The sequence below is a fragment of the Cucumis sativus genome, chromosome 4, assembly GCF_000004075.3.
Source record: "Cucumis sativus cultivar 9930 chromosome 4, Cucumber_9930_V3, whole genome shotgun sequence".
NCBI lineage: Eukaryota > Viridiplantae > Streptophyta > Magnoliopsida > Cucurbitales > Cucurbitaceae > Cucumis > Cucumis sativus.
Genome location: NC_026658.2, coordinates 3092884 through 3164972, shown reverse-complemented (window position 1 = coordinate 3164972; position 72089 = coordinate 3092884). Strand labels below are relative to the sequence as shown.

The following is a 72089-nucleotide window of genomic DNA, read 5'->3' as shown; positions in this document are numbered from 1 at the left end:
CTTTGGATTGGAAAAAAAAATAAAGAGAAAATTGGAGACGGGGAGATGGGTTGAGAAAATTAGGAAATTGGTGAAGAACATATGAAGGGAGAAATTGATTAAAGAAACAAAAAAAGAATGTTATTAGGTAAACATCCATTGAAATTTATTCTTAATTACATGAAGATTCATTTTTATTTTAATCATGATTGATACAAATTTCCATTCTATTCTAATCGTGATTGTTTCGTTCTCCTCTATTTTTATTTCAAAAGTAAAATAAAAAATTCATTTCTTGTATTTGACACTTTGATTAAAATTAATTAATCTTTGTTAGCTTCAATTTTAATACAACCAAAGTTTTTAGCTTTAAAAAATTCATTACAAATGAGGCTCCAGTGCATATACATCACTTTGTATTAGAAATCTTCTTCGTATATATAAAACAAAACAAACACTATTGAAAATTGTTGTGAATAATATTCATATGAATTATACTTCAAAACCTCATGCAAACTTCTGATTTTAGTTACCAAATTATAAACCTTACAATTCTCCTTTTCTTAGGCTTATACTTAATTCCCAAATCTCTCCTATAGATGAGACTAAAGTACATTGGCACATCAAAGATTGAGTTTCAATTTTAGGGTACAATCGGATAACTAACTGAGAATCCGACTTTGAGATATTCCATTTATTTAGAGGAAAATTTGTTGCAATTTCGTCCAAGAAAATAAATCTCAAATATATTCGTCATTCACACAAATACCTCTAGGATGATCACGTTTTGTTAGATCATAGGGGATAATTAATTTTGTTGGTTTATTTATTTATCTATTATAAAACATCCGCCTCCATCATAAATTTAGAATGGTGCCAAAAGTCACGAAAGTTCACATCTAACTACTGGGTGGCCTCATTTTGAGAGTTATTAAGATTTATTGCCCATAAATGCGGAAGAAAATATACCAGAGAGTCAGTTTTTATTTTCATCCCAAAACGTTGAAGAAAAGGTCAATGCTATAGTCTGCGAAGAAATGACCCAATCTAGAATGGTGCCAAAGGTCTCGAAAGTTCACATCAAACTACTGGGTGGCCTCATGTTGAGTGACATTATAGTTTCTTGCCAACAAAAGCCGAAAAAATATACCTGAGAGTCGGTTCTTATTTTGGTCCCAAAACGTTTAAAACTGAGTCAATGCTATAGTCTGCGAAGAAAGGACCCAATTTAGAACGATGCCAAAGGTCTCGAAAGTTCACATCTAACTACTGGGTGGTTTCATCTTGAGTGACATTAAAGTTTCTTGCCCATAAAAGTCAAAGAAAATATGCCCGTAAGTTGATTTTAATTTTCGTCCCAAAACGTTGAAAAAAGGGCCAATGCTACATCCTGAGAAGAAAGGACCCGATTTAGAACAGTGCCATAGGTATCAAAAGTTCACATCTAACTACTGGGTGGTCTCATCTTGAGTGACATTAAAGTTTCTTGTCCATAAAAGTCGAAGAAAATATGCCGTAAGTCGATTTTTAATTTCGTCCCAAAACGTTGAAAAAAGGGCCAATGCTACAGCCTGAGAAGAAAGGACCCGATTTAGAAGAGTGTCATAGGTATCAAAAGTTCGCATCTAACTACTAGGTGGTCTCATCTTGAGTGACATTAAAGTTTCTTGTCCATAAAAGTCGAAGAAAATATGCCTGCAAGTCGATTTTTGTTTTCGTTCCAAAACGTTGAAAAAATGGCCAATGCTACAGCCTGAGAAGAAAGGACCCGATTTAGAACAGTGCCATAGGTATCAAAAGTTCACATCTAACTACTGGGTGGTCTCATCTTGAGTGACATTAAAGTTTCTTGCCCATAAAAGCATAAGAAAATATGCCTGAGAGTCGGTTTTTAATTTCGTCCCAAAACGTTGAAAAAAGGGCCAATGCAAAAATCTAAGAATAAAGACCGACCGAACTTAGAACGGTGCCAAAGGTCTCGAGGGTTCACATCAAATTACTGGGTGGCCTCATGTTGAGTGACATTATAGTTTCTTGCCAACAAAAGTCAAAAAAAATATGCTTGAGATTCGTTTCTTATTTCGGTCCCAAAACGTTGAAAAATGGGCCAATGTTATTGCCTACGAAGAAAGGACCCAATTTAGATCGGTGTCGAACGTCTCGAAAATTCACATCTACCTACTGGATGATCTCGTTTTGAGTGACATTAAAGATTCTTGCCCATGAAAGCCGAAGAAAATATGCCCGAGAGTCGGTTTTTAATTTCGTCCCAAAATGTTGACGAAAGGGCCAACGCTATAACTTGCAAAGAAATGACCCAATTTACAACGTTGTCAAAGGTCTCGAAGGTTCACATCTAACTACTGGGTGACCTCATGTTGAGTGACATTAAAGTTTCTTGCCCACAAAAGCCGAAAAAAAATATGTCTGAGAGTCGATTCTTATTTTGGTCCTAAAACGTTGAAAAATGGGCGAATGTTATAGCCTACGAAGAAATGACCCAATTTAGGACGGTGCCGAAGGTCTCGAAAATTCACATCTAACTACTAGGTGATATCGTTTTAAGTGACATTAAAGTTTCTTCCCCACAAAAGCCGAAAAAAATATGTTCGAGAGTCGACTTTTATTTTAATCCTGAAATGTTGAAATAGGAGCCAATGCTATAGCCTACGAGAAAAGGATCCAATTTAGAATGATGCCGAAGTTCTGGAAAATTCATATTTAACTACCGGTGGTCTCGTTTTGAGTGACATTAAAGTTTCTTGCCCACAAAAGTAAAAAAAAAAAAAAAAAAGCCCGAGAGTCGGATTTTACTTTCGTCCGAAAACGTTGAAAAATGGGTCAGTGCTATAACTGACGAAAAAAAAGGACTCAATTTAGAACGGTGCCAAAGGTCTAAAAAATTCACATCTAACTACTGGGTGGTCTCGTTTTGAGTGACATTAAAGTTTCTTTCCCACAAAAGACAAAAAAAAAAAAAAAATGTCTAGGATTCGATTTTTACTTTAGTTCTAAAACGTTATAAAAGGGGCGAATACTATAGCCTACGACGAAAGGACCCAATTTAGAACGGTACCAAAGATCTCGAAAATTTACATCTAAACTACTGGGTGATCTTGTTTTAAGTGACATTAAAGTTTCTTGCCCACAAAAGTCGAAAAAAATATGCCCGAGAGTCGGTTTTTACTTTCGTCCCTAAACGTTGAAAAATGGGCAAATGCTATAGCCTACGAAGAAATGATCCAATTTAGAATGGTGCTACAGGTCTGACAAATTGACATCTAACAACTGGTTGGTCTCATTTTGAGTGACATTAAAGTTTTTTGCCCACAAAAGTCGAAAAAAAATATGTCCGAGAGTCGGTTTTCACTTTCAGCCCAAAACATTGAAAAATGGGCCAATGCTATAGTCTACCAGGAAAGGACTCAATTTAGAACGGTGTCAAAGGTCTCAAAAAATCACATCTAACTACTGGATGGTCTCGTTTTGAGTGAGATTAAAGTTTTTTGCCCACAAAAGCCGTAAAAAAATATGCCAGAGAGTCGATTATTACTTTCGTCCCAAAACATTGAAAAAAGGGCCAACGTTATAGCCTGCGAAGAGAGGACCCAATTTCGAACGGTGTCAAAAGTCTCCAAGGTTTACATCTAACAACTGGGTGGCCTCATGTTGAGTGACATTAAAGTTTCTTGTGTACAAAAGTCGAAAAAAAATATGTCTGAGAGTCGGTTCTCATTTTGGTTCCAAAACGTTGAAAAAAGTGTCAATGCTATAGCCTACGAAGAAAAGATCCAATTTAGAACGGTGCCGAAGGTCTCAAAAATTCACATCTAACTACTCGGTGGTCTCGTTTTAAGTGACATTAAAGTTCTTTGTCCACAAAAGCCGAAAAAAAAAAGTCTGAGAGTTGATTTTTAATTTCGTCCCAAAACGTCAAAATAAGGGACAATGCAGCCCACGAAATAAAGATCAAATTTAGAAGAATGTCGAAAGTCTCGAAAATTCATATCTAACAAGTGAGTGGTCTCGTTTTGAGTGACATTAAAGTTTGTTGCACACAAAAGCCAAAAAAAAAAAAAAAACCCAAAGTCGATTTTTATTTTTGCTCCAAAACGTTATAAAAGGGGCCAATGCTATAGCCTATGAAGAAAGGACCCAATTTTGAACGGTGCCAAAGTTTTCAAAAATTCACATATACCTACTGGGTTGTCTCGTTTGAGTGACATTAAAGTTTCTTGCCCACAAAAGCTGAAAAAAATATGCCCGAGAGTCGATTTTTATTTTCGTCCAAAAGCGTTGAAAAGTTGGTCAATGCTATAGCCTACGAAGAAAGGTTGCTTGTATGTAGAAAATGTTCCATGTATTCTTGCATTTCTTTTGTTGAACCACCTGCCCTCTACAAAACAAACCATTTGGACGGTAAAAGTATTACCTTTCTCTTTTAGTAACAATTTTAAGATCAGTTTACTTTCAATTGGTAATTCATACTGTAAAGAGAAAAATGAAAGTTTGTTAAGATGATAGAAGAATATTCGTCTTTGAATGCAAAATAATAAAGAGAAAATTCGAGATGGGGAGATGGGTTGGAAAAATTAGGAAATTGGTGAAAGATATAGGAAGGGAGAAAATGGTAAAAAGAAAAAAAAAGAACGTTCTTAGGTAAAAATTGATTGAATTAAATTCTTAATTAGAAAAATGAGAAGTTGTACGTATATTTCAACTGCATATAAGAGGAATGATATTTGGTTGTATTTTGGGTAAAATTGAAATCATATTAATGTGCCCTAAATACTTTGGGGCCGGGTTTGAGGTATATTGTTTATGATTAAGTTTGTGATGAGTGTTTTGAATTCTATAATTGACTCAATGCACTCTCTATTAAATTAACCACACCTTCTTTCTTTCTTTTATATTTTTTTACAACGTAAAACTATTTTGAAATAATTAGTATTGTTATTGCTTTTGGTAAAGTAAATTAACCACATCATGGAGATTAAAGACACAAGGGACTTCCGTAAAAGAGGAGTAGTTCAAAAAAGGAATGTTTTCAACAATTATTTGTTCGTGAAAGAATAAAATTAACATCGACCTTGACTTTGAGTTTTCACGTTTGTTACACACTTTAGGCTGTATATGCTTTCATTTTTTATTCTCCTTTAATTTGAGACATCATTTTTAGTCAACACAACCATTTTATTTGATGTCATGACCCTTTCTTCCTCTGCTTGTATTTAGAGAACAAACAAACATGCACGGGCCACTTGTTACAAATAGAGAGAGAGAGAGTGAGAGAAAACCCTACTTTTTGCTAAATAATCTAAATTTAACAACTAAAATTGCTATAAAATGGTCTTCTCCTTTCCTCACACCATAAAGCCCATAACAAAAAAAAAAAAAATAGACTTACAGAAAGCTAAAACTAAAAAATGGCAAAAAACATTATGGTTGTTTTCTTTATGTGCATTGTTGTGATGGGATCACTACAATTCTCCAAGGCACAGACGACCGCTAACATGAGCCCAGATCTTCAGGCGGCCGAAAAGATCAAAAGTATCGCCGAAGGAATGAAACTATGGCCTCAAATGGAATCATGTGTACTAACATGCAGGAAAGAATGTGATGCAAAAGGCAATGCCAATGCTTCATGTCATCAGAAATGCAACAATGATTGCACGGAAAAGACTATTGGTATTTTCTTCAATCTCAACAGAAATGTTTGTTTTCTTTAAGGCAATAATTAATTTTTTAAGTGAGATAAATTTTAGTTGCAAGGCAAAATTTAACCTTTATTCTTGAAATTAGTGTGTTTGATAAGATTCGCATTCCTTACTTTAATAGTTTTGATGCTAGAAATTGAAGGGATCGTAGAGTCGAAATTTTAGAATGAAAACTCATTCAAAAAAAATTGATTGTTTATTTCTTTCAACTTAATGTTTTTTTTTTTTTTGTTAATTTGATTTTTTATTCATTTGTTTTGCAGCATCAGTCAAGAACTAACTTCCCATTGATAATTGACCATGGAATTATTAAAGCAGAGATCGGGAAAATGATCGGATCAAGTATAAATTATTTGAATAATTAGCATTTCAACAAGGAAAATCTAAATTCCTTGACCCTCTTGTCGTCCAATTTTATTGCTTATTTATACAAAGGTTTTATCCTTACATATCGTTGTGTGCTTCTTTCATAATTGTTGTCAACAACGAGATCAATAAAATTCATTTAGTTTAAGTGTTTATTCACGTAACCTTTCTATCATTTTACATTTATTATATAATCCTAACGTATAGAAGAAATTTTATAAATATATTACAGTACTATTCAAGTTGCGAGTTCTTTTGTCACATGTGTTTGTTTAATATTCATTTGTAGTTTTTGATATATTATTAAAGTGATATGATATGTTCTACTGCTTTTATTTTAATTACAATTTCAACAGAAGTTTATAATTTTCAATTGGTATTTCATAGCCTTTGGATTGGAAAAAAAAATAAAGAGAAAATTGGAGACGGGGAGATGGGTTGAGAAAATTAGGAAATTGGTGAAGAACATATGAAGGGAGAAATTGATTAAAGAAACAAAAAAAGAATGTTATTAGGTAAACATCCATTGAAATTTATTCTTAATTACATGAAGATTCATTTTTATTTTAATCATGATTGATACAAATTTCCATTCTATTCTAATCGTGATTGTTTCGTTCTCCTCTATTTTTATTTCAAAAGTAAAATAAAAAATTCATTTCTTGTATTTGACACTTTGATTAAAATTAATTAATCTTTGTTAGCTTCAATTTTAATACAACCAAAGTTTTTAGCTTTAAAAAATTCATTACAAATGAGGCTCCAGTGCATATACATCACTTTGTATTAGAAATCTTCTTCGTATATATAAAACAAAACAAACACTATTGAAAATTGTTGTGAATAATATTCATATGAATTATACTTCAAAACCTCATGCAAACTTCTGATTTTAGTTACCAAATTATAAACCTTACAATTCTCCTTTTCTTAGGCTTATACTTAATTCCCAAATCTCTCCATTAGAAGAGACTAAAGTGCACTGGCACATGCACATCAAAGAAGAGGTCATCTATATATATAGAAAAAATAATATAGAATACGTATAATCCATCCCACAAATTTTTTTTCTTCATACAGAAAATAATAAATTTTGATAGATTACTTGTATTTAATATATTGAAATGTTTGAAATTAAAGTTTGATTATGGTTTAATTATGATGATTAAAAGGGTATAGAATAGATATAAAAATAAGGGTCTTTTTTGGTTTTGTAGGGGAAATAGAATGGTGAAGGGTGAAGGGTGAAGGGTGAAGGGGGGTTTTGTTTTGTGTAAATTTAAATGTGTATTTGTGTTTAAAAGAAAATTGGTTGCTTTTGTGGGCAAAGTATTCGGATTTGAGAGGAAATATTGAATTCCATTTAAGGAAAGTGATTGGGTTCCGTTTTGGTGCATTAGTCAATTTTCAAAATTCCAAAAATTAAAGTTGATTGAAGGAGAGAGATATTGTGAGAATTAAAACCCATTCCCCATTGGGACACAATTTGACATCACACTTCATTTCCACCATTATTAGTTTCTTTTTTTCTTTTAAGAAGTTCTTTTTTTCAATATTTCATTTCAATATTTTATTGGGCGAGAGAATAATCATTAAGGTTAATGACAACTGTCTCTGTTAATACGACATATTTTGGGATAAAACTAAAAGCAAAGTTATGTAGGTGTATATTCAAAGTAGACAATATCATATCATTATGGACATGTGAATGAGTTATCTAGAAAACGTGTCCTTTCCTTTATCATAAGAACTTAATTATCCATGTTGAACTCTTTTTCGTTGCTTATATATATTTATCCTTAAAAACACATGCTCTCATATATTCTTAATAGATAAGATTTCACTAAAGAACTAAAAATGAAACTAATTATAAAAACAATAAACATTCCACTTTGTTAAAGAGATGTCAAGAACAATGAGACTAATAATGATAATTAAAGAAAAATGTTCATATTAAACAAAGGGTATAGGGAAGTGATCATAACTTAATCTCAAAGCTTCCTCTTCCCCATTCATGCATAACACTTTTCATTCCACACTATTAATTGAGTAATCCTATTGATTAGGAAATAAACAATCACAATATGAAAGTTAAGCTCAATGGAGTCCAAACCAAGTTATAAACCTAATCATGTCATGAGGGCAATTATTATGCTGCAAGTTTCAATGACGGGTTACAAACAAAATAATTAAAAGACTACGTATCAATTATATTGTGGAATGCTCACTTTGAAGCTAAGTTATCTATCAAAGTTTAAGAGTCCAATTCATATTCAAGTTTGATACGGCAATTCAGAGTATTGTTCATATTAACGGAAGTCAATTATTCAAATTCTAATAATCTAACTTCATTCACTTTTTTAAATGTTTTACTTAATTTAATTTGTATATTTTTTTCATTCACGAAGGTTCACATATGAAATAGAAAATTTTGTTGGAATTTTTTGTCCTAAAACTCGTAGTTTGTAAATCATATTCTATTCAATAAAGTTGTTATTGAGAAATTAAATATTATAATCTTAAATCCAATAAATCAAAGTTCCAAGGCTATTTTTTGAATAAACTTGAACTTTATGTGTAAACATAAACGTGGATCAAGTTCGAGTATATAGCCTAAATAGTCTATAGTATATGAAATAAAGGTTGGGCGCCTTATTTTGAGAGACTATGGATGCGGCCCACTTTGTAGTACAAACGATGTGATCCTAATCGTTCATGTAGAGACATGAAAGTGGGGGCATCCTATGTAAAATGTTTACATAAGACTGAACCATGAATTAGTCATTTTTACGTTATAACACCGTTTACTGTTTAAAACTGACTATCTCAATTATTGATGACCTAGGTAACTTAGTCTTAATCCTGAGTTAACTATGAACTCCTGTTCATACGAGATTATCCTTAGATCTGCATAGGTGAGGGCAGCTCATCAGCGTTGGCCCAATAAGCCTCCCATTTCAGGGGTAAGATCGGGTGGATAGCTGGGAACATAGGGTACAAGATGGAATTCACTCCTACCCGCTTTAGGGTTAGTAGATAGGTTGCTCTCTTAAGCACTGAATCCAAGTCTTGAACAAGGGGCCCCACCCTCTCATTGGCCCGAGAGGGATTAAGTTTATAGGTTGAACCTTAAACCAATTGTTCAATAGTGGATTAGTGGGACTTAAGGAGCAAGATGTAATCTTGGGGGTAAAACGGTATTTTGACCCAGCCAAGGTTACGAGCAACCTGTGAAGGATTAACTTACTGATTATGGTTTTATCAAATGGACACAAATATATCTATAGTGAGGGGAGTGCAACTACGGGACTTTAGTGGAATGACCCGTTAGTTAACGAATGTTGATTAACTCGGTTTAAAAGAGTTTAGCTAGTTAATCTTGAATCGTTGGAGCCCATGATCTATAGGTCCATTAGGTTCCTCTGCTAGCTCATATGGATTAAACTTAGAACAGTGTGATGAAATAAGTCGAATTGTTCGAATAGGGAGAAGAAAGGAAAACCGACATATACAGTGATATAATCGTCGGTCTTCTAATTAGAAATAGAGCTTTATGTTTTACATACTATAAGTATGAATGCGGATTCATACTAAGAAGCTCGGAATTGGTCAAAAATAGTAAAAAGTCAAAATGTTGACTTTTGACTTTGAAAAGTCAAACTTTGACCGGCCTTATATTCAAATGTGATTTGAATTTTGGAAAAATGAATGCGGATTCATGCTCGGGAGGTTGGAATTAGTCAAGACGGACAAAATGGTAAAAAGTCAAAATATTGACTTTTGACTTAGAAAAGTCAAAGTTTGACTTTTGACTAGAAAAATCTAATGACCATTTTACCCTTGGACTAAGTTAGTGGGAAAATCCAACATTTTGTTGGATAATCCCACTAACTCTTAGTGGGATATGTGGCTATATGAGATATAGACACCTAGCCCACTAAGTTCCACTAATTGTTAGTGGAATATTAGGTGTTGAGATTTGGCAATTGAATTGCATGCATTTTTGCATGTAATTAGGCTATAAATAGAGATGTTTTCAAATGTTGAAGGACTTTTGCCTCTTTTATCATTTTCATAATCTCAACAAAAGAAAAAAAAAAAAGCTTCCAATCTCATTTTATCTCCACTACTTTCTACACCAAAATTGGGTCCCACAACCCGGTTCTTTGTCTAGAGGATAGCAGTTGAGTACTAGTGGTGGTCTCGGGTAGAATTGGTAAGAAGACATCAAACCTTTTGAAAGCTTCAAAGGTAATACTTCTTAAAACCCTAATTTGATTAGTTTATGGTTACATGTTAATTGTGGCAATTAGGGTAGAAATTCGATTCTTTTTCCGCTGTGCATGACTTAGTTCTATCAAATTTCATATTGAACTTTAATCTCTTTCGAACTTTATAGTCTTTTTCTTCCTTCACTTTCAATTTTAGTATGATCTATTAGATCGTTAAAATTTCAAAGTTTAACTTAATAAAATTGTTAAATGATATATAACATTCAATTTACGAATATGTTAACTTAAACTTTTAAGTCAATTTATGATTAACAAGTTCTCATTTCTCATTGATGATTGATCATATTTCTAAATAAAATGTACAATTGTGTCGTGATCTTATTATTTTAGATATTCTTCTCATTGGTGTGGAGATTCGCTTAGAATAAGAGATATATAGGGTGTGTTTGGTTGAGATTCTAAAGTGATTAATTTTGCCAAAAAAACTATTTTGAAAAAAATGGTAGTGTTTGGCAAATTAAAATAATGTATTTTTTAAAAATTCATTTATAAAATAATGTATTTTAAAGAAATCTTTAAAAACCAAAATCATATATAAACAATTATAAAAAAATCTAACCAAACATTAAATGTTTAAATTTTAAACTCATTTTCGAAAAAGTATTTAAAATGAAATGTATTATTGAAAAACATTATGTTTTTAATTCAATCAAAACGGACCCTTAATCCATAATCAACACAACACTTCATTGAATCTTCTTTCCAACAAAATAAATAACAAAAATTTGTAAGTTTTTGTCTTAAATAATTAACTTTTTATTATTATTATAATCCTTTCCAATTATTTCTTTACTGAATCTCTGAAAATGCAACAAAACAAGAAAAAAACATATATTTTTGGAATTAACAAATTGAACTACAAATGAAAAAAAATAAATAATACAATTTCTCTATGAATTGAATTTACTGTAATAATTTCAAAAACATATTTTACATGAAGAAAAAAAATAATATAATTTATTCTGTGTATTTGATTTAATGTAAAAAATTTCACTTTTGTAGTTGCTAACAAAAAATATTTATACAAAATGAACAAAAAGAATTAATGTAAAATTTGGGTGTATTTGAATTAGGGTATAACTAAAGAAAATGAACTTGTGATAGGAACAACAACAAAATTCTACACAAATGCAAAAAATGTTCACATTTTACATTTTATATTGAATTCATAAAAAAAGAAAAAACAAGAATTTCATTTTTATTTTCACAATTATTTTGGTACACTTTTTTTACACAAATGAAAAAAAAAATACAATCTTTTTATCGTAATCCTTCTTCCAAATAAATATTATAAATAATTCTCCATAATCTTCTCACAAACAATAATTATAATAATAATTTCCTTTTCATAAACCCCTCTCTTTATTCCTTTCCTCCCATCTTCCTTTCCTTTTCTTCCCCCAAAATATTCTTCTAAAAGAGGATTCTCAAAGAATATGTTTTCCGCCACGTCGGTTCCATTCTCAGCCACCCTTCTTCTTCGCCACGTGTGCTTGATTCGTTGGGCCTCCCTAAGGGCCCAAATGTGTAGTCCGCCTCGACAGTAAGCCCAGAATGATGAATCAAAATCACAGTTTATATAAAAATTGAATTGAGAAAATTAATTAATTGAAAATCATTAACAATACTTACAAAATAAATCATGGAATTTAGGAGAGATGAATCTATTCTGTTTTTCTATACGGAAATGAATCAATTTACTCTTGCCTAATACCAAATATTGTGTGCATTTTTATTGGTTCCCCATTCCAAATTATTCCAAATTCATTCCCTTTTTAAAATCACTCCTTTACATTTTTTAAATAAGGAGAAAATATCTTTTCTTTTGATTCACTTTAAAACCTCAAATTTTCACTCACTTTTGTCTTTAGCTGCTGTTTATTAATTTTGTTTCACTACTTAAATAATAAATGATAAATCTTACTTCGTAATTATTTTTAAATAATTAATAGACACTAATAGTAATGATTAAAAGTGAAAATAATAATAAATAAAATAAACAAGGTTAAAAAATAAAATAACCAAGGTTATAAAATGTAATGAAAAATTAAACAAATAAAATAACCAAAGTTAAAACGTAAATCATGGAGTCAAATCGATCAAATTGAAACGATACTGTAAATTTGAAAATTAATCTCAAAACTTAAAAAAAAAAGACTAAATGTGTAATATTTTTTAAATCAAAGGACCAAGCCTAACCCCAAACATTTGCCAAAATCAAGGAAGCACTTTCCTTTTTTTTCTTAAGAAAATGGTGTCATTTAGTTGATACAAATTTCATTAAAATTGTCTGGAAAAATAAACAAAAAGAATTTGAATATTCAGGAACCATAGAAATGTTTCAAAGTTTTGCAAGGAATGCAGTGAAAACATCAGGCATCAACTAAAGCTTAACTTGAATCAATGCAAGAAGTACACGTACTAACATAAATATATAACTATATATATACACACATGCCCATACCCTTACCTTGTGTTATATTAGAATGATGTCAATATAATGATATTCCAAGTTGTCTGCTCTCTGTCCATCATCAGCCTTCTGACCTTTAGAGTTACCAACTCAAGAACTTGGAGAATCAAACCTCCAAGCCAATTCAAAGAATCTAATGCTGTGGGTCAGGTTTATACTTTATTAAAGTCAACTCTCGTAAGAATCGATTCAAAAAAGGTTTCTAGAACTAGATGGTCAAGACCATGGCAATGGAGGCAACAAACAGGGAAGAAGATTTGGGGTCGATGCAAAAATGACCAAAATTGAAGAAGAGAAGGGGCTGATGAGGATGAAGGCGATGAACGGCTACCAAAAAGAAAGGAAGAGGAAACCTGCGTAACAAAAGTTCTTCCACTGCAAATTCTTGAACTTGGAGCACAGAAGAATATTATATATTCATAGCCTAGAAAATTAGCATTAATAATAGTACAAAATAATAGGCATCTTATCATCACTCTTCTGAATATTTTAAGCACTGGACTCAGCTGAGAAGTTTGGTTAGTCCTAAATATTCAACCAATGTCTTAAAAGGACTTCAATTAACTCTATCACTTCCAAGAGGACTTCACAAAAATAGTAATTATAAATAAGAGACTTCAATTAACTCTATCACTTCCAAGAGGACAGAAAGGGGGCCTCTAAATATTCAACCAATGTCTTAAAAGGATTAAATTACCCGACAAAAAAAAGACATCACAAAAATAGTAATTATAAATATATATATATATATATACAAATAAATATATATATATATATATATATATACACACACACGAAACTTTAAAAAGATTAAAAATGATAATATTGACAAAAGTGAAGTATAAAACACAAGGCTGGTGCCAATCAGCAGTCCTTACTACATAAAACTAAAACGAGGGGTGGAAAGAAGAAAAGTAAAGGGAAAAAAGGAAAAAAAAAGAAAAAGAAAGAAAAGGAAAAACGGTAAGAGGAAACGAAAAGGGTTTGTTGGAAAAGGTATCAAAGCCAAATTAGCCCAAATGAAGCTCTTAACATAAACTCTCCCAAAAGTACAGGATCATTCATCCACAAGTTCAGCAGCACCTCAAACGCAAATATGGATTCCCAAGCATCTAAAAGAAATAAGACAACGCAAACTAATAATCTGGCCTGTCAAATGAATACTCCCATCAAAACAATGAAGTTGAAGATTCAAATAAGAAAAATGAAACAAGAAATCAAAGATAGAAAAAAAGAAAAATAAAATAAAATAATAAAAGTAAAAGACCAAAAACCAAAAACACATCCGCATTATTATTGTTGACTGAAATACAACAAAATCAACAAGTTCCCCAAACCCATCTAATCAGAAAAAGCATAGCAAAAGAACGATCATCAAAAGAAAGTACAAAAACAAATTCAGTGAAATGTGCCAAAAAAATCCAAATTAATAATTGAGAAGGATGGGAAAGTGACTAAGTCGGCAATTAAAAGACTGAACCAAACTGGCTCAAAATTAAAAGACAAGCACCATCCGATGGATAGATTTCAGTATTTGTGACCATCAGGAAACATAATAATTCATAAATAAATAAAATAAAATTTTGATGAATTGTTTTCTGGTCGGTACAAGTCAAAGAAAAACACAATTTCAACCTGATAACACTTTTCAAATCATTGGAAGACGAGGCAAATTCTATTGGAAAATAAATGAAAACATGATAAAAAATCAAATTAGGTGAGAAGAAGATCTAAGAACACGAGTGAAACAAGGGATAAGTTTCTTTCGAGTTTGCATGGTGAAGCAATTAGGGTAAAGATGCTTTAAGCTTGAGGATAGCTATTAAGTCTTAGGATGTGTTAGGCCTATTTTGAAAAACATTTCGTTTTTGAGAATTAAATTTGTAAACACTACTTCCTTCTACTTTGAGTTTTTTTTAAAATCAAGCCATACTTTTTAAATTTTACGAAAAAAGATGTAGGCCCCATTCAGTTACCATTTCAGTTTATGGTTTTTGTTTTTTCTGTTTATTAAATTCCGTTTTTAAACTTTGGTTTATTAAAAACAAAAACCATAAATATTAGGTGACTGATTTAAAAACAAAATCCTTCTTTTTACATTTTCAGTTTTCCTTCCTAACTTAAAAAACAAATTTCTTGTTTTAAAAACAAACAAAGTGAATTAGTTACCAAACACACCTATTTTTTAAGAACTAAAAATCAAAAACCAAAAACAGGAAATGAAACAAGCCCGTAGTTTAAAAAAAAATGATTTTGTTTTTGAAATCTGCCATAGAATAAAAAAATATATAAAATATAAGTGATGAATCTCATCTTGGAGAATCTGATTTCAAAGAAATACTTCTGGGTATATTATTCAAAATTGAGATGGAGGAGAGGAGCTTTAAATTGGCCAACTTCCCAGTGCTCAAACGGCAACTTTTTACAAATCTAAAATTCTAATATTATTCAAATTACAAGATACTGACCCAGCTGTTAGCAAAGTAAAAAATAAGTTGTAGTAGAGTTAGTGTTTGTGTTTGTAATTACATCAATAAGAGATGAAAACCATAGAAAAGTAGTGAGAAAACAAACACAATTTTCAAAAACTAAATAGTCATCAGAGGGGGCTTTATTGATTTAGATGGCTACAAGTGTTCTTTTCCTAAAACTTGCAATATTTGGTGACCAATAAAATTGAAAATAAGTTGATTTTAATTTTAACAAACACTTTAAAGTTTATTATAAAAAATGTCATTTCAAAAGGATCAATAAAGAATCAGTTTGAGGTCGCTCGGCATTTGGATGTTTGCTTCTAGATGTGCGTATGTACAATAAGGGTAAAAAAAGAAGGAAAGGATAAAGAAGGTCAAACCAACCGAAAAAGAGCAATGAAAAGACTCAAAAAAACACTTCGAAAAAGAGCTCCAACTGTTACTTAAAAGGAAAGGGAGGAAAAAGACTGAAAAATTTATTGGAAGAAAATAAAGAAATACAAGGGAGAGGCATTAATAGAGTCCCCTTTGAACATCCTTCCAATACATCTTTCTATCTTGAATTTTCTTTTGTTCTTGTCCCAATAATCATCTCCTCCTAAGGATCACAGATATATCCCTAACAGACCCAGGTCAAAAACCCATTAGATCCCTGTATCAGAACACCTGACAGACCCCGCTCAAAGACCCATTAGATCAAAAGTGAGATAGTGGATGGAAACAAATAAAACACAGTCACCAATTTACAAGATCAAAGGACACAGTGCATACTCTACAAGTGTCCAGATTCACCATAGCTATAGAAGTCTCAAGTTCAACCATGCACATTGCTGCCATACCTACCCTCCACTTCCTTGAGGTCCACTTTGGTAGTTATCCCAGACCATGCCTTGAGCCAACTCAAGCAATCACACCTTCTTAGGCGTTCTAAATCCCTTACTACCCAACAATGGCAAAACCAAAAGACATATCTCTCTAGCCCCACTCTCTCAGCTTGACGTAGGTTGTTACAGAATTACATTGTTATTGTCTTGTATTTTATTTCAATTAGCTATTAAGTTTTGCCTGGGTAATCTTTTTTTTTTTTTTTTACTTTGGTGGAAAGGAAACTAATATAATTAGTTTCTATTTCCCTAAGACAGTGGACTCCCTTGTGTACACAATAGACAATACACATTGTTGGGCAATCAACAAAATAAAGGCAAGCCGGTGCTATTTCTCAAAAGTCCAGTAACTGTGATAGTTTTTCAATAATATGAGAGGTGATTGATGTACGTAAAAGAGAACAAAAGGTATTCATACTACATCAAACATCCTCCTCGTATATCTTATAGGAGGATGCATCTCTTAAACCACCGGACTGCCTTTGGTAATGGGAACTCCAATGAGCATTCAAGGTCCTATTAAGAGCGGGAGTTATTATTTAACATCCCAAATCCTGGCTCCCATGTTCGTTCAAAATAACTTTGAGCTACTAAGAATTGTTTTCCCTCAAGATAGAAAGGATGTATTGGCACAGATCTCAAGAACAAGGTAACCCATTACAAGACTTTATTGGCAGAGCCGCAGATGCAACTTCATAACCAAAATTTGTTAGGTATAAGTATAACAAATCAGGTTTATTTGGTCAATTTGATTCTGTTCTTGTAAGCTTAGCAATCCATTTGGATGGGTTTTTAGTCAATCAAGCAGAAATTTTGGTCTTCCAATAAATCAGTTTCAACGTCATTTTTCTAAATCGATACACTTGCTGGCTGTTAAGCCTAAACTTTTACTATAATAGGAGTCGCATCTACCAGCACCCTGTAAACATTATCTCTCCTAAAACCTCTTGCATACCACAGCAACAAGCCATCCTCCTCTAGTTTACTAAACAAAATTCATAAACCTCCTTCTTTACCCAACTCTTTTCAAAGAAGTCCCTACCAATTCCTTTCCAAGTACTTTGAAAACTCTACCCGATGTCATAAACATAAACAAAGATAATATGTGTGAAGTATTAAATAAAGCTGCCTTGGCCAGAGGTCATGACTACCTTTTAAGAAGAGCATTTTTATTCATTGCTAAAGTAGTTTGATTACCACATGAGTTATTTATTTATTTCGAAAGGATTTGATTGCCACTTCATGAATTACAAATTCTCAGAATTACCTCCTAATGGCCATTGGCCATCCTAGGTATTTCATATATCAATCATCTAAGTCACAATTATACACGCAGGCTTTTGTTGATGACAGTCTTAAGTTCTTAACAGTACCCATCAATAATCTATATACTACCTATCACTGTAATTAATGATATGCACTGAATGAAAAGTTGAAACATTTAAATGGTAGAAGTGCAGTAAATAAAAAGAATATGAAACATTTCATACCACAAGTGTGACGTGTATCCTCCGAGAGACCCACCAGCAGCCGCCTGACCCGATTCAGAAACCGTCTTACCGAGCATTGTGCTTGAGTAAATGTGCGGCAACCCCTTCAACGATGACGAACCAGGCCCATAAGAGCCTAGCAATGACGAACCACCAGCACTTAATTGGCTTAAGCCATACGACCCCCCACTGTAACCACTCAAGCCAATCCCAGCCCCAACTGAACTACCAACCAAACCCACTTGACTCATGGGAACTACTCCCTGGTTCAACATACCACCTCCCAAAGCTGGACTCCCATATCCACCATACACCGGATGATTAAGGCCCGGATGTTGAGCAAACAATTGCAAATTAGGAGCTGCGGCCATTGCCGCCATAACCGGCGTCTGATTCTGCCCTAAGCTTTCCGCTGCCTGTGTGGAATTTTGATTCTTGTTCTTCCCCTCAGACGCCCTCTGGCAGTGCAATTTGTTCCCTTCAAACACTTTGTGTGGTTCCTCAAGAGCCTTCCTCGCACCTTCATTCGTTCTATAAATAAAAATGGCATAACCCCTCGATTTCCCTGTCTCGGGATCGAACCCAATCGGACCCATCTCTAAGTCTCCAAATTTCGCAAAGAACGCCCTAAGCCTCTCAGCATCCACATTATGGTGCACATTAGCCACATAAATCTTCCGCGGCCCAACCTCCTGGCTTTGCGGGGGCGGCACTGAACCCACAGAAGCCAATTGACACGAAGTCATCCGGTTATTAATCTTCTTCCTAGGTTCCTTCAACGCCTTAATTGCACCTTGCCGGGATTTGAACAAAATATAAACCCATATCCCTTAGCCTTACCTGTGTTTCTGTCCATAACCACATTGCAATCTTCAATTTCACCAAAAGATTCAAAAACCGAAGTTAGGGTTTCTCGGGTGGTGTCCCAACCGAGGCCATGGACAAATATCTTGCGGTGAGTAACATCGCGGTCGGCAGCAGCTCGAATTTGGGCTTGAAGATTTGGGTCTTTGAGAGCGGTGGTGCAAATGAGCTCAATTAATTGGGTCTTGGAGAAGGGTTCGAGGAGTTTGGGAAGATCGTCGAAATCGGAGTCGGAGACGTCGTCGACTGGTTGAGACTGAACGTTATGTTCAAGCTCTTTCTTGAGTTTCTTATCGACCTTGTTTTCAGATTTCTTGACCAGCTTTCTTTTGGCGGTTTTGTTGGTTCCCTCCATTGGAGAGCTACTGAGCCGGCGGCTTCAAAAGAAGAAGAAGAGGAGGAAGACGAAACAAGGTTTCGGCGGACTGCCCCGAGTCTAAAGCAAATTTTAATATTAATATTATTATTTTGTTCTTTTTTTGAGAAAATCAATTAATATATAATAAAATAGAGAAATTGTTGTCATTAATTTAAGGGGTTTTTTCTTCTTCTTCTTCTTTTTTTTTTTTTTTTGTTAAAGAATAACTTTATGCTAAATTACAAATTTGGTTAAGCTTTGTATATTTATATGGTAGTAGTTTTCTTTTCCATAAATATTAATAGGTGTTGATATATAGTTGATATTTGGTATCAACTTATTCTTTCTAATATAATCATTTTTACAACCTACAAAATAGAAAAAATAGCCTCCATATTATGTTTGGTCATCGACACTTTGACAATCCATATGGTAGAAAGGACATACTAGAAATCTTGTTAAGGTAGAAAAGACGAGAAGACAACTTTACCATTGTGCTAACTAATGTTATTAGTATTATATGTATCTAAAGAGTATGAAGTTGTGTGTGTATATATATAAAGAGCATATATTATACGGCTAGATGGTTGATCTTGTGGATCAATCACCATATTTGGTCAAATAAGTCTATGGCTAAATGTGGGTCTGTCTCCATTCCTAGTCAAACAAGTATTCAGTTATTCTTTCACAATACTAAGTTTTTAATATTTTTTATTTAATCAATTTACTTAAAAATTTAGAGGGAGAGATTTTCCTCTTTTCCATTGTCATGGAAGGGGTAGAGAGGGAAGAGAAAAAATAAAAGGGATGAAAAAAAACGAAGGAAAGCATTATTCATCTTTCTTTCTCCTACTTGGATGGTTGTTTTGTTAGAATTTTGATATATATGTTGAGCTTTTGATTCTTACTTAACTCTAATATCTAATTTGTAGATATCAATCAAGTATAGCTCTTTGTAAGTATGTCTTGCTTTAGGATCGGGTCGAATAGTAATAGTTTAAACACACTTTCATATTAATTTTGATACTAAAACAAGGAAAATTTACCCAACGCGGGAGAAATAATACTTTGATAGTTATATGTTCAAGTTTATCTCTTATTTTATGGTACATGATTTTGCACTGACTAAACTAAAATATTCTTTAAGTAGGAAGGAAAGTTACCAACTAAAGATTCGTATGACTGTCACCACAGTATTAAATAACCTCGTGAATTCTCTTGAATCTCTTGAACACATTTTCTACTTGTATAACTTAGCGTGGAAGTTTAATGAAATTCATCTTTACATTATTATTGGAAGGGATGGTCTTAGAAGTTCAAAATTTAATAAAGTTTTTTCAATATAATTCATGTAAAGGTAAAGGTTAGAATTTGAGATCTCAACAAAGATGGTGCATAATGTTATGCTATTTTTTTTTGACAATTAAACTAAGATTAGTAAAACATAAGTTATAATAGTTATTACTGTCGAACACAACTCTAGCTAACCTAATTGTTTAGGATGAAAATTTCTGCCCAACATTCTGTATTATATATCAACTAATTAACTATAGCCATATATTTTTAATAGTTTTCATTCTATATATAAACAATATCATGTCACCTACTACATAGTTTTTAGTGCTACTGCTTAATAAGGTGTGTCATTAGTTTTTGTTTTTGCAAAATCTTTCTTTTAACCATTGTCATCATTTGATTTATGTAATATTCTAACTTTATTCTAAACATGGATAAGAGTTGGATATGATTTAAGCGAAATAGATAAATTTTATAAAAATAATTTGTAAGCAACTAAATTTATGTTGATATCAAACTCTCATAAGAGATTTCCATATATTAAGAATTGATTTTCGATGTTTGATTTCAAAAATTAATTAATTTAAAATTATTTAATAAGTGGTTTTCTATTTGAGAAATAATTATAAAAAAATTTCTCAAATGAGTGTGTAAAAAAATTAAATAACCATTTTAGAATGATTTCCAATCAAATTACTAAATAAAAATTACATATCATCTCATTTCTCTAACATCCATTTGAAATTATTTTATATTTTTCTAAAATCAATAAACAAACCCTAAATACCTCTAAATTTTACGGTTCAATTTTTAATTGACTATGTTGAAGAAAATGTTTGAAATTTGAAATTATTTCAAAACATACCATTAAATTTTTTTCCTTTACTAAAATGAATTATAATATTTATAAATTAATTTCAAACTATCTAGAGAATTAAATTGTTGTTAAAAGATATCATATCATGACATAAAAAAAAGTCTACATCCCAAAATCTTTAGTTCTTTCATTTGTTCAATCTCTTTTTCAATGAAAATGTCGACTCAAAATATCAAAATTTTAAAAGTATTTGATCGATTTAGTGATAATTAATTCAACTATGTTGGCTTTTGCTATATGTATAGTAATATGTATATATATAAACACTGTGTACGGATGAAAATATATTCCCGTGAATTTACTTTGGATAAGTTCCATTTGTTTTCTTCTGCACTTTGAATATATTCGGTATCTACCAATTACCATCCAAATTCTCCTTTCCTTTCTCTATAATTAAAATAGAAAAATAAAAACAAACCTTTCACTTTTTGTAAATAAAATTTTCCAAACCAATCATTCATAAACTCAAACTTTCTTACTCTTTCTCTTATCTTCTATCCTTTTGCAACAAAAAAAAAAAAAAAAAAACTATGAAAATCTGCTTCTTCTTCCTTCAACTCACTCTCATCATTGCTACAATTTTCGCATCCAAACCAACTTATGACTTCTCCAGTACCATCTTCGACACCGGAGGGCTCAGTCGAGCTGCATTTCCAGAAGGTTTCGTCTTTGGAACTGCAACTTCTGCATACCAAGTAGAAGGAATGGCTGACAAGGATGGCCGAGGCCAAAGCATTTGGGATCCTTTCGTTAAACTCCCCGGTACTCATATCTTTCCATTACTTTTGAGTTCTGATTTAGTTAAAAATGAACTAAATATCATCAGATCTTCTTATTTTTTTCCGATGTGAGAGATTCTCATGGCATAATAAATATAATTGCTTGAGTTATTTTTCCTTGTTTTTTTTGAAATGGTTGTGAGTAGGAAAAATTGTTGACAATGCTACTGGAGATGTAGCTGTGGATCAATATCATCGATACAAGGTATACGTGAATCATGTCATCATATTTAATTGATATTAAGAAGTTTGAATATCCATATATATCTGGTTAATGATTTTTCTTTTTAATCTTAACAAAATTGTTTTTAAATTTCTAATTTTATGTTTTTAATTTAATTTCTTTGTCCGTTTGGAATAGGAAGACATTGATAACATGAAAAAGCTGAACTTCGATGCTTATCGATTCTCGATTTCTTGGCCGAGGATATTTCCAAGTATTTAAAATTTTCTCTTTATACAATATTTTTATCTTTTGAATGGCAAAAATCATTACCTGCAGCTACATAATTATAATTAATAAATAATCTGTTTTATTTCATTTTTGCTTCTTTTTTTTCAATAGATGGAACAGGAGAAGTAAATTGGAAAGGGGTTGCTTACTATAATAGATTGATTGACTACATGATTCAACAAGGTAAAATATTATATGTTACACCCATTCATTTTATTTGATTTCAATTTTAGTATAAAAAAAATTCAAATTATAGCCTATTTAATTAATATCTATTTTATTTTTCGGTATAAAAAATGAAGCCGAATTTATTTAAAATTTTACGACGTATAATTTTCAAATCAGAAAACAAAATGATAAATTAGTTATTATTTACTTACTTAAATAATTAGACTATTTCTTTGTTAGGATATAATGTTGTTATTTTGGACATAGACTCTAGTCATTTTATTTTTAATTTTATTTGAAAGACTTGTCTAGCGAAAATGATAATATATTTAAGTAATCGAGTTTTTTAAAGTATTTTATGGTTTAATAAGACGATCATTACGTCGTAATTGTAATTGACTCTTTATTATTTACGACTTCTTTTAGTAATTATTTCATCGATTTAATTAGTTTGTTTTTTAATTGAACTTATTTTCTCTTTATTTATTAAATTTTTAGTTAAATTTTAAATGTCAAACAACTATTTGTTTAAATTTCAAAAACTCAATATAATAAAATTTTAATGATTATAATTCTATGTGTGTGTTTCCTTTTCATTGCAACGTGAAGGAATCACACCCTATGCAAATCTTTACCACTACGATCTTCCCTTGGCATTACAAGAAAGATATAGAGGTTTACTAGACAAGCAAATTGTGTAAGTTTGATCAAACTTATGTGTATAACTTATATTTTCATACCTACATTGGGTTATGATTGCAATTATTTTCAACATATATATGTGCATGCAGGATCGATTTTACAAATTATGCAGAATTTTGTTTTGAAGAATTTGGAGATAGAGTGAAGAATTGGATGACATTTAACGAACCGAGAGTTATAGCTGATGTTGGGTTCAATAGCGGAATAATGCCTCCTTCAAGATGTTCAAAAGAATATGGAAATTGTACAGATGGGAATTCAGGAACTGAACCTTACATTGTGGCTCATAATATAATTCTTTCCCATGCTAATGTGGTTGATACATATAGGAAGAAATTTCAAGTAAGTAAAGATGCTTTTTTTTTCTAATTATTTATTAAGTTTTGTTTTTATTTTTGTGAATAATATTTTTATTAATATATAGACTTGTAATTTCTATAGGAAAAACAAGGAGGAAGAGTTGGGATTTTGTTGGATTTTACATATTATGAACCTCTCACTAATGAGAAAGAAGACAGAGATGCAGCTCAAAGAGCAAGAGATTTTCATATTGGCTGGTAAAAATTAATATATTAATCCAATTTGTGATTTGTTTTGTGTTCAAGTTTAATTTTTATGTTAAATTGGATCATTAAATATATAATATCAATTTTCACCAACCTATACATATATGTATATGTTTGAAATTAGGTTCTTGCATCCATTTACATATGGTGAATATCCAAGAAGAATGCAAGAAATAGTAAAAGAAAGGTTACCAAAATTCAGTGAAGAAGAGGTAAAAAAGGTGAAAGGGTCAGTAGATTTTGTGGGTATCAATCAATATACAACTTTCTATATGTTCAACCCTACTTGGCCAAAACCAACCACTCCTGGCTATCAATCTGATTGGCATGTTGGCTATGCTTGTAAGACTCTACTACACCATTGTTATTATTATAATTATTTAATCATCTTCTTCACTTCAATTATTTCTATATTCTAATGCTACTTTTTTCTTATAATTTTGTTCCCACAGATGAAAAGAATGGAAAACCAATTGGTCAACGAGTACGTAATTAATCTTTAACATCGATTGAGCGATGTTCGCTTTTAACTACTAAATATAACTTTTGATTGGTCTCAGGCTCATACCGGATGGTTGTATGAAGTACCATGGGGAATGTACAAAGCTTTGATGTATGTGAAGCAACACTATCGAAATCCAAACGTTATAGTTTCAGAAAATGGTAATTCACTCTCAATTTCTGTTTATTTGTTTTTGATCAGTTTTAGTCATGAGGTTATATTTATTACTAATTCCTTTTTTCATAAGAAAAAAACTGTACAGAATATTCCCTTTTATAATTATTTTTCTAAAAATGTATATGATTTGTATAGATTTTCAAATCATTATCCCTACAAGAATATGGTATCTTTGAAATAATCGTAATCAAAATTTGAAAACAAAATATAGGAATTTTGAAAACTCATTCAGCATTTTTTTCTCACATGATATTTGATAATTGGGTTTGCACTAGAAGTCGTCGTTATACGTACATATGTTGGCAAGTAGCTGGTAGCAGGTATTTTGTAACAGTTAAACGTTTAATTCTATTTTAAATGCAATGATAGGAATGGACACTTCTGATATCCCACTTCCTGAAGGGTTAAATGATAGAGAAAGAATAAATTACTACAAGACATATTTGCAAAACATGAAGAAAGCCATTGATGATGGAGCTAATGTGAGTGGATATTTTGCATGGTCTTTGCTTGATAACTTTGAATGGCTATCAGGTTATACTTCAAGGTTTGGTATCATATATGTTGATTACAAACACAATCTCAACAGAATTCCTAAGATGTCAGCCTATTGGTTCAAACAAATGATTAGTAAGAACTAGGAGTATAATTAAACCTAGCTCAAGTAATATTTTAAATGCTATTGGTAACTATATATATATATATTATTCTCTTCCTTTCTTATATTTATAAGAAAATAAATGATTGACGAACAAAACATATTAGTGGATCATCTTTTACCAAATTTTGAAATTGAATGATAATTGATATTTTATGAATCGAATTATGCTTATATTCTCGAGACTCTTTAAATCTCTTTTTTTAATTTCACTAAGATAAATACTTTTATCTTATATATATATGCAAATTTTTTTCATGATAGTCTCTACTTAATTTTGTTTTTTATACATGTGTGTATATGTACATAGAGGAAAAATTGAAGTTGATGTTAGGACATCTTTTACATGTCAATTTTGAACAACTGTGTTCAATATTTTGTCAGGCATTAAATTATTTGTGGTCATTTGTATCTTTTTACTTATGTAATATTTTATTTTAAAGTAATATTAATTAAAGCGAACTCAACTAAGAAGTTTATAGTTAAATTCTTCTACCGTACCAAATTTAAAAAAGAAAATAGTATTCACCTTTTAAATGATTTTAGAAATATTATCATGGTCTGATTCTTTTCCCTTTAAAAGTTGTAACTTAATTTGGATATAGTTTCAATTAGTTCCTCTTTACAAGTTTCAAATTTACTAGTTGTGGTTTGAATATTTAGTTTAAATTAGGCGTGATAGTTGGCTTAGTTTTCTTTATCTTGTATATATCTAGTCAAGAATCAATAAATAAATTTTTCAAAATGACTGTAATCTGTTTGATTTAAAAGTTTTATATAGGTTAATTAGCTCAATAAGTATGCAATTATGATGGCACATATCTATAACCTCGTACAAAATATGGAGGAAAGTTCACGAACCCTAGGTCAATTGACATATACTCAAGTCATTATGACTTTAAGAAAAAAAAAAAGAATTAGTCATTTATGATTCTAAAAAAAAACTCATACTAAACTTACATCTTAAAGCCTTTAACGAACTTAGGCACAAATACTCGTCTAGTACTAGCCCATTCTCTTTTGTGCGTCATATTTAAATTGAAACTAAACTTAAATATTTAGATCGAACTCAAAAGATTCTAATTTGTAATTTAGTCGCGACAACATTCTTGTTAAAAAATGATGACTAGCTAACCAAATTAAACTGCACCTCTATTATCTATTATATCTTAGTCACAATGAAATTAATTAAGTACAATAATATTATCAATTGGTCAATAAAGGGGACTAATCCAACTTGGATCCCAACAACAACAACGTGGCTGATAGTTAAGGAGATAAGACCCTTCTATTGGTATGATATCATGGGGTGTGTTCTTAATCAAATTAATTAAACCCTTAATTAGAAAAAATTGAAACAGTTACAATGTCCAACTAGGCAGCTTCCATTTCAATAAACCACATCTGACGTGCCATCATTTGTGGTTACTAATTAATAGTTATGCCACTTAGAAAAAGCCTAAGCCACTTAGATTATTAATTATGATTATAATTATTAATTTCATTTTCATTGAGTCTATGTGTGGTTCTTCCACTTTAATGACCTGAAAAATGCCTTTTTCTCCTAAGCACTATTATTCATTCTCATTCGTGGTTTCATTAATAAAAATCATCTCTAATATAATCTAATCATTCACATTAAGTAGTAATAATAATAATATACCAAAAACATGGGCTTTCATTCTTCACCAACTCTCTTAAGAGTGTGGCATGCTTAGTGTTGTTGTACTTTGGGTTTTATATATTTTAATTCAATTTGTTGGTAAATAGTTGGAATTAGTCGGTTTCCTATGAAATCATCACCAAAAGGATGTTTGGCTATTAGTTTTGATGCATATACATCTATCTTTTTTGTCAACTTTTGGAGTTTTTTTTTCCTCTTTGACAATGTGGGTAAAGAAAATCGAACATATGATATCGAGATTGATAGTAAATATTTTATGTTGGGTTGAGTTATACTCGTTTTGGTATAAATAATAAAATAAGCACACAAAGATGTCTAAATTTAAAGTTGAGAAGTTGGAGCTTGTTATTATCAATCTCATGGTTTAAAGGGTTAGTAGAGATAGTATAACGGAACGGTTTTATGAGAAAAAATTCATATAGTGACTTAATCAAGCTTAAATAAACAAAACCACATCCAAAAATGTTAAGAACTTGACAATCAAAGATAAATAAAAAATAAAAAGCGAACATAAACAATAGAGAATAATCAACACAAAGATTTAACATATAGTTCACCAACAGTGTGTTAGCTACATTCACGTGTAAAGGAAGAGTACAAACTTTATTAGCAAGAAAATATCATACTATAGATTCAATTGTTGTTAGAGAGTTTAATATTGTGCACTGTTCAAAGCCTTATAGAGCCAAAATAAAATAACATGAATACAAATACAACTTAATATATTTGTTTCATCGCCCATGTACTCTAGTTGATATTGATGTACTAGGTGACAAGACCGTTATATTTTGGTCATACATTCAGAACGTCAAATAATAAATTCAAAGCATTCCAACACAAAACATTAATACAAGCTCGGATTTCTAATTTTGGGTTTTCAGAAACCCTACTTCATGGTTAAAATAACATATTATTAAAACTCAAACTAAAATAATCTACGCTCCACGCACAAAATCATTATAACTCAACTATAATAACCAATTATTGCCTCAAACGCTTCTTTATTTAGAGGGTGAAAAAGATTTTTGTTTAATTTCCTCACCAATTTGGCTTAGCATTATTTTATTCTTAACATATATGAATATGTGTCTAATAACTATATGGGAGTTGTAACCGTACACCATTTTAGACATACCGTATCATGACTCTTTGGATGACACCTCAAATCTTGATCTAAAAGCATAGAATGATTCATAAAAAAGGATACACATTCATATATCATAACGCACCAAATCTCATCAAAACTTTACAGTTAAGCATACTCGAACGATATAGTACTAAATTTGGTGATCACTTGGAAAGTCTTCGTTTTCACCTATTTAGAGAAATAATGTTCAAGAAAGTCACCTCAAGGCAATAAAAGAAGCTTAATATCTTTGATTTCAAATATATCATCCCATCATTTTAAGCACTTTGAGTTTAGCATATGTTAGCTACAACCGATATAACGAGTTCTTATACTTAGAGTTGGAGAGAGAATTTTTTATGTGGTTGTAATAATTTTTGACAAAGTATATTTTTTTTATTTCTCACTTTAATTTTTGCATAATCGTGTGATAGTAGTAAGTGGTTTTATTCCAATAGAAAGTGAGTAAAAAATGAGCATTGGTTTGATTGGGAAGGAACCCTTAGGTTCAACTTAATTTCTAATGTAATTTAGTTATATTATTGGTTGATAAAAAAATTTATATTAGTTATAAAAAGTAGCTCCTTCTTTTATGACAATGACAGTTGAATTTGATTAATTATTAATTAAGAGAAAACATATTGGGTTTGGAGCATATGAGATTTAATTAATTTATTAAAAGCTTTGCAGCCCTAACCAAAGCCATGCATGGCTTATAAATACTACCAATTTCAAAGCTTCTAAATACACCAAAACAAAAACTAACTTCCAACAACAAGAAAAACCCAAAATAATAATTCCAATATCTTCTTCCTTCTTCCTTCTTCCTTCTTCCTTCTTCCTTCTTCCTCGATCTTCTTTATAGGCCTCCTTCTTTCTCTATATTCTCAAAATCATGTCATCCCTTGGAGCTTCCTATGCCAAAATCCACCTCCTACAGAAGCAACAAAAGGAGAAACTTGAGAGAATGGAACCAAATCGATTCTCCCGAGGAGAGACCGCCACCGCCACGGGTTCCTCTAGTGGTGGTTCTTTGCTTGCAAGGAATAAAAAAGTTCACCCGGGAAGCATTGCTCCGACGACCACAGTCGACAGCTACAAAAATAGAACATGATCAAGTTATATATTTGACTTTATGCTTCCGGCCCTTCTTGATCATGACCTGTTTTCCTTCTTTTAGTGTCTATAAAATCGAAAAGCTTTTGTTTGTGTAAATGTGTTTAAAAATGTCTGTCCAAAGGCCAAAAGAAAAAGAAGAGGAAGAAGAAAGAAGAATAGTATAAGTGTGTCTTTTGGTCTGATCTACTCTTTTCATGTTCTCTAGTCTGTACTTTTCCAATGTTTTGCTGTTAATTAATTAAGGATGTAATTGTGTCTTAATGCTTTATAAGGTAAAGTATAACACTTTAGTTTTTATTATACATATATATATAGTAATTTTCTCCTTTGACGTCATGATAGCTATAGAAAAGTATTTGGACAATATACATCTCACAACTATATCTATTCATCTCAAAATGAACAAAGTGAAGAAAAAATTCAAAACAATTAATTATTTTATGTAGAGATGTGAAGAAATAAAATAACTATATACATTTGTAATTTGTAACCTGTTACATTAACATTTGAAAATGAAGATGAAGTAAGTTGTAACTAAAACATGTGAATAGAGGATATGTGAGGGTTTGGACCTATCATTTTCAATATTGATTTCATAAGAAAGGAGATTCATATCATCCTCATTAGAGGGAGGTATGATAGAGACATGAGCTCACAAATTATTTTGGATTATCTTTTTATATTGATAGCAAGTCTATGAGAGAGGCCAAACATGTGAAATGTTCTCAAGTTTTAATGATGGCTTCCAATAATAATAATAATGGAATTGCAAGTTTATTTGGATTGGAAAAACTTTCTTCATAGTTGACTTTTAAAAGTGGACTACTATCCATAGTGCCACCCACTAAAACCAATTAATTTATAACTCTTTAGAACAAAGTCAAATTAATTATATCCAATTTGGATCTACTTTATTTCTTCTTTTTTTTTTTATTGACTGAAATTAATTAAATTTTGATTTAAAAGCCAACATTTACAGCAATTGGTTTCAGTGTAATACTAGAGATAATATAGTTAGAGAGGTTCACTTTTCTATGTATAGATTCTAGGTCAAAAGGATAAATGTAATCAACAAGGCTCAGAAGTGGAAAGTTAGACCTTTGACCTTAACTATCCCACGAACATCAACCTAAGCTCCAAGGGTTAAGTAGCCTAGCTTAGTTGGTCCAATGATCCTTTGAGTTGGGTCGAAAAGTTCAACTTCCACCTCCTAATAAGTCGTCAACAACACCATCCGATAACTTTAATATACGATGATATGTCCAACATACCCCCGAACTTAAGTATTTTACCTAGGATTCGATCATGTTATCAGATAACTGCTTTAAGGCTACTTCGATAATCTGATGGGTAATAAGGACTTTTTGGTTTTGTCACAGCCTGAGTTGGCTTCTACTAATTGGTTGTTGTGTAATATGGACTTTTTTTTGCCTATCCTAGTAGTGCTCTCAAGCATCATCGATGATGATCTAACGGGTAATAAGGACGTTTTGGTTGTCATAGCTACCGCTAGGATTGACCAAAAAAGTCCATATTATCCAACAACCAATTAGTAAAGGCTAGCCCAAATTTGTGACAACCAAAAAGTATTTATCACCATCAGTTCATCGGCGATTCCTTTGATATATATTTTGAAAATTAAATGAATAATAGAAGAAAACCTAGGTCAACCTCTTTTATAAATATATCATTATAACTTTATATTGGATAACTTGATTCCTGCCCTTAAACTATTTATAAATTTAAGCATTGGAGTGTGTATCACAAAGTATCATATTAGTCTATAGAATTTTTCTCTTTGCAAAATATGTTCTACTCCCCTTCAAACAAATTCACTTCACTATTGTTATTAGGGAAAACATATTTTGTTGTTCAAGTTTTCACATCAACATCTTTCATTTAATTTGTGTAGTGATATAATTTGTTTTTCTTGCAATCCATTTTTAAGAATCTGCACTAAATTTAAGTTTGAGTTATCTGCATAATTCCCATAAATCGAAACTAAATTTAGAAAACAAATTAGAGAAGTTGGATTTTAAGAACACATGTTTTTTACTTCTAGAATTTGATAAATTTAAATGTTTTTTTATGAAACAGGAAGAAAGTTATTTTTTTATTTAAGAAAAGTACAATTTTCTCAAATTAAAAAAAGAAAAATAAACTCAAATAACAACTAAAATGGAGTCTTGGGTTTTAATTATTCTTTAAAACTAATGTGGTTTGCCTTTTGCTTACACACCTTTCTTTTCTACATTTTTAAAGTACTTTTAAAACCTTAACGAAACTGAGATAACAAGGAAATTTGAAATTAATTTTCAAAAAGTGGATTATTATCAATAAATCTACTCTTGCATTAGTGATATATTTGATTAATTTATTGGGTTTGTGGTGAGGATCATTACTATTGGTGCCCTAGGTTTTATAACGTGGATTATTATTATTTTAATCAATCTTCTTAATCTCTATTGATAAGTTAAGCAATTTATCACAGTATTTATAACAAAACATAATTAAAATTTTCCTACTTCATTACTCATTTTATATATAATTTATTCTAAATTTATATACTAATTTAGTTCGTATTTGAATCAATTTAGTCTTTTATTTTTAAAATGACTAAGGCTCACTATCTTTTAACCACCATTAATACTAATTATTGTTGGTAATTTAACGTTGTTAATGTACCCCTTTTTGTCACACATGACATTCATAAAAAGGAGAACACATGTGTGCTAATGCTTACCTTGGAATCTGCTTTAGGATGATTTTTCTATTTGAATAGATATTTTTCATATAATATTCTCCTCGAATGAATCTAGATTCAAAATTATTCCTTCCATGTATATTTCAACCAATCAAATCTAGCTAGTAGATGAACATTTTCACTCATCAATTAGAGTAATGAATAGTATTTCTAAGACTAACAATTAAGTATATTAAAACATTTTTTTAAAATGATAAATATAGCAAGATTTGTCTCTAAAAGACTATACCAAATAGAGACTATTTATATAAGTGATAAATTTTACTATGGCTGTTGAGCATAAATTTGGTTATATTTTCAACAAAAGAAAAAACAAAAAATTCTTATACATGTTATTGTTATATTTGTGACAATTGTTTTTATATATTGATAAATGATTGATTAATGTAGTGTGGGAATTGAAAAATGGTGTTATGTTATGTCTTGTTATAAGGAGAAGAAAACATAGCAGGAAGACCCCACCAATGTGTCTTAATATATGAATGAAAAATAAAGCTAACTTTCGGCAGCAACAGAGTGTGACACATAATTCCCCAATTGCTCAATTGTTAAATGATATTCATATTTCAAAATTAATAATAGTCCTTTGTATTTGACACATTGCTCCATAATAACCCTACAACTTGTCTCAAATTAAAGATTTGTGGTTGACAGATGAGTTTCATAACCCATTATTCTCTTTATCATTATTGTTGTTATTTAATTTTATATTAATATTCAACACCCACCAAGACCAATATTGAGAAGCTATATATGTCTATAATAATATGTACACTATTGTTCTTATATATTATCATTATCATTCATATAATTTTATTTTAGAACAATTTGAGGGCATGCACTCACCAAATCAGAAAAAGCTACCAGCGTGGCTCTCCTTTTTGTTTTTGAATTGTGTTGTGTGAGGTCCCTCCACCCCCACAATTCATCTTAAATAATAACACATCTCAATCACTAGGGTTCTAATTTTTTTCTTTAAAAATGATTGAGTTCATTCAATCGTTTTCTTATTAATGTGTGTTCGATAAAGCTGATGTTAAACTTTGAACAAGAAATTAAATGTACCTAACTTTCATTCAACCCTCACAATGAATTTATTTGATGGAGAGAAATTAAAAGTGATCTACGAAGGAAAAAATTTACAAATCGACCATTATATAATATTCGTCACACACACTTACACTCTAATGCTTTGAGTTGGGAAAGATTATGGAAGTGAAGAAGGTTGAGAGTATGATTCAAATTATTTGATTCATATGAATAATGTATAATTATAGAAAAGTATTTTCTTTAATTTTATGTGGAAATTAGCCAGGTATTTGATATAACAACAAGAAAAAAAATGCAAAAAACTAGAAACAGTATTTAGTTATAATCTCCTTGATGTATCGGAAATTAATTATTGTTCATCAATAATGTTAGCTTTCTAAGTCTATATAAAATATGAAAGGTGTGCACATTAATAGTAGTGGGGGTCTATTTTACTATAATGTGACAGAGATATACTTAAATAATTAATCCTTACTTATAATGGTTATTAAAGTTATTAAGGATTAGTATTTAAACAACTATTGGCTTTTGAAATCACTTGTCACTTTGTGTTTGCACAGAGTTTTAGAGGATGGAGAGTTTTCAATTCTTCGTACTTTTAACTGATTTACTTTATTTGCTCAAATACACGTACCAAAGAGTGAAATATAAAGAATTGTAAAATTTTTTGTTCCCAATAATTACGGAGGTGAATGGATGAAAAAAGAAATAGTAAACATTCAAAGTAGTAATTGATGTCTTCTCTACTCAATCAATACAAAGGTATTGTCTGTTGGGTAGTGGTTTAAATTAAGTAAATAGTCGGGTTTTGATTGGATGTTTAGTTGTATCAAAACGTAATGTAAGTTTATAAAATTGAGAATAACTAATTCGTTACTCAAACTCTCTAGGTTAAATAAATTAAAAGTTTTGTCAAAGTTTTATTAATGTTTTTGTTCAATATAACGTAGTGGTTCATTCATGGTTCCTATTTGTAAAATGCAACACTTATCATATTAACCTTAGGAGTATTCATTATCCCCTTGGTTTATCTTTGGTTGGTTTGGTTGTGATTTATGAAACTAAAATAAATTTAAAATTATGTCATTCTTTTCATAATTTTAATCACTTTAGTCCCTTCTTTGAAAAAAAAGTTAATCACTTTAATCCCTCTATTATTGGTTGTGACTAAATCGTGAAATTAATCTCACAAGGTATTTTAGTGCGATTTTTAGAGATAAAAAAGTAATTTTGAATTGACTAAAATAGAATAGAATATAAATAAACCAAAAATCATTACAAAAAAAGTAAGTTGATTGTAGTTATGTTTTATAATTCATTAGTAAATACAGCAATATTTCAAATTCTATCTACACCAATAGACAATAATAGAAAGTATGTATATCTATCCATCCCTATCAAAATCTTTCATAGATAAAAAATAATTCCATCCAAACATATTCTCTTCATTTTTAAAACAAAGATTCTATTAAATTTACCATAACAAAAAATTAGAGCAAAAGTTAAGGACAGTATTTTAATTATTAAAAAAAATAGAAAAAAATAGGCGAACATTTTCTTTCATCAAGAAAAGAACAAAATATCAAAAATGGAAACTTAATGAGTACTTATCCATTTTTTCCCTTTAAAAATTAATATAATCATTGAAATTTTTTTTTTTAGCAAAACTTTAAGCTATTACTTGTGATTAGTTAAACTACTTTGATAACTGTAGGTTAAAATCAACCATGTTCTATGTTAATTCATTGTCCTTTTATCGTTTTCGAGCTGCTTGGCACCGTTTTCACCATAGCTTCACGAAGCTAAGCTCGCAAAGTCTGTTTTGTGCCTTTGAATTTTCATTCCCAAGCTGTCCCAATAAGCATATTCGTATCTTATTGATTTCTAAAGAAACTTCCTTATAAAATTTCCATGAAGCCAGCCACTATCTTATGTAATTTCCCCCACTATAGCCATTTGCTAGCACTTTCACAGCTTCAACAATGAAGAACATAGACATTTGTGCGGGATACCTTCTCGTCGTCCATCTGTCTGTCATCTGCTCTTTCTTTTATGGGTACAATGGTCGTCGTCACTTTGAACTCATAAAATTGAATTGAACCATATGGAACCTATATTTAAGAAATCATAGGGCTGAGTGATCTCTCCCAAAAGTGTAGAGCCCTATATATACCAGTTACATTTCCATATTTTATGTATCCTCCCCACAAAGTAGGGCAGAGGGAGAAAGACAATGATATAAATTTAATTATCTCAAAATATGCACTAAAAATCACAAGTCCTTACCACCACAGCTCGATATGATTTAGCTCTTGCTTCGTTCACAGGCTCATTCGTTTAGAGATCAACGTTACACGACGAGCGTGGCACTGTCTAAAACTTGACCTGACATCCAAAGGATGAAGTAATGTACAATAAGTCAATGCTTGGAATAATAAATCTACACAAAACTTCCTCAAATCAAACTGAAACATAAAAGACTTTTAATATGTCTAATGTCACAAATGTTCTAATGGTCTGCCCCTTGAAGTAAATAATGATTATGAAGGTCCCTAATGTTTCAGAACCAAAAAGCTTGGTTCGATACTTTATAAATTAAGCCCAATTGTAGAAGCCCATTACCACTATCTGTCTTCAAATCAAATTCCATTATCCCAAGGTACATGAACAAAATTTAATGACAATCACTAATCAATAGGTTCGGTCCAAAAGAGAAGATACCTTTAGCACAAAACATTCACTGAGAAGGGGGAGGATGACCATAATACACCATCCCTGGCGGCTGAAGCGGTCTAAAACTAGGTGCCAGAGGTTGCTGCGTGAAAGGGACCGGTTGTGTTTGTAATCATAGGTGATGGTTGTTGAGCCAAGGGTATTGTCTGTTGCAGCATCTGCTGGGTCAAGGGCACCACTGGACTAACCATGTGGGGCATTGGTGGTGGTGGTACCGGAGTTGAGCTTGGAAGACTACCATAACCATATGGGGTTAAGACTCCATTTGAGAGCTGCAAATATTGCTGAGAAGGTGCACTTGGAAGCATCTGATACTGAGTCTGTGAATTCGAGGCTTGGCTCTGCATTGTTGGTTGGGGCACCATAACTGATTGGTATGAATGGTTAGCGGGAGCAGCAAGGGGCTGCATAGACATGAAAACATTAGGATCTGAACCAACGGCTGACGCTTCAGGTTTTGTGATAGAATTAGCAGAGGAACGCATGGGCTTTGATGCAAATGCATTCAATCCATTATTAGTCTTTGTTAGATTAGTATGCTTTGCCTCCTCAGCCGCAAATGTGGAGAGAACCGATGTCATGATCATTTGTGAGGAACTAGAAGCTGCAAGCTTGTCCGCAACCTCTGCTGCAATGGCTGCAGCCGACTTCTTAGGAGTCTGTCCTGCTTTTGCATTTGAATCAATGATGGAAGTTTTCGATACATAACCTTCATCATTTAGCCGGTTTTGCATATTTTTAGCCTCTTCTGCTTGAGCCTGAGCCACCTGTAGTTTTTGAAGTTCAAAACAAAATGAGTAATGGCAACAAAAAAACTCAATCATCAGCACCCATCAAATTCACATGAATTAAATTATAGGTGTCCACGGTAAAGCTTCATTTTTCCTCCATATAACAAGCCAGTCCCTCACTTTCATATTATAAAACTAAAAATACTCATGTTGAAGTTCAAATAAATGTCAAATACAAGCACAAGCAAAACAAGTCTATTTCACTCAAGAAAATACCTGCATCTGGGTTCGAATATTCTCCAGCTCCGATTCCTACAGTTAATAGTCAGTTTCCCAAATTTGTCAATTGTAAGTACTTCATAATAACATAATGTAATACAGAAATCAAAATTGTTCAAACTTCTAAGGAAATTGAGAAAGGATTGATCAAGATACCTGAACATGCAAAGCTTCTTTTAACTGAGTGATAAGTGCCAGGCGACTGGCTTCAACCGATTGCAATTTCTCAATACACTGTTTTCAAAACACTTTCTTCCTCTTCCAGTTCTTTGGCTAACTTTTTACGCTGAGGATTTTTTGCTGGTGGATAATCATAGAAACTCAGAGACTGTATAATTTGACAATTGAAAGATGGCATAATAAAAAATTTCAACTAAGAGTACAAATCTTTCAAAACAAATTAGATGCATAATGAGAGAACATTGAGACAATGTAGACAACATTAAATAATTGTTGTCATACCCATGGAACAAGCAAAATCAACGTCATTTTCCATCTTCCTTACACGTTGAACCGCAGAATTACAGTTGGTCATCTCAGTTTCTTCATTAGAATATTCACTAAGGACCAAGTGGAATGCTGATACTATTTTTTCAGCTGCACTTCCAATAGACAATTTCTGCGTACCAAATTAAGGAATAATGTCAACTCAACAACGAAATCATTGGAAGTAAAACAAATATATATAATATTGATAATAAGAAAACTAAATGGAAACAGTCATGGAAAATCAAGACAGGGTCTTGCATAACTTCTGGTGCCACCAAAAGAAAATTGGAAAAAAAGCTTAAGATAAAATAGTCGCTCACCGTTCTAATTGACCGTGAATCTCTTTTGACAATTCTGACTGATCGAGTACGTTTTTTGCTAAACTCTAGAGGTGGAGGTGCCTCTTCCCCAAGTATTACATCTTTGAGGCTTCGAGTCCGGGATCCAAATACCTTCCTTTGTTCCCATATATCCACCTAAGAAGGTGCAAGAAAAATTTGATTAACAAGTTCAAAGGAAGGAAAAAAAGGCAAAATAAAGGCCTTAAAATAAGATCCTAGAAGTACTTTCTGAAAAATTTTCATGCTCAACGAATCCGCAATTTGTTCATTTAAAGTAGACACAAGTACATGACAACAATCTCCAATACTCAATAAAAGGGAGTAGCTGCCCTGATAAATTCCATTAATTGCATCTTCAATTTTTATCAGTATTCACCAACACATTTAGTTGGAAAATCTTAAAACGTGCAAGAGAGTTAGACCACTCGTCCGAGAAGAGGAAAAGCAAATAACTCAAACTTACCAATCTAGAAATTACATTCTTTCCATGGCTGTCACCATTCTCAAGGACATCCTTAAGTGCTGATGGAAGAACCTTCCAGAACTCAGTAACAAATTCATTTCCCTTACGCTTACTATTTTGTAAGATATCATTAGCAAGATACAAAAGAGGAACTTTCTGAACCATTTCAGAATTGTGGAACTGCTTATCCCATGTTGCAACAACCAATTCAGCCTTGCCTCTATGAAATATACACCAATGTGACAAAGCTATAGGAAAAGAGTTAAGAATGACAGAAACATCTCTTGTAACAAATTCAACATGATGACACAAGCAACTAAAGGTAACAGAATTAACAAACACTCTCTAATAAGCAACAATACCAAAGAGATTAATTACAAAAACCATTAAGAAAAAAGCAACAATTGAAGTGTAATACCCAAATTCTATAAAATCCCAATCCAAGCTTTGAAGGGTATAAAGTAATCAATCAACCTCTAGGCTCTAGAGAGTTGAAACAACAGAAGATAAAATGGGCAGGCTCAAACAAAAACGAACTAAGAAAAAAAATCATCAATTGGAAGCTTTCGAACACTACCTAACTAAAAACAAGAAGAAAAAAGGCAAGAACCCCAAATGGGGTAACAAAAACGAAATAAAAAAGGATACTTTCAATACACTGCTGCGTGCTATTGAGCTTCGACAGCTTATCAGCAAGTATTTGCTCACTGAACACACTATTCATTCCAGTACAGCAGCAAACTAGAGCGAGAACCCGATAACAAAACGAACAGTAGAAATCCCTAGAAGCGCAACAAGCAAAAGGAGAAAGATCTGAAAGGTGGAATCAAGCATAGGCAGCTTAAGATGGAAAAGAAAACCAAGAATCGAAGGAAGAAAAAAGGGATTGAACCAAGAAAAGAGGAAGCGGGAAGAAATCAAAAGGTGATGAAAGTAGAGGGTTGGGGAAAAATGCAAGAAAAAAGGAAAAGGAAAACAAGAGTTGGAATGAAATGGAAAATTGGGTATTTGGGTATCTGTTGAAAGGGAAGAAGAAACGGAATCGGAGAAGGAATCAGGTGAAATTGAAGGAAACAGAGTTGCAGAGGAGGAAGAAGAAGAAGAGAAAAGAGAAAAGAAAAAGGGGATGGTTTTAGAAAATTGGAAGAAATTTTGGGGAACGTTTTGGCGCAAACAAATGAAAAAAAGGAAATAAACGCTTCTCCGATTCTTGTAAACTCCCTTCATACCGCTTCCCTAAAGTTTTTCCATTCCCTTTTCCTTTTTTTTCTTTTCTTTTTTCTGTTTTTTAACTTACATTGACAAATTTTGTATGTAATTAAATAGATACAATTTTCGATGTGAAACCACTCAACATAGTTAAATGGTGTAGTTTCTATTTTTTATTAAATTCTTGGAAATTTCCTCACTAATTTTTTTTAAAAAAATAAAACAATACAAAAATATATATGAGCTCTCACTAATTACAGCATCATCAATTTTTCCATAGATTTAATTTTTGACTAATACTTAACTTCTTGACCAGAAAATTTTAGATTTTACTTTTTAAGTCATAGATTGCATGTATACAAAAAGAATTTACAACCTTTCAAATGAAAACTGTCCCATCTAAAACTTGCAACATTTTTTAAGTTTAAATTTAAGATTGCAAACATTTATTCGATTAAATCAAAAGTTTGAAGTACCCATTGGTTACTTATTCGTAACCATGGGTAAATTCTTTTTGAGTACACCCCACATTGCTTGAAAGTTGAAATAGCTTATAAATGTTGGATACCAAAACTAAACAAATTCAAAAGTTCAAAAATCAAAATTAAAATATACTATAAAGTTAAAGTACACTCTTTTATTTTACAAAGAACATATAAGGCGCACCATTTTGCTTCACTTTTTAAGTACTACCATTTCAATTAGATGCATCATAATTTCAACGGTAGACAAAACGGACATACTCCAACTCCTATAAACTCTCAATTTCTCCACCTCACATACAGTTCAAAATAGGGGGAAAAATCAGTTCAGTACAAGTTGAACCCATTATTTCATATCCTGAATTCGAAAATGAACTGTACCATATTAAGAGACTTATATTATATTATATAATACATATATACATACATAGCTTTTAGAGGTAAAGAAAATAATAAGCAAGAAGAAATGTGTCCATCTATAACAAAGTCAAAAGCACGGTGGTTAATCAGATCCGAAGTAGTTAGTGTCATGAAATTTGAAGAAGGCATCATATGAATCATACTACAAAGCTAACTCATTATAGGTTTTTTTGTACCCACAGGAAAACATGATTACATAACCAAAATACAAAGTAATCCTCTTCTTTTAGAAGTCAATCTCAATATCCTAATTAATATGCAAGAAAAAACCTACCCATTGGATTCTATTCCAAAACCCGTCCATCATTTTCAGCTCAGCAGAGATAAATTCCTCCCTGCAAGCACTCAAGACATTCGAACATGCCACTCCATGCCTTTTTAATTTTCCAAAATCTAAACTCGCTAAGGAATCCACAAGGGGCACATCAAGCAGCAGGCACGACACAACACTTAATCATCACGGGCATTGTCTCAACTTACTGCTTAATGTCTTTTCCCCTTGCTGATGCTGTATGTTTTATCTGCACCTGTTCGTCTGATAAAGGTAAATAGTAAATGCGAGGAGTAGCCTTGGTTTTCCTGAAAAGGTCGTCTAAGGTGACAATAGGAGTGTCGACTTTATCGGGAAGTGCAGGTGGAGGTGGGAGTGGTAGCTGCTCCCTTGCTTGAGCAACGTTGTTTGTGGGTGTGGGTGTGGGTGTGGGTGTGGGTGTGGGCGGGGTGGTGGAAGAGAAGGCGGCGGAGCATGTTGCTGCCTTGGTTGACGAGGCGAAGGCTCGGGTTGCACGGGTGGGGGCACGTTAGAGACTGGTGGAGCAACCACCGCAGGTGTAGGAGTCTGTGGAGCTTCTACTCGAGTTTTTACTTCTTGAGGATCAACAAACTCAGCTATAAGAAGACGCCCACCATTTGGTGGCCATTGAAGGTTGTAAACAGCATCTCTAGTCTTCAGGGCTTCTTCCACCGACGAGTACTGCATTGGTGACATTAGTTTCCAAGCAATAATTAGAAAACTCAATGTTATGTCCAAGAATCAAATTCCACATTGTGCACCACTTGAAGCAGAAAATAATTAGAAAACTCAATGTTATGTCCAAGAGTCTTACAGTTACATAGCAATGCGTCTTGATGTGATCCATCCAGAAACTGGTAACATTGCCAGTCTTACCCAGAAGTTCTTGCACAGCTTTGAGGGTAAATGGACGCAGAAAACGATCAATTCTTAGTGAGTTTGTGGGAGGTTTTGGTGATGGTGGAACTGCAAAAGGCAAAAGAGAGACGAGTGAATCAGATGTGGCCAAGAGCTTAAAATATAGTCAGCTCATCAAATTTAATCAGATATGGCCAAGAGCTTATAGTATAGTCAGCTCCTCAAATTTAACTCACCAACACGTTCCTTTGATGGATCTTCACTAGCTGTGGAGTCAGATCTGGAGAAGTTGCGTTTTGGAGCAGTGGATTGATGAATGTCCTTTGAATTACTAGTCGATGTATGATGAGCAGCATTTTGGGGCTCTGGAATTTTGAGGTTCTCAGAATTCCACCTACGCTGTCTCTTCACGGACTCATTTCCAACCACTGCTTGATCTGCAAAAATAACCTCATCAGACAAAACAAAACAAAGACAATTGATTTTAAATTTGAAGGAAATCCAATGCAGTAAACTGTTCTTCAATTGAATCAATAATCAATAAGACCTGTCACATACCCCCATCACAGCACGCCATCCAAATTATAAAACCACATTCCCTTTTAAACTCCACTTAAAGAAAAGACGAAATTACTATAGAGAGAGAGGTAACTATTTGCAATAAGACGGCCAGATTAAGGTGAATTCTCTTACATTCATAGCAGAAGGAAGCAGGACAGGACCCAATTTTACTGTTAACATGGAAAATATGGGAGGTACTCAACGTAATACAGCCAGACTTAAATACCAGAAAACGTACGTCTAAAGGTTTAACTCATCTCAACCAGTCGCCTCACATGAAATACAAATTCAAAAAAGAAGTAACTTGATGAATCTGATATATGAATCCGTGAACTTCAATCATTTCCTTGCTCCCTCTCTATACTTGCCTAGGGATTACCTTTTATCCTTCTATTAACACTTACTTCCTAAAGGTGCAAATGAATGTCAACCCTTTACTTTAGCTCCTTCGTAAATTACATTTCTTTTCAAGAAAAGAAGACTTCTATCAAGCGAAATATACAAAAATGAAAGCCCAAGACAAGAAAACATGGGGGAAAACAAAAGAGAAAACACCTACAAATTGGCTATATGATCTCAACGTTCCACTTTCCTATGATTTTACTTATGACAAGAACAATCTCCCAATAAAGTCCATCAAAACAAAAGAATGCACTCGATACTAATTAGAAGTGCTAGTGACTGAATCGTCCACAATAATTCAGCACAGAACTTGGAGTTTGAAGAAGAGAGAGTATAATAAAATGTTAAGGTAGCATTTAACAAGGAGAGAATAGAGCATGGGGTTTTGCAGAAATGGGGACAATCCATCCCAGAAACTGTCTGGACTGATACTTCATGGTATGGCCAGAAAAAGGCACTAAGAAAGAGATACATGTAGATGGACAGATATGGAGATAGAACCTGTCCATTTAGCTGGAAATGAAAGTAAACCCCAGATGGCCAGAGAGAATATTAGTTCAACTGAAAACAAGATTTCACAGAACCATGAACCATCCATTATATTTGAAGGTCATCTTACATCTAAAGAAACCTTACCAGAAGACACCCATCATGAATGTAAGAGGTACAACTAATTCAAAAAAGAACAAGAAAAAAGAAAATGAAAAACATCGAGCAAAAATATGAAAAAGCATAGCAACACAATTTATCCAAACAGCAACTTTTGTTTAAAACTAGAACAATGTTTTGTACACTTGACTCATCACTACTCACAGAAAGCGCAACAACACAACACAGTACTGACACTGCACCAAAGCACTTAGCCAATTACTAAGCACTGGGAGGCAACAACAAAATCCAGTCGTCAAGCATCATTTAGCTACCTATTTCTTCCAGAAAAGCCAATGCAGATACTGCAGAAACTAAATATCAACTTTACTACCAAATACTAAAAAACAAAATCATCCATTGAAAGAAAGCTAGCAATATTCTGAGCTGCAATTCAAGAGACTCAAGCAACAGATACTCTTCTTACAACTCTTTTTATGGTAGTGGGGTGTACTCTAAAACTCCACATATATATTCCGGTGAATCAAAATAATGACAACCCTTATCCAACATACAACTAACAAAAGGAAGAAGAAAACCAATTCCAACAATTGATATAATATTATTCGTAGGAAAACAAGAAAAGGTATGTATGACAAAAATTCATTATCCCTAACTAAAGTGACATCCATTACATTGCATATACATAAGTTGAAAATATTACATAACAAGAAAAACTTTAAATCAAAATTCCCAACCATAAAATTATCAGGTCAAAATTTCAGTACTGACAGAAAAACCATATTGAAAATTTCAAAACAGAAAATCATTTATGTTATAGAAGGCTTTTAAAATATAGAAAAATGGGCCAAACTAATTAGAAGTTATGGCAAAAAAATTTCCATTCCTTACAGCCCAGATAGAAGTTGGATGGTGGCCCATCAATGTCTATCAATTATACAAACTGATACATGTCTATCGCTAATAGACACTAATAGAAGTCTAACATCAATATTATTATTGATAGAAATTGATAAAAGTTTATTATTGATATATATGTAATAGAAACCTATCCGTGTCTATCAATGATTTTTTTTCTTTTGATATTTTTGTAAACAGTTTGGCATTTATTTTCTTTCAGTTAAAATTTTTTATGTTATATGCAGAAATATTTAATTAGGCTGAGAAATATAACACAGTTTTCATTTATTTCCTTTCATTTTGGTAGCTCGGATCAGGCTTGGGGAAGAAGAGAGGGTCTAGAAGTAAGCATTACCATGAAGCCTTCTTTTTTCAGCAGGCAAAGATGTAACGTCATTCTCTATACCAATACTCTTTCTGTCTCCAGTTGAGCCTCGCATTGCTATGTCAACAACCTTTTCCTCTTGGGACATAAGGCCCTCATTTTTTACATTCTTCTCTCCCATTTCTTCAAGATTATTCACTGAATCAGTCTTATTCTCTGTTGTATCTTCTATTGAATCATCCCCAGAACTTCTATCTAAATTAAGCTTTTCAGAGAACCCCACATCTACACCATCATGCTTCTCATGAAGCTCAGAAATTATGTCCTTAACATCTTCTTTCTTCTCAACATCTTCTTTCACAATAGAGTCCATAACATCTTTGTTCTCAGGTGACTCCAGAACATCTCTGTTTGCAAGTGACTCTTGAACATTCTTGTTCACATGTGGCTCTTCAACATCCATAGGATGTGATTCGCCAGCATCTGGGACAATAATGCTGGATGATGGTTCCACCATCTCCTGCTTAACATCTAGTTCTAATTTTACATGATCAGCAGACATATTTTCCTTTAGTTCAATCATTTCATTAATTGTCACAGAAGCAGTAGAAATAGAATCAGTTCTTACTTGAGACCCTAAAACAGGGCTGACCTCAGATACCTGGTCGTCTGGAGCAGAAGAGTCGTGCACGAGATCTGCCTGTTGAGACTTCAAATACTCATTCTCCACCTGGAGCTCCATATTCACATCATCAAGCAGGGGCTTTGAATCCTCACTATCAAGCTGTGGCTTTGAACCCTCACTAACCAGTTGAGGCTTTGACTCCTCACTAACCATGTGGGGCTTTGATTCCTCACTATCCAGCTGGGGCTTTGAATCCTCACTATCCAGCTCGAGCCTATCCTCGTTATCCTTGCTTTCAGTGTTCTGCAAACCTTCCACACCCACACCTATTGCTACTTCAGATACTACGGTTTCAGTTACAGTAGTTTTAGTTTCCACAGTAGAAACACGGACGGACGATCCCTCTTCTACCCTGGGGGAACCATTAAGACCAGCCCCATCTTGAATTCCACCTTCCTTCACAGCTGCATTACTATCATCCTTTTCAACCTGAACTCCAACATCATCTACATTATCTGTGATGTTAGTATCTTCATTAGTTTCTTTCGCCGTTCCAGAAACAATAGATGCATGCTCTTGGTTATTGTCACTATTTGTAACTGGAGGGTCACCATCAACACCATTGGTTTCCTCAGCATTTTCTTCCCTTTCCATTCGAACTGCTTCATCTAACCGTTTAACCAAATCTTCCTTCAACCCCTTGATGGTCAATTTCCTTCTCTTAAGTTCCTCTTTCAACTCCGTAACCTTCCACTGATCAATCGGTCGATTGTCGAGAATTGAATATTTCGATTTGGAAGACATCCCGCTAAATTCAAAACTCAAATTTCAAACCTGCAAGGAAAAAAAAGAGAGGGATGATTAAGAGCCATCGGAAAACATCATAAAAATTAAAGAAAGAAAGAAAGAAAAAAAAAAAAAAGATAATGTGAAAATGACTCACGAAAGTATTTGGCTTGACTTTGCGAAGAGGAAAAGAAAAACAGAGGCGAAGAAACCCTTAGATGAGGAAATGAAAGGAAAATTGTAACCCTAATTCCATAAAACAAAACCCACCATTAGAGATTAAAAGGGAAAAATTACAGCAACCATTCAAGAAAACCCACAACAGAAAAACTCTTAAATATTACAACTTCCAAAGAAAAAAGTTAATTAAAAAAGAACAAAAATGGGCCCCCGAAATCAGTGGCTCAACTCGTTCGCTGTAACCTGAAAACAAAGGAAGAAGAGAGAAGAAACAGAAGAAGAAAATGGAATTTGGAAGAGATAAAAGAAAATGTGTTGTGTTTTTTTTCTTCTTTTTCTTTCTTTGTTTTTTTCGTTTAACACAAATTTTATGAATGGAAATCAATGGCGTAGAAGGAAGAAGAAACAGAGCGAAGAGATTGTGGGGGGCTTTCTAGGGTTTTTTGCTTCGCCGATGTGAGTTTGGTAGTGAAACGATGGGAAGAGTCTGTCCGATTAAAATCCAATATTTCGTTTCTAAAATCTCCAAAATACCCTTTCATTATTTTCTTCTCTTTTTCTTTTTCTTTTAATATTTCAACGTAAAATTAATTTTCATAAATATAATAAAAATATTCAACTTCCATTAACATTGATAAACTACATGATCATTTATCATAATATTACAATTTATTGTGAACAGAGATGAACTACATGATCATTTATCATAAGACTTTTCAAAGTCAACATTTATCATGAACTACATGATCGTGTATCATGAACTACACAATCATTACTAGGGCTTTTCAAAATCATAATGTATCATGAACTTCATGTCGTGTATCGTAAACTACACACGACCATGTATCATCATCTACACTATAATTTACTGGGTTTTTTTTCTTTCCAAAACCATTGTTTATCACGAACTAATAATCGTGCATCATAAACTACGCAATTGTTAACGATTGTGTATCAGGATCGTTTAAAAGAAGAATTACACGCTCGTGTGTAGCTGGTGTAATTCGTGTATCATGATCGTTTGGAAGAAAAATCTCTACATGCACGTACGTGACCGATTAATCGCATATTGATATAGGCATTTTTTATATTTTCCGTTTTCAAAATTGTTTTGTACGTGTAAATATTCTTTCCTTTTGTTATATTTTTAAAAGACCCCTAAATTTTACAACAAATATTATCCGAATTCTCTTTTCTCTAAAAAATATCCTTATAATTTTAAATTTACAGTATTTTCAAAAGTACTACTCGCATAAGAATATTGTGAGAAGTAGAGATTTGTAAATTTACTCGTTATTTAGGTTCTTTATGGAAAATATTCTCTGTTAGCTTTTTCCTTCTTCAATTATCCATTTTTTAACAAAATTCTCGACCTTGTAAAAATTTTATAATTTTTTTAATGTTAAATAGGCGGTTCTAATACATTTGTATTTAAATAAAATGCTGTAAAATTTTCTTATAAAATGTAATATTCAATGTTCCAAAGTATCATCTCATAATTTCTCAACAAAGTCAGTCAACCATTCGATTCAATTTAAATATTACACCATACATTCGTACAATTCAAAACACTTTCGGTGTTAAAATATATGAATCATAGAAACACATGAAAAAGGATCATAATAAGAATTTAGAGACAGGTAATTGGTAAAAGTTGTAATTAAATATGTGTATGTATGTATACGTGTATCTATACACATGTATATACATGCAAATATATGTATATATATGGTTGTGGTTGTAAGGATAATGGGTATGAATATCTTTTAGCTAATTAGAGATAGTGTAATTTTATTTTACAAGGTTGGTTTGAATGAAAATAAGATAAACATGTTGAAAGTGATCAAGTATGAAAATTTTCAACAAATATACATGTTTATAGGATAAACATCATCAATGGAAATACTAAACTCAACTTGTTTTACCCCCTCTCCAAGGTCAATCTTTCTTTTGCTTGATTACTAATTTGCTAATCTATCAAAACTGAATAATTAAACAAAGCATTAAGAACTTTTATCAGCAACCTCTTTTGCTATCGTCATTCAATGGTCATGGTATGTTCAAACAATACATGCTCAATTACTTTTCGCTATACAACAATTGTAGGATGATGGTGAATTAAACCTCTTTATCTTTATAACATAAGACTGTGTCAATTACCGCTAAGTTAAGTTCATTCTAGCACCTTATTTATTTTGATAGTTTGTTATAATACTTTGCATGACATAGGTTAACTTTTAAGATGCTAAATGTCCACCTTAGGAGTATAGCAATTAAATCAAGTAGGGTAGATTGAGATTTTAATCAAACTACTTTTTGATAAAACTGGGTATTGATAATTATTATTGTTGGCAAAATTAAGTACATAAAAATTGTAGTTACAACCTTGCTTCCAATGCAAGAGAAATTTGGAAACCAACCAAATCTCGAAAGGACAATAATTTCCATAAAACATAATATCAAATAAATTTAGCTTGAAAGTATCACATAAACATGTAAGGAGATCTACCGTCTTCACTTTCACGTTGATTCTTATACAAAATGATAAAGAAGAAACAAAAAACACTTCATTTCTTTAGCATACTTATTATGAAAGTATTACCAATCATATGTAAATGTCTTAATTAGCTGCTCATGATCATATGTTTTGGATATCAAAATGCTAAATTTAAGTATGACTTGAATATAGTGAGGCTTGAATTTTGAATAATAGTTATGTACTGAATATGAATTAGAAAATGGAGAGAAAAAAACAATAAATTATAATGGGTGGACATTGGAGGTTTTTTTTTTTTTTTTTTTTTTTTTTTAAATTGCAAATGTAAAAATTTATTACAAATATATTTAAATTTCAAAAGTTATTAAGACAACATTTTAATTTTAAAGAAGTTCAAAATTAATAAAAAGAAAACGAATTAGATTTTTTAAAAAGCAACTTCACCTCTTCAAGAAACGAATAATTAGACCAAATTAATGTATAAGTTTCGGATTCTGCAATATTAAGAAAAAAAAAAGGAGTTTAAAAAAAAAATACAAAATATTTACAGAAGACAAAAATCTTTTATCACTAAATTTGACATAATATTTCTATATTTTAAAAAAATATTTTTCTATACTTTGGTTTTTATTTTTTGTAAAACTGATAATGTGGGTGTTGGCAAAAAGATGATAAACTTAAACCTACAAACACATACCCACAAGGAGCCCATGAAAAAGAAAAATCAAATGTTAATATCAAAATTACAAAACACCATCGACTTATTTCTCTATTAAGTTAAAAAGCAAAGCAAAATAGAAGAATCCTTTACTACAGGGAACTGTTATGGTCTCTACATTAAACTTTTGCCTCTATGGTATATGGTATGAATTTTACTCGCTTTCTTCGTCGCTTTCTTGCTGCAAGGTCAAGTGATTTAGATTCTTCTCCAATGGCGGAAGTCCATCTTCCGAATCATCGGAACCTTCATCATGTTCGCTCACGGATGACTTATCTGCACCTACAACATATGTTCAGTCTCGTTTCAGTGAAACCCTCACAAGTCCTTCCATACGAAAACAACTCTAGTCCCAAATCAAAAGGGCCTCTACTTCATTGATTTAGCCCAAATTGGTTTGGTTTTCATAAATGTATACTCCCAAAAACAGTCTATCTGTTTATTTTGGTTCGATAATGTTGATTAGAGTCAATTTGGTTTGATTTTGATCGGCTTGGTTGCTTGCTCTTGTCAGTATGGTTAATGTTTATAACTATGGACACCAAAAATTTCTTCAACATGACAATCACATTGTGTGATTCTTAAAAAACAGTTGGATGTGAATTCGAAAATCTACCTGTTCCTAATAACTACTAGATATAAACTAAAAATACTTCAGCAACGTTTTCTCCACGCATATAGAGAGTATGATGCAACTCCATTTTCTTCAAATTAAGGTGCAAAACAAAAAACAGATCGATGTAATTGATTCAAAAGATTACCTTCGACATTATGCGGTTCTTTGGGGACTTGTCGTTGTTGTGATAACCAAGCATTCTGGACCGAAATAATATCCGCACTATTCTCACATGCTGAGTATTGTTTTAGAAGTTCTCTGTGTAATACAAAAGAAAAATAAGCAAGCATGATCATGGAAAAGGCTCAAATAATAGCGCCATTTATAAGCCTAGAATTCCTCTATATACTTGAAGGCTAAATGGCTAAATTTGTAATTTAGTATCAAATATCTCAGGTAATTGCGAGCTAATAGGCAGGTCCAGTTAGAATATGATAAGCAGTACTGCTTTGGAATGACTTTTTAAGTGAAGTGTTTTGAAGTGCAAAGTAAGTGTTTTTAAGCCCTTAATCATTTCTAAACAAGCCTTTTAATCTTCATTTGATGCAAGTAGGTTGCAATTATTATGGATGAACCAGCATATTATATCGTGTTTGTTTTTAAAACTAAAAATTTAAGAGTTAAATAATAAAACATACCTATTAACGGAAAGAAAAGCATGACCCCACTTGAATTTACCAAGCAACAGATCTGCTGTTTCCCCTTCCCCACTGTTAGTTCAGTTCAATAGAGATAGTTAAACAAAATGAACAGAATACTTGCTCATCTACACCAACAAATAATCATATTTCCATTTCAAGCTATAAAGTAGTTTAAACATCCATTAAAAAAGTGATAAGCAGAGTGTTAACAACTTAACATTAACAATTACCACAAATCATATTGTATTGACAGTCTCTGGAAGTCTTAGGTTGCTAAAGGAGGATTACTACCGGAGATCTACAACTTGGTTAGTTACAACATCAGCAACAACAATAACCTTTCTTTGTGACTAATTAGAACCAAAGGGACTAACAAAACCAAACAAAAAACTTCATCAGAGTTCTGTATCTTGAAGTGAAGTGACTAATAAGACTACTCTATAGCACTTTGCCAAATTTGAACAATCAAGCAGGGAAGTATGCTGTTCTCTCACTTCCAATGAAAGAAGTACAACACCTTATAAATCTTAGATCATTTTCCCTGAATTATCAGAAGTAAGCTAATTGCACCAAATTTATGACAAAAGGATACAAGATGACATGAGGATTAGCAATTGACATGAATCTCAGCAGAATTTAGAACAAAGTTGCAAACAAGAGAAAAGATGAGATAAAGGTGCGTTACCATATGATTAGAGCGGCGGCTAATGCTTCCACGCAAGATAACTCACATGGTCGACCATAGTTTACTGGGTTTGCTGCTACTAGCCAAGGTACTACAAATATTTGCATAAACAATTTGCAGGATGTGAAAATCAGAACCAAGAGAACAAAATCATGATCTAGTAATTACCAAAGCCAACCAAATAGAGTCTAGTCAGGAAAATGCACTTCATCAAATTTAGTGAAATCTCAATGGCAGTTTGGAAATTACTAACAATCAAATGACAGCAAGGTTAAGAACTACACAAGACTTTCATATTCAAGATGTAAATCTCTTACATAGGCGAGGAGCAGCACATCGCAATTTCACAAATGGAACATCACCCAACCGTGCCCATGAGCAATCCACAACTGCTAATCCTTTTTTGTTTAAGAAGACTATGATCTTCTTTGGAGACACAATTCACCCCCACTGGACTGCCAAAATTTTAAGATTGAAAAGGTTCAATATAGGAACCAACAAAATGTTTATATGCCTTTGAGTATGAATTTAATCACTACCATTCATCTCCTTTCATCAGATCACAAAAAAAATTACGAAAGCATGTTCTTGTAAGAGGATAGTTAGCAATATGATAGATCATGGCCAACCATAGGGAGAAGCACATACTACTAGATTGATAAAGTACAACTAATGCAAAAACGGCCAAATGAAAAGTAATAGCCATGTTTCTAATCCTTCAATTTACTACAATCAGTTATTGACAATAGAGTAAAGAGATGTACACGGTTTTCGGAAAATTTGAAAACTCTCCTCTCTCAAACACCCAACTTAACCCAGAAGAAATAACTCTTACGTGCAGTCTTTACTTACAAGTTACAAGTTAGAACATACTGCACTTAGCTTGCACCGTTCCCACCCTTCAATAAATTACACCACTAGGTGACGAGTCGAACCCTCACTATATCCCAATAAAGATTGGTTTCTTCATTATTAAAGAAGTGTTCCCCAAAATACATTATGAAATGGGCAAAGGTTGTAACAGAATAGCAAGAGCTAAAATCAAAATCTTAGCTTGCTCATAGACCACAATAACGAATAGCTCTACTCTAGCCAGTCTCCTTTGTAAAAGATCAGAATCTCATAATGTCTTTACATTTTCCCTCTTTTTTCATATAATTACTAGGCTTTTGTGATGGAAGCCGTTATATGGTCCATGGTCTCCCAGCTTGTCCATGACTTTCTGGTTTGTATGTATCTGGGCCACTCCTTTACAAATGAAAAATATACCCTTAGGTTGTCTATCAAAGGGGGCTTCTCTCTGGGCCACCCATTTAGGGATGAAAAATATACCCTTTCGGTTGTCTATCAAAGGGCGCTTCTTTTTCACTCTAGGTGAAACCGCCACAACCATTTGGCTACAAAAGTCGGTTACAAATTCTAATTCAGAAGAATTCTCAATTGACGATAATTTTAGTGAAGTAATAGCAAGTTTATTCCAAAATCCAATGGAAAGAAAATCTATTCAGACTCCTAAAAGTAAGTTTTCCTTGGTTGATCTATCTATAATCCCATCTAAATTCTCCTCCTTAATTGCAAGTTTTGGCTTAAGTTCAGGGGTTGCTTCTTCTCAATTATCATTAGTGATTGTTGTTTGTTACTTCTTTTCAGTTATGAAAAAATTTCCTCCATCTCATCATCCGGATGGTTGTGGCAGTTTCACCTGGAGTAAAAATTATTTTGAAGCTTTAAAGTTGTAGCTGGTCCTTTGAGGATTCTCTTAAAAAACTGGTGGCATCTTGTTCATGTGGGTTGAAAATAAGGTGTCAGTTAAAGAAACACTCAAATGGGTTTTTCTTCAAAGCAACATCATAGAGTGTTCTTGATGGATATCTAATACAATCCTTCTCATTATATAAAAGAAGATTCTATGGCCGGATCCTATGTCAATTCATAGTTATTGTGAAGGCCTTTGATGCATTTGTGGAGTCTTCAATATTTCAGTATTTCAAGATGGCCTAATCATCAATTTTCCTACCGGTTGAACCACAAAAGGTTTGCTTCTTTACCAAATGGGTCAGTTTTTTTCATTGGGATTGTGTGATTTTGTCATGGGAGTTTCATTCATTAGCCTTTTGGAAAGACGAAAGAGGTTGAAATTCTGAATTTGAGCAGCTTCTTCATGCTTTATTGATGAAAAAAGTGGAGCATAGTGTTGATTCTCACAGCTGAAAGTTAGATGCCTTTAGACGTTATTTAGTTAGAGATGTGATGTGACAACTAGTTTGTTATTGTATTATCATACACTAACATTCAGTTACAACTAAACTAGAACACAAGGAAGCATAATCGTTCAGTACCTTAAGACAATGCCTCCAAACCCACTGTTAACACGCAAATCCTGCATGAACTCAAGAGAAGTTAGATTCATTCTTTATTCAATGTAGAAAGAAATCCGTTAATAGTATTTTATACACAATGCCATCTAACTAAAACCTTAAACAAGCATGAATCCGATTAATCATACAAATATGAAAGCATCTTGCCTCATTTAATGAATCAACTTAAAAATAATTAAACAAAACTGTACTTTTTGTTCCTTAGTTTTTACTATTTCTATTTGGTCCCTGTTTTTTCAACTTCTACAATTTAAACCCAATTTGTTGGTTTACAATTGAAAGGCATGAATGTCAAGAGTTTCAAGGATTCTGTCATCTAAGTTGTACTTTTTATAAAGCATTGTATGACCAAACTAAGAAATTAGGATTACACATTTGGAAAGTTCCTCGTTTTGGACATTCTCCACTTGGGAAGCAAAACCATCCATTAGATTTTCTCCAGCATCTAAACACAATATAACCTATTTTTCTATAGACTTCCATTCCTGTTCCCTAAGCATCGAATTCATATTGATACCAATCATCATATGTGAATGCATCTTCAAAATTCCCAGCAAGATCGTATAGAACTAAGTCAATACATCCAACAATACATTTCGTACAATAACTAACGAAGTGGAGAGGGAATGCAAACATACAAACTAATTAACCCTGTTAGAGAACTAAAATGGTTTCTTTATATGCCTACACGAACCAATCACTGCGAAAATAAGCAACATAGTAAAAAATATGAAAACAAAAGAAAAGGAGAGAATCAGGTACGTTCTTTTAACAAGCCAAATCGTGCAAGCTTGCGTCCTGTACACCTTTTTGCATCACACTGCCCAAAATCCTGAATCAACCACAAAACACCATCAATTTCAATTTACTTACAACTTTGTAAGCTCAAGCTTTCATTCCCATTTGTAACAACAGCACAACAGTAACAAGTTTAAGGATGACACAATTCAGAATTCAACAACAAAAACGCGAAGCGAAGAAAAAAATGTTAAGCACACACCCACATGGCAAGGTGAATATTTGGACGCGTTGGCTCCTCTTCATTGGCTGCAACAAAAAGGAACTCGTCAGGAACCTAAATCCAAAGTCTCTCCACTATAAAAGGGCTTCTTTAAACAGAACAAAATCACCCATGTAGAAGCAAACTTCAGTGAGACAAAGTAGGCACCTGGGTCGACCGGCAAACACTCATCCTCTCTGAAAAAAAAGAAATAAACAAAACAAATGATCGATATAATGAAAAGACGAATCAGAGGAAAAGGGTAAGAGTATATGTAAATACCCAATAAATTTATGGCCCCGAGTAGATTGTCCGCGACGAGGATGATGATTTTTGAAGCGTCTAGTCTTGTTATGGCTCATTCTGAGGCAGTTTAGTGAAGTGGGATTCGGTGATGTTGGGTTCTCCTTTACTTCTAGACCTGTTCAGAAAAATCATTGGAATAATAATAACATGACCTGGGTCGGTTAAATAAGTGTAGGGTTGGCCCAAGCCAATATAAACCTAAACCCTGAACCTTTTTACCGAAATTCCTTCAATCACCCAGTCGCCCACACGCTCCGTCGCCGCGCCCCTTTCCGAAATTCCTTCAATCTTCTCAAGGGTAGTGTTAAGAGGAAGAGTCCTAAGAAGCTACTAAAGGAAGAAGAGCTCTCAGAAAGTAGGAAAGTTTCCCTGACTATTTTCTTCCCCTTTACTTGATATTATTGTTTGTCCTTATTTTCTGCATTATCTCTTCTGGTTTTGGTCGTCAAATTCATTTGCATAATTGTAATTATCCATAGTTTATGATTAGTTTTTACAATTCGAAAGGTTAAAATTTTGGAGTTAAGATAGAATGACCAATTTCTAAAAACCACAAAAACATGCTGTGGGTGTTGTAATTATACTAACAAAGGCTTTCTTTGTTCAAGCTTCAATTCTTCCTACCTTGTAAATATAAACTATGAACTCCCAACTTACTTTTTCTTAAAAAAATATTAATAGTAAACAATTTTACTTTTAATACATATGTATAAGTATATAAACGGCGATGGAGTAAGGTTTGTCTTTGTCATGCCATTGAATTTTAAGCTTCGAATATGTTAAATTCATATTTGTTAATAGAAAAATAAGGAAAAAGTGTACCCCTAAAATAAAACCCTAAACCCTTTCATATTCCTCTCACTCTTGTTCCACCTCCGTCTTTGCGCCTTTGCGCCTTTGCGCCAAATCTCTATCTATGTATCACTCTCAATTGAGCCTTTGATCATCTGTAAATTTTAGTTTTTGCTTTTTTTTCCTGCCTTTCTTCCCATATCTAATATTTTTTTATGTTGTCTACCAACTCAGATTTGCATTCTGAGAAATAAATTCTCCATAAACATGGCGGGGCTTCTATTTAATGATATTTTCAAGGTCAAGTGTGTCAACCCAGATGGTAAAAAGTATGATAAAGGTACTTCCCTCAAGCTTCTTATTGCTCTCTCATTCTTTTAATTCTTAGTTTCTGGTTTATGAACTTTTGAGCCTCCGTTGAGATGTTGGGAATCACAAAACTCACTTGTTACAAGACGCTGCTCTCTCAATAGACGAGCTACTCTCATTGCCAATTGGTTTTGAGATGCCCATGCTATAAAATAGCCCCCTTTGTGGACTTGAAACTTCTTCACTGTATTGATTTTAGCGTGAAGGATTTTACAGGATGCACATTGATTGCATAAAATTGTTGTTCTAGTTTCTAGAATTGAAGCACGGAGTGAGAAGCTTTCGATGCATATGCTGCTGGATGTAAATACAGAGATATATCCTATTGATGAAGGTGAGAAGCTTCTGATGGTCTTGTCTCCCACGTTGAACTATGATGGATCTCCTGTTACCAGCTATAAAGATCAGGTAATCCCTCCAATGTTTTATTTAACTTTGTTGATGGAGGATTCGGGCTGTTCCTTTTCTGTTTGCATTGTTTAAAAGACCAGACAGGTAAAAAAAAAAACTGTTGGCATCTGCGTCCATATCAATTTTTCCATGAGTAGAAATGGTAGATATATAATAATATTTTATAGGAATTACTAAAGATATCATTAATAACTCCTCAAGGTATCTCTGCGACTGAACATTTGGAGAAGGATCTTATCAAGGAGTCTAAAAAAAACTAGAAAAAAGGGTCTGCAAATTGCAGGGCAAGTATCCATTGGTTTCGTTCTGTCAAGGCCGTGCTTGTGCTAGCCATGTCTCTTGAAAACAAATGTGAGGAAAGGAATGTGACTTATTTAGGCTCCTTATGACTTGTGTCTAAGGCTTGTGATGCATGACATAGATTTGTTAAGTCTTGAATATGCGCTTGGTGTTCCAACTTCCCTTAAGACACTGAGGAGCATCTTATTAATCTCAATAGAGTCCTTCAAGTTTTTGAATTTCTTGAACCAATATTTCGGAGGAGGCCCTTGTTTTAATCTACCTTGTTGCATCTATGGCTCAAAAGAAATTGGAGAATCTTTAGAGATATAGAAAAGTCATGAGAGGTGGTTTAGAGTGAGTTGCATTTCAATGCCTCTCTGTAGGCGTGCAGAGAGCTTGTTCCACTTCTTTTTGAAAAAAACTGTATTGTTCTTTTAATTTTGTTCTCTTTGCTTCTATGTTATGCTGTACTGTCATTTATTTTTATCTGCTTCTTTTGCTCTTTCATTACATTTATTTCTTATGAAGAAAATATGCACTTGTTAATTTATTTAATTTTATTTTAAAGGTTCGTAACTTTGTATAAATTGCCAACACAAGCATAGCGTAGTTGGCATTTGTATGTTCCCGAGGACAAGATGTTCGTGTTCAAATTCCCCACCCCAAGTTGTACTTAAAAAGACTTTTTTTTAAAGAAACTTCGTATAGACTATAGAAACAAAAGTATAATCAAAATTTTGTAGATGTTGGATAGCATTAGAAACGTAGATACACTTTTAACATAAAGTTAACAAGAGAAACTTTGACAAACCTGGTTTAATTCAGTTTCCATGATCGTAATTGTAAACATCACATTTGAAATTTTAGTGGTAATATCCTTCAAATGAACTTAATTTTTGGCAGGAAGGGAAGAAATCTTTAGCTGATAAGTTTGAATACATCATGCATGGTAAAACATACAAACTTTCAGATGAAGGCTCAGGTTCAGACTTGAAAGTGTAAGTGACCTAACATTCTCACGATTTTCTGCAACAGTTCAAATCTGTCATTTTCTTGTCAAATCTTCTATGAATAAAACAAGTACCCTAACCAATTGGAGAGGGCAGTTAACCTCTCCTTCCCTACAATTAGACCGTGTACCATGTCCATGACTCCACTAACCAATTGCTTTGGGGATTATACCCTTTTTACTCTTTCTAGCATGAGTACTAATAATTGAGTCGTATGAGGCGTTTGCAACTCAATTAATAAATTGTTTCACATGTCTCGTAAATCGTTGGCTCTGATGTTGTTTGGTTGGAATGATTGTATATGCAGGGAGGTTTATGCATCTTTTGGAGGACTCCAAATGCTGTTGAAGGGAGATCCCATCCACTGTGCCAAATTCAGGGTGGATCAGAACATGTTTTTGCTCCTTCGAAAACTCACATAAAACATACAAATCTCTAGTATGGCCTTTTGTTATTACAAAGATTGTGATAACTCTGCATAACTATTGATCATATCTGCAGATAAATTTTGAATTGAATTCTTTTACCAGATCGATCTTCATAGTCGTTGTATGGTTAGTGCTATCTTAAAATTTTCTAGTGGTTTGTTTTTTTCACTCAACATTAGTGAGTGTTGCAACAATTCTCCTTAGATTGTAATTTAAATTAATTGAACTATATTATTGACTAATAATTATAGTTGAAGGAAAAATAGACCTAAAAATGAAAGGATTAGGTAGCAAAGGAATTCTCGCACCACAAATATATATGAGTTAGAACTATATTTTCCTTTAATTAAAAATAAATTTTGTTGAACTGATTTATATATCTAATATGATTTGAGGATTAAAACATTCATCAATAATACATTCGTAAATTGGAGTATGGTTCGACTTTGATATGGAGTCAATATCTTTAATATTAATTAGAGAAAAATACCTTTTTGTCTCTGCCTTCTATTAGTTCATCATTTTTAAGCTTAGATTTTGGTTTTAATTTAGTTTATAAGCATCAAAATATTGCAATTTTACCCATATTTACAATTTGTTTCAATCTTCCGTCCTTCAACTTTGAATATTGTTCCATAGGAGAAAATGAACGTCATTTCTCGTTTAATATTTTGACATTCTTCTTATTTCATAACAATCCTAAACATATATTGCCAAGTACCTCCAACTTCTGAAGTATAGATTAATCTCCTCTCTGTTTAACTTTAACAAACATTATAACGAATATATATAATAAATAATTTGAAAGCAGTCCTACGCCGTTTGATGGAAGTGCCAATTACGATGATGACGATTTGCCTCCGTTCAACATCGATTAAAGAAAACTAAAGTAATAGCAATGAGGAGTAATTTTAAGGATAATAATTAAGTGTATCGAATTTTTTTTTTTTAAATTATTAACTAGAGGGAACTAATCAAATTCATGGTAGAAGATAGTCATATTATGTCTATTGAATAAGGTATATTTTAACGTTTTATTTTAAACTTTCGTCCATTCGAATTCGAATGTACCTAAGTAGATAAAAATACTAATTATATTATCACATATCAAAAGGTTGATAGCTCAAACATCAACACTTTGTAATTGTTGAACTAAAAATATACGACAAATATCTATAATAATGTATATGAACAGTACAAATAAGACCAAAGGGAACTAAAGATTTCAATTCATTAGAGTCCAATGTATAAGGGGTTCTTCCACCTAGCCTAGGACACCCAACAACGCCATAATATGAGCAATAACATATTATGATTTTGTGGACAAAAAGAGGAGCCTAAGACAATGCTTGTTTGAACAAAAAATCTCCAAAGTTATCAACTTCGTTGTTGAAAGAGTTGGACCTTTCAAACAAATTCCAAAAAATCATCATACCTAATATAGTTTCATGATTTAGGAGAAAATACACCTTGACAACCTCGATAATTCCAATTATGAACTTCATATATATATTAACTTTTTGTTTTATTGGTTCATCAATTAATAAGTAAATTTGGGTAAACTTTAAACAGAGATCAAATGTAAATAAGCAATACCAAGTAAAAATAAAAAAGGCAGATCATCAAACTAAATTACATGGGTTTTTTTTTCCTCTCATAGTAATTATTGTTATACATATTTTACAACACATCGTTATATTGTACAATACGAAAGGAAAAGATCAACATAGTAGGGTTCAATAAGTGAGAACCACTAATTTATTTGATCAGTTTGGTCCAACAGAGAGCAAATATATAACACAAACATATGATCAAACCAATTATAATCCACACATTAAAAGAAAGAAAGACAACAAAACATATAGCTATAGGTATATAGGAAGTAGCATTTGGTAAAATTGCATAATTTATTTATTACATTTTGATAATTTGGTAGTAATATTTAAGAAAAGTTTCATTATTTGTTTTAATTAAATTCATTTATACTTTGATGATTTTGGTTTGTGGTTTAGATGGCAGCTCCCATTTTAGCTGAAAGGCATGCATCCACAGCTTCCCCAACACTTAAGAAAACTCTCCCTTTGAGTTTGGCAACAAAATTCGATACCTTTAGCTTGTGAATCACTTGCCATTTTGGATTTGCTATGGCCATCTGTGGTACAACAATATGGCAAATTAACTCAACAAATTTAAGTTAGTAACAATAAATATAATACTAAACCAAAATTACTTTAAATTGTCTTTTTTAATATTGTTTTGATTGCTTCTCTATATATACACACACACCATATCTGAATTTGAGGAAGAAAACCAACCCTTAATTGTGTTAATTAAAGTTCATTTTTCAATTTAATCTCTTATATCATGGTATTATATTTTTTCATCAACTCCTAGATCCAAAATGCATTATATATATTATTCAATGCCACATAATGGGTTTGACTCAATGATAGTATTGACATGATTTTTCTTCAATTAAAGATCTAATTCCTTAGCACTAAGAAAATGTAAAGGAGGATTTTTTAGTTTACTTTTATCTATTGTCCATAAGTTTGTAATTATAAGGTGTAACATTCCAAAATTTTAGGAAATTTTTATCATTTATCTTAATTTAATTGGGTGTTATATCCAGGTTTGAAGTTTAAATTGATTTATTGAGTTAAGATAAAAGGACTAGATCAAAAGTTGGGTTTTTCTTTTCTTTTTCTTTTTAAGAAACAGAGAATATAATGGTCACCTCTATTCCACTAGTTGCCAAATTTTTATGCAGCTCTTCAAGAGAAGCAATTCCTGAAGTGTCAATGTTCATTAAATCTACATAGAGAGAAGAAAATAATTAACCACGTATATGTAAGTAAACATATGAAAATATATATTGTGTCCATATCTTATAATAAAAAAGAGAGAAATAGAAATTGAACTAACTGGAGAGATCAATGACTAGGAATTGAGTAATTCCCTTTCCTGATGCTTCTTGGCTGCTGATGAACCTCAAAATCCTAAATCAAAAACACAAATATTAAACGTGAATTAGTTCACAAAGGATCATCTATATTTCAATAAGACCAACACAATGTAGTTAACTAACCATTAACATATTGTTAATTAGTAGACAACAAAATATCGTTCGTTGGAGGTGAATTCAAACATGAACATACTACTGTGTCTGACTAGATAAAAGTTCAGTTTGACGATGGTGTAAAACTATATCAATGCTACATTGTGGGATGTTACCTGTCCTTTACGAAATTGGCATTTGCAAAGCAAAGTAAGCCAGATTTAACACGAACGATGAGGACTCCAGGAGTGTTGAGAGCCATTGGATATTGATGAATATCACAAAAGGTATCGGTTCCAGGGATTTTACCCAATATCTCTGTCCCAGGTTTGATTGAGGTTACTATTATCTTTGCAAATGATATCACCAACTGCACATACAACTTTAATTAGCTAAACTAATAAAAAAAAGAAATATCACATGCATCACTAATTGGCTTTAATTTTAGAAGCATAGTCCAAAAGTATGTCTTTTCTGTTTAAAAAATAGTTGAACACAAATATAGAACTCACAAATCAAACCTGAATGCCTCCCATGCAACACGACAACAATTTATATGTTGTGATATAGAACTCAAAACTTAAATGAATGAATGTGTAATATTTCTAAACTTAGAAATAGAGAGATAGGTTACCGAAAGGAGGAGGCCGAATTCAACAGATAGAAAGAGAACTCCAAAAAAAGCTGCGAGACAGGCCAAGAAGTCAAGCTTGTCGATCTTCCATATATTGTAAGCTTGGTGAATGTCAACGAGGCCAGGAAGAGCTGAGAGAATAATGGAAGCCAAGATGGCGTTGGGAGTGAAGTAGAGGAGCTTGGTAAACATCTTCAATGATATCATCACCGTCACCGCCATCACTACATTTGAAACTGGCGTCTCGCAACCGGCACTGAAATTAACGGCTGAACGTGACAGAGAACCTGTTGCTGTATAGCAAGAAGTAAGAGATCCAGCTAGGTTCATGAAGCCTAACGCAACCATTTCTTTGTTCCCATCAATGTTGTATCCTTTCATGGATGCCAATGATCTCCCCACAGCAATCGCCTCCTGAAATGTTAAAAGTGATTCCAAATCACTCTTAAATTAAAACATATTATATATCTTACAAAGAAATATATATATGGTTATTAAAGGATGGAACGTACAGTGAGAGCTACGACGGCGACGATGAGGGCAGCATTGAGGATTTGGGAGATATGAGGGGTGTGGATTTGGATGTTTTGAGTGGAGATTGGGTTAAGGCCAGGGGGGACTCGTTTGACGATCTTGACGCCATGTTCATCGGCTCTTGTGAGGAACACCAAAAGTGTTGATAGGATTACGGACACCAATGGAGCCATGGCTGGTAACCAGAATACTTTCTTGTACTTCTTCCCCTGCAAATTACAAAGTTTAGTTTCAACATTATATATGGATTATAGAAGAGAGTATAAGAGTTAAGAGAGGGAAGAAGTAGTAGAAGAAGAAAGTTTAGTTCCCTCTCAAACTCTTATTTTGTCGAACTCTCTTTTAGAGTTACGAGATTTCTTAATTCTTAAAATGTTTTAATTTATAATTTCAGCTTTAGGTTCGATTTAAATGTTATAATTTAAAAATCTTTGGATTATGATAGTAACCATAGAGACACAAATATTGCATAACTTTAAAACTATAGGGATTACAATAATTACAACTAAAACTAAAACTAAATTGAAACTTTTTTTTAGATATTGTAAGTGTTGACAATAATGAATAAAGTATTATTAAACTAAAAAAGTGAAAAGTAATAAGAGAAAATTATTGGTGAAAATAGGATCTAAGAATTTTGCCATGAAAATGGGTAGGTTCATTTCATCAATTCATCATTTACTTTTTTTTCTTATTGTGGATGCCAATAACTTTTTCTTTTTCTTTGTAGCTTTACGACAGCAAAAACCCAACCAATTCAAAATCAAAATTAAAAAACAAAAGAAAATTCATTTATCCACTTCAAAACTAAAGGAAACAAAATGGACAAATAGTTTTTTTTCTTCTTTTTTAAAAAATTATTATTGTTTTTTAACAAATAACAAATGAAAAAAACACAGTTTAAATTATAAATTTAGTATTGAGATTTGTTTATAATGTAGTATTTAATTTGAACTTCTTTGATTAATAAGTTTTGTCTCTAAATTTTATATTATTATTATTGATTACGGACCAACTGGATATTGAAAATTTAGAATGCATTATAAAAGAAATCAAATTTAATTAATCTTACTAGTTAATCTTTGGAAATTTCTTGTAGATAAAAAAAAAAACTATTTACAAAATATAAGTTTTAAACTATTTTAAGCCTATTAGAAAGAAAGAAACCTAACAAAATTTATCAAAATCTCTCTTATCCTTTTAAGTTTTTTTTTTTTTATATTGAATATGAATTTTATGCATCTACTTAGACATATTTGAAAATTTAGATTCATTCACTATCAAATTTAAATTTAGTTATGCATTATTCAATTAACTTTAATTTTTAAGATTTTTTCTTTTCTCTTCTCTCTTTTTTATAAAAAATTTGGTTGCATTTATTAAATGCATTTCATCCAAAAAAACTTTTGGAGTAAGAAGTTGATTATAATAGTTTGAGTTTGAAATGTAAATTATTGAAGTAAGAAGTTGATTATAATAGTTTGAGTTTGAAATGTAAATTATTTTGATTTGAATCATAATAGTATGTATTGAAGTGAAAACTATTTTAATTTGAAAAATAAAATACTAAATATTATAGGAAAGAGTAAAAAGAGAATGAGAAATATAAAATAGCAAAAGTTTTAAAATAACTGTAGCACATATTTTGAACAAAATAGTTTTTAGTGTACCAAAAGATAATTATTATAGACAGTTTCCATTTACTATGGTACACGAAGGTGGTAAAGGTGCAACTGCGACTAATAATTGTCCTTAGACAAAATAGTGTAAAAGAAGAACGCCTAAACTAACAAAGAGTCCACCATTAAGATTTGAGCTAATAAACTTACCAATAATTTGGTGATGAGGATGAAGGAAAGGAATGAAGAGCCAATGATGAAGTTCAAGGGATTCCATTGCTGAAAAATTTAAGAGATCATCACCGCATGATCAGATATTAAAAAATAAATATTAATTTTGTTTTGGGAAGGAATTAAATTAAAATGAGATTGAAGTTTTGAGTATGAATTATATAAAAAAATAATTTACATCATTATTAAGATGATGGAATGATGCGAAAACAGCTTCCATAACAGAGATGATATCAGTTTTATTAGTGAAGTGAGTGATTCCAAGCAATCCTTTGAGTTGTTGAAGTCCAATTACAATGGCAGCTCCACCCATGAACCCAACTATGGCAGCTTGTGATAGAAAATCCACCATAAATCCCAACCTGAAATGTTTTTTATATAATTATTCCAATCCCATTAATTACTACCATACAAATTATTACTTTTAATTTCGACAAAAAAAAAAAGAAAAGAAAAGAAAAAGAAACTGAAGAAGAAATTAGAGACCGGAAAAGTCCAAAGGCGGCTTGAAAGATTCCGGCGAAGAAAGTGGTGGTGAAGACAAGGTTTCTATAGGCAAAAGGATCGGCGGCGGGATCTTGAATTTTCTGAATCATCGTCGGCAAAAGCATAGATATTATAGCGACCGGACCGATCGCTATTTCCCTCGAACTTCCCAATATTGCATAAACCAACGGCGGCACAATGCTCGTATCTGCCCCCACAGAATTAAAACGTTCTTTTTCTTAATTAATCCCAAATGAAAACTACTTTCATCTAATTAGTTCTTAATTTACAACACTTACAAAGCCCATATTGAGGATCAAGCTTAGCCAGATTTGCGTAACCAATACTCTGCGTATATAATCATCACAATTAATTAACTAACTTTAATCATCATTTTCTAATAACATAATTTAATTTACCTGAGGAATGCAGAGGCTAGCAAGTGTCAAACCAGCCAAGACATCATTTTTAAACTTTCCAAGATTATAGCTCTGCCCCCAACAGAGGATAGGGAAAACACCCTTCAAGACCCTTCCCAGGACCGCAGTTCCAGTCTTGTTCTTGAGTGGGAAAAGCTTGGTGGGATCGGGAAACATGGTTTGGCGAAGCCAGTCGATGAGGTCTCGACATATCCCTGGTGGGTCTGGTGGGTTTGCCACCCACCGAGCCCTGTCTGCAGGGGTGCTGGTGTTGTCGACCGTCGTTGAGACGCCGGACATAGTCGGAGACGTGTTGGCGTTAGCGATCGACATGTGTGTTGAAGTGTTTGGGGGAACTAAGGGAGGTGTGTGTGTCAGTGACACAGCTCAGGCAAGGGGGTTTATTAATTGCATGAAGAAAAGCTTGGGGTTGACGCAGGGGAGTGTTTGATTTTAAAATGGAAGCATAATATATATAAACCATTCAAAAATTTTATATCAATTAGGAGATGCCACTTTCTCATTATTATATTTCTTTTACTTTAACCACTTATGATCTTTGAAATACAACTTCCTAAACTCTTTTTCTTTCCCATTAATATTCAATTTCAACTTACCTAAGTTTCCATGTTACAATCACATTGCATATTCTATAGTTACATATCATCACTTCAATCTACACATTTTACACATTTTTTTTTTCAAATGATTCATTAGTTTTCTTTGCCAAAAAAATAAAAATAAAATTGAAGTAAATTAATAATTGATTTTAAGGTGGAGTAGTGTTTACCTCATGATTTTCCCCTAAAATCCTATAAATAAATGCCTCACCCAAATTAAAGTTAAAGTTGAAAATTAGTAGTGTTTCAATCAAAATTCTCCTTGCATAATAATAAAAGTGTATTTGGCTTTATTATTACAAATAGATAAATAAATACATGAGACCAAGCCTTCATTTAAATTTCATAATCATTTTAATTTGGAAAATTAAGTTTATTTTCATTCCTTCTCATCTATGCTGGGACGAAACTTCTAAATTAATACAATCTGAGTAAAAAGATAAAAATAGAAAAAGAAGAGAAAAGTTATGAACAGTGGAGTAATCAAGTGTTGTGTTGAGTCAACGTGATGGGAATTCAAATTGAATGGATTGAATTAATTTGGAATCCAAATTTATATTTATCTACACAATATTAAAAAACTGCTATCTTTAGAAAACATTTTTTTTTGTCGGTTTTATCCTCTTTTTAGCTTGAAATGAATTCCAAGTACACCCTTATCCCTCCATCAATAATTCTATTCACTTCTAAATTGATCATAATAAAAAGATCATAAACAAATTAATGTAATATATGAAAATTGATGCAATTATTCAATTTGTACATGGACTTTATAAATATATAATATCATATGATCATACGCTCTATAAATATTCAAATTCTAATGAAAGTGGTTGTAGAGGAGAGAGATGGACAGTGACAAGATTAACACATAACTGGCAATGGCAGAGAAGAACTAGAATTGACAACCATAGTGATAGAGCAATAAAGTGGCAATTGCAACACAAGAATGTTAGATTAAAAAATGAAGTGTGGAAGAGAGTCAAAGTTTTGTAATTCATACTAAGAAAATTGTTAGTGTTTCTTCTCTAGCTTCTTTCAAACAGTCTCGCTTTCTTCAACATCTGTTTCTTGTTTTCTTTCTTTGAGTATTTCAGTTAATTCTTTTTCCTTCTTTCTTTAGTTCAGATTAGAAGACTGCATGGCTAATTTTGTTGGATTAGAAGAATGGTTTTATTGCATGCCTAATTTTTGCCACATGTACATTCAAGTTGATAATTAGGGTTTGTCTCACATCTGATCACTGTTTCAACCCAAAAAATGAAAAGAGAGGAATAATGGTTAAAATAAAAATTAAAGAAAAAAATGAAACGAATAGACGTAGTCCAATAATGCAAAAAAAGAACCACACTTTATGTCTAATTATTTTTAAAATGACAAAATTTACCTAATCTTTTTTCAAAACTACTGAAATTTTCTAAACAACCCAAAACTTTGAGCCTAATTATGGATCAACCAATTGCTTCTTTCTTAGACTTTACTGAGATCTCGATTCAAATATGTCTCGTGTACGTGTTTGGAGATTGGTAGCTAGATTTTAGTTATGTCAGTTGTAGTAATTAATTTTATTATTATTGGGTCTTTTCTTCGGTCTAATAATATTAACAATGACAGAGAACAATATAGTAGTTGGATGGATGAAATTCAAAATTCCAAACTTAAGTATTTATTGATTTATTGAGGTGATAGAAATTGAACTTTTTAAAAGTAAATTGCTGAAAAGTGCATGCCCTGCTTGTATTCGTTTACAAAATAATTTTTTTAAAAAAAAAAAAAGAAAAAAGAAGAAGAAGAAGGCACTATATCATTGTCAATGTCAATGTTCATATTCATATCATATCATGGAAAAAGCCAGCATCCACGTTGAAAAGATAAAGCTTTGGATTTTTCTTTTCTTCTATTCTTCTTCTTTCAAATAATATTATGTACCATTACTTCACAAGTCAATGACTACAATATCTCCATTTTTTCTCGGTCTATGATGAACAATAAAAAATAAAGAGATTAAAATGGACCTATATATATATAATAAACAATACATTTAACTTCCCTAATACATTAATATACTTAGATCCTAATACTCAAAATTTTCAAACCATGGAGAAATATTATCTTTTATCCTTTTATACACAATAATGCAAGATGGAAGAACTAATTAACCAAAGTTTAGTTGACTGAACATTCTTATAGGTTATTAACCATTGATGTATATCAATTATCATCGGTGGTAACAAAAAATTGATAAAGATATAATTTAAGGGTATTATCAATTATTTGTAGGGTAGAGTATTAAAAAAAATAAAGTGGTTAAAAATTGAGACAATAACTAATACTAGAGTCTTAAGAATAATAGAAAAATTAACATGATTTATTCTGTTTCGTTGTCGTCACAATATGATCTACCTATGATATATGGAAGGGTAAAAATGTTATATATAAATCACATTCTCATAAAAGTTGAGATTAATAGAGCTAAAGCATATATTGTGTATGGAAAGAGAAGAGGAAACAGAAAGAAAGAGAAAAATGATATCACTGTTGTAGTGTAGAGGCCAAATCACACAACATTATTGTTATTATTTGAGGAATCACATAACATTATTTTAAAACTATTTAATAACGCAAAGGATTGCAATCTAAATCTTATTAAATTTTACTTTAGTTTCTAAATTTTTAATAATGTCAATTATAGTCTCTCATCTTAAAACAACGTATTTTGATTCTTGTTTTTAGAATTTTATATCTTTAACTCTTTAACGGAATGATAATATGACTCATATATTTTGATCACTAAACCACCAAATAAGATTATCACTTTTAAAAATGATATAAATCTATACAAGATCAAAGTAACTCCTAATGAAAAAGACCAAAGTAAGTTCTTTATTTTTTATTTGGAGACTTACAAACCGTTTAAAATGTTTATGATCCAAAATAAAATAAGATACAAAGTTTAGGAATCGAAGTACGATCGAACGAAAATTATAATATAAACCTAACGAGAGAGAGAGAAAAAGAACGAAAAAAGTACTTTTTATCACATTAGAATGAAATGAGAAGTAAAAGATATTGGATTGATTACTCTGTTTATTATTTTTTAAGACAAATATCAATTTTGTTGTAGTTGTGATTTTAAATTTTAAAATATAATCTTAAAAGGTTCTAAATTGATTTCTATTACTAATTTATTAGTTAATTGAAAAAATTAAATCTTTTTCAAGTAAATTGATAGATTCATGAAAGTTAATTATTCAAATTAGATGTAATCATTAGTTTAAAGTTTAGAAATATAATACACAATCTCAAAATTTAAATTAAGTTAGGGTATAAATTGGTATTTGTTCCTATGCGATCGTTTTTACAAACAAGCAAGATTTATTTTGAGAGATTCAAACCTCGTGACTTCTGAACATACACATGCAACTATTTTAGACAATATCTAGTTTGATTTTGTGGAATGGGATTGATGCAATAATTGTATATTATGTATATTAAAATATAGAAAATGCCAAAGTGTAGAACCGAAAGAGATTGAATGGTTGAGTACTAATTTTGAAAAGGGATAATGGGAAACATAAATGCTAACTTTTGGGCAAAGGGGAAAGAATATAATCAAACAAGAGGGGTTGTCAAATGCAAATGCAAATGCTTTAACCCAACATATGAGGTGCCTCCATGGTGCCATCCCTAACTAATACCCAATATATTCAATTATTAATCCCTTCAATTCTTTGCAAAACCATTTCTTATTTGCTTTATTCTTGAATTTTGTTGCATTACATTTGATTTCTTTTTTCTCTACGGCTCTCTTTGTACTCTTATGAAGTCATTTGTTTCATAAGTTTTTTCATGGAAATTTAGATAAATATTTAATGTTTCTATTTGTTCACCTAATTTTACTTAAATTTTAAACCCCATATAAAATGACATTTTTCATACATGTATGAAGATGAATCGTAAAAATATAGCTTAATTAATTAATGTTTTAGTATTAACTAGTCAATATTGTTGATCATTTTAATTAATTATTAAATAACCAATTAATTATTTATTTTTAGTAATTAGCTTAATTATGTTTAGTTAAAAACTTATTTATTTATTTTATTAATTAAATATGACAACAAATTAAGTAATATTAAATTTAATTCATCTCTTGCATTTAATTAAGTAACTTTTTATTTTTTATTTTCAATAATACAAATTATTGAATTGAACATGGTTGGGAGTTTGAGACATTAAGCAGGATGAATATAAACATTTAAACTTTAAACATTCAAATCATTTCATATCCTTAATATCTAAATTTAATTATGAAACAATATTTACTATTAAAATAAACCTTTTAATATTTTTAATAGTAGGAAGAGGAAAATAATTACATGTTTTCTACCGAAAAATATACAAGAAAAAAGAAGTATAAAAGAATCACGCTTTTTCCAAAGTTTATTATCACAAGGATACACGCCAGAACATTGTGAGAATGGCGAACATATCATGAAAAAAATATTCTTCAATCTTGTGCCATTTTATGGATTGGTTATTACTAGATAGGTACAATTGTCTTGAATTAAAATAGATAGCTAATTTAGTATACAAATACTCTGGTTGAAAACGATTTAGTGTTAGATCAGTTTTGTTTTATAAAAATTATACTTATTTTCTTAAATTATTTTTTTCTCATCATTTCACGAAGGTAAGGTGATGCTAATAATTGATATGAAGCAATTAGTATGTAACTTATAATGTACGTAATTTATAATTGACATTAGACATTCACTTTTTTTTTTCCAACTAAACAGGTTAAACGGACATGCCTGTTTATTTTAGCGATACACCTACAAATCCATATGATCACTATTTAAGAAAACCATTGTTTGTTTGATTTTATTTTAATTTTCTCTCTGAATCAAATAGGTTAAAGTTGATGAAAGTTTAGGTATTATTACTGGCCAAAGAAGTGCCCACTACTACTTTAACTACAAAAAGGAAAAGGGAATGAGAAAAAGGAGAGCATAAAGAAAATGAATGAATGTAGACTTGTTTAGGGATGAATTGGGAGTTTGGAAGAGTGAAAGGCTTAGAAAAAAAGGATTGGTTTAAGAAATGTGAACTCTCAAAAGATGTGATGGTTGGCAAAAAGGCCAAAGTTATAGTTGAGCAAATTTCACATTAGGGTTTTGGAAATGGAATTAATCTCACCCAGTAAATTGTTATAAATTATTTGAACTTTTATTGCTATTAAACATCATATATATAATTTAAATTAATACTATTATTATTATTATGAAAGTGGTTGATGAACCAACAAAATATATCTTGATTCTATAATAATCAACGATCTTAATTAAATGATCACTTTTCATTTCATCCACTAAACCCACCACCATTACCACCATTATTCACCTAAAACCTCTTCTTCATATACATTGTATATAGACACTTCTTATTACAATTCCTTACCTCTTCTCTTCTCTTCTCTCCTCCCTCCCTAAACAGTAATATTAAAGCATCCAATTATCATCACACTTTGACCTTCATTCGCATATACAAACTATGTCTAAATAATTAAATTAACTAAACCTTCATGATGAGTCTAATTTTAGTGTGTCATCATCCCTCACTTCACTTCTCTTTTTACATGCTTTTTTTTCGTGTCTTATTATTACCTTTTCCCTTTTGGATCTCTCTCTTATTTCAAAAAGTAGGTTTTTGTATTACACTTCTCTTCTTCCTCTCCCCAACTATATGACATAAAAACAAACCATTAAAGACCACACCATAATGCACTGTTCACCTCTCCAAGGCTCCTCCCTTAGCATGTAAACATTAACGTATCCTCTCCCCAGTCCCCTCCCCAATGTTTACTTACTATTCACCAAAATTGTTTGATTCTCAAATTGGGATGCCATAACTCTTTCTAACCCATTTGCCTTTCATTTGTTTTTTCTCTTGCTATGCATAATTAAAGTATTTCCTACGTATGTATTTATATATATTTGTGAAAAGTTATTTCTGATTTGTTTTAGTAATATTATTAAAAATAACAAAACTATTAAAATTATTTATAAAATATAGGAAAAAACTTCAATCTATCACGTCCTTCTTTGTCAATCATATATTTAGAAATTTGTTATATATTGATAATTATTTTGATTCATCTTGTTAATTAAATTTGAAAATTATCTTTTATTTTATAACTATTTGATGCTTATTTAAGTATTAAGAATTTGGAAATTAAAGCATATAAACACAATCTTCCCATATAGTTTTTTTTTTTTTTTTTTTTGTTATTTGTTTAATAGATATATAACTTTTAATGCAGTATCTAAAAATCTCATATAGTACCAAAAAATGCCTAAAAATTAACCTTTGTATTAGACAAAATAACAATAATAATAACTTTTTTCTAATTAAACCTCAAATTTTTATTTTCTTTTGCCAATAGTTACATGTTTTCTAAAAAAATATATCTTATATTACATATTAAACACATCAACATGTATAGTGATCTAAATATATAATTTTTAAAAATTCAACAACTATTATATGGTACATATTGAGGGGTAAATAAATTAATAATTTTATCTTTATATAAAGTTACCTCCTCTAACATAAAAAATTTGATTCATTACTGTTTTCTATATATATATAAGTGTGTGTTAGTTAATAATGTTCGTTAGGACAATATGTGTTAGTTAATTATGTTTGTTATGACAATACTGTATGATTTGAATATTATATTAATGATATATTGATATATTCTAAAATCTTTTTCGTTTCCTCAATGAGTTTCAAGAATTATATATGTGAGTGTTGATTTTTTAACTCTTCCGTTTCTAGAACTTTTAGAT

General features: G+C 31.8%; 6 protein-coding genes, 1 long non-coding RNA gene and 1 pseudogene across 13 annotated transcripts; 2 read left to right on the top strand and 6 right to left on the bottom strand.

Moving 5' to 3' along the window:
* Positions 1–11567: 11567 nt before the first annotated feature.
* Positions 11568–13106, bottom strand: LOC116403251. The gene is made up of 2 exons (XR_004215918.1): positions 12825–13106; positions 11568–11890 (listed from the first exon to the last, which is right to left on the bottom strand). It is a non-coding gene; the product is annotated as an uncharacterized LOC116403251 (long non-coding RNA).
* Positions 13107–13793: 687 nt separating this feature from the next.
* LOC116401682 lies at positions 13794–18990 on the bottom strand (annotated as a pseudogene).
* A 2529-nt stretch (positions 18991–21519) lies between these two features.
* On the top strand, positions 21520–25187 carry LOC101208174 (beta-glucosidase 44). Of its 3 annotated transcripts, none has more exons than XM_004149096.3 (11): positions 21520–21832; positions 21996–22054; positions 22211–22286; positions 22415–22486; positions 23081–23168; positions 23263–23515; positions 23615–23730; positions 23864–24081; positions 24192–24223; positions 24300–24402; positions 24788–25187. In XM_004149096.3, the coding sequence occupies exons 1-11, from the start codon at positions 21601–21603 to the stop codon at positions 25057–25059; spliced, it is 1521 nt and encodes a 506-aa protein (XP_004149144.1). In that variant the 5' UTR covers positions 21520–21600; the 3' UTR covers positions 25060–25187. The 3 variants fall into 3 exon arrangements, with proteins under 3 accessions (XP_004149144.1, XP_031739726.1, XP_031739727.1); XM_031883866.1 differs by having other exon boundaries at positions 21714–21832; positions 22215–22286; XM_031883867.1 differs by lacking the exons at positions 21520–21832; positions 21996–22054; positions 22211–22286; positions 23081–23168.
* Positions 25188–34506: 9319 nt separating this feature from the next.
* LOC105435178 (regulation of nuclear pre-mRNA domain-containing protein 1B) lies at positions 34507–39112 on the bottom strand. The gene is given in 11 exon segments (XM_031883735.1): positions 34507–34930; positions 35106–35204; positions 35541–35656; positions 35658–36319; positions 36560–36595; positions 36719–36802; positions 36804–36862; positions 37025–37181; positions 37372–37527; positions 37856–38103; positions 38504–39112. Coding segments are annotated over 9 exon segments (1578 nt in total). The 5' UTR covers positions 38580–39112; the 3' UTR covers positions 34507–34930; positions 35106–35204; positions 35541–35556.
* An 887-nt stretch (positions 39113–39999) lies between these two features.
* On the bottom strand, positions 40000–45986 carry LOC101213308 (apoptotic chromatin condensation inducer in the nucleus). The gene is made up of 5 exons (XM_011656035.2): positions 45482–45986; positions 43944–45372; positions 41353–41553; positions 41073–41224; positions 40000–40939 (listed from the first exon to the last, which is right to left on the bottom strand). The coding sequence occupies exons 2-5, from the start codon at positions 45340–45342 to the stop codon at positions 40559–40561; spliced, it is 2133 nt and encodes a 710-aa protein (XP_011654337.2). The 5' UTR covers positions 45343–45372; positions 45482–45986; the 3' UTR covers positions 40000–40558.
* A 2726-nt stretch (positions 45987–48712) lies between these two features.
* LOC116403368 (ribosome biogenesis protein TSR3 homolog) lies at positions 48713–54483 on the bottom strand. Its single transcript, XM_031884348.1, is given in 11 exon segments — positions 48713–49001; positions 49481–49593; positions 49974–50045; positions 50662–50752; positions 50979–51066; positions 51068–51116; positions 53001–53041; positions 53806–53871; positions 54040–54086; positions 54208–54236; positions 54322–54483. Coding segments are annotated over 11 exon segments (804 nt in total). The 5' UTR covers positions 54402–54483; the 3' UTR covers positions 48713–48873.
* Positions 54370–57866, top strand: LOC116401612 (DNA-directed RNA polymerases II, IV and V subunit 8B-like). Of its 5 annotated transcripts, none has more exons than XM_031884349.1 (5): positions 54370–54700; positions 55372–55477; positions 55757–55914; positions 57103–57197; positions 57517–57858. In XM_031884349.1, the coding sequence occupies exons 2-5, from the start codon at positions 55405–55407 to the stop codon at positions 57629–57631; spliced, it is 441 nt and encodes a 146-aa protein (XP_031740209.1). In that variant the 5' UTR covers positions 54370–54700; positions 55372–55404; the 3' UTR covers positions 57632–57858. The 5 variants fall into 5 exon arrangements, with proteins under 5 accessions (XP_031740209.1, XP_031740213.1, XP_031740211.1 ...); XM_031884351.1 differs by having other exon boundaries at positions 54566–54704; XM_031884350.1 differs by lacking the exon at positions 54370–54700 and adding an exon at positions 54943–55263 and having other exon boundaries at positions 57517–57866.
* A 1393-nt stretch (positions 57867–59259) lies between these two features.
* On the bottom strand, positions 59260–65083 carry LOC116403192 (low affinity sulfate transporter 3-like). Its single transcript, XM_031883754.1, has 11 exons — positions 64619–65083; positions 64499–64547; positions 64200–64407; positions 63892–64075; positions 63693–63761; positions 61842–62072; positions 61330–61743; positions 60872–61065; positions 60563–60636; positions 60375–60451; positions 59260–59789 (listed from the first exon to the last, which is right to left on the bottom strand). The coding sequence occupies exons 1-11, from the start codon at positions 64949–64951 to the stop codon at positions 59646–59648; spliced, it is 1977 nt and encodes a 658-aa protein (XP_031739614.1). The 5' UTR covers positions 64952–65083; the 3' UTR covers positions 59260–59645.
* Between the last annotated feature and the right edge of the window lie 7006 nt (positions 65084–72089).

Excerpts from the sequence above, each read along its gene's own strand:
- LOC116403192 (XM_031883754.1), bottom strand. The coding sequence starts at position 64,951 with ATGTCGATCGCTAACGCCAACACGTCTCCGACTATGTCCGGCGTCTCA. Across the intron at positions 64,408-64,498 it reads TGATCCTCAATATGGGCTTT|ATACGAGCATTGTGCCGCCG; the intron begins GTAAGTGTTGTA and ends CTGTGGGGGCAG. Across the intron at positions 59,790-60,374 it reads TGGCAACTAGTGGAATAGAG|ATGGCCATAGCAAATCCAAA; the intron begins GTGACCATTATA and ends GTTGTACCACAG.
- LOC116401612 (XM_031884350.1), top strand. The coding sequence starts at position 55,405 with ATGGCGGGGCTTCTATTTAATGATATTTTCAAGGTCAAGTGTGTCAAC. Across the intron at positions 55,478-55,756 it reads TGGTAAAAAGTATGATAAAG|TTTCTAGAATTGAAGCACGG; the intron begins GTACTTCCCTCA and ends TTGTTGTTCTAG. Across the intron at positions 55,915-57,102 it reads TTACCAGCTATAAAGATCAG|GAAGGGAAGAAATCTTTAGC; the intron begins GTAATCCCTCCA and ends AATTTTTGGCAG.
- LOC101208174 (XM_004149096.3), top strand. The coding sequence starts at position 21,601 with ATGAAAATCTGCTTCTTCTTCCTTCAACTCACTCTCATCATTGCTACA. Across the intron at positions 23,169-23,262 it reads TTACTAGACAAGCAAATTGT|GATCGATTTTACAAATTATG; the intron begins GTAAGTTTGATC and ends ATGTGCATGCAG. Across the intron at positions 23,516-23,614 it reads CATATAGGAAGAAATTTCAA|GAAAAACAAGGAGGAAGAGT; the intron begins GTAAGTAAAGAT and ends TAATTTCTATAG.
- LOC101213308 (XM_011656035.2), bottom strand. The coding sequence starts at position 45,342 with ATGTCTTCCAAATCGAAATATTCAATTCTCGACAATCGACCGATTGAT. Across the intron at positions 41,554-43,943 it reads TGAAAAAAGAAGGCTTCATG|ATCAAGCAGTGGTTGGAAAT; the intron begins GTAATGCTTACT and ends TTATTTTTGCAG. Across the intron at positions 40,940-41,072 it reads AGACGCATTGCTATGTAACT|TACTCGTCGGTGGAAGAAGC; the intron begins GTAAGACTCTTG and ends TCACCAATGCAG.